At 26.6% G+C, this 72,089-nt stretch overlaps 3 protein-coding genes across 3 annotated transcripts; all 3 read left to right on the forward strand.

The window, feature by feature from the left end:
* Positions 1 to 22,658: 22,658 nt before the first annotated feature.
* LOC145840826 (kelch-like protein 25) lies at positions 22,659 to 29,705 on the forward strand. Its single transcript, XM_082948168.1, has 2 exons — positions 22,659 to 22,812; positions 28,303 to 29,705. The coding sequence occupies exons 1-2, from the start codon at positions 22,659 to 22,661 to the stop codon at positions 29,703 to 29,705; spliced, it is 1,557 nt and encodes a 518-aa protein (XP_082804294.1).
* A 23,761-nt stretch (positions 29,706 to 53,466) lies between these two features.
* On the forward strand, positions 53,467 to 54,660 carry LOC145840835 (kelch-like protein 25). The gene has a single exon (XM_082948179.1). It carries the CDS (start codon positions 53,467 to 53,469, stop codon positions 54,658 to 54,660), a length of 1,194 nt encoding a protein of 397 aa, XP_082804305.1.
* A 6,081-nt stretch (positions 54,661 to 60,741) lies between these two features.
* On the forward strand, positions 60,742 to 61,935 carry LOC145840846 (kelch-like protein 28). The gene has a single exon (XM_082948190.1). It carries the CDS (start codon positions 60,742 to 60,744, stop codon positions 61,933 to 61,935), a length of 1,194 nt encoding a protein of 397 aa, XP_082804316.1.
* The last annotated feature ends 10,154 nt before the right edge of the window (positions 61,936 to 72,089 follow it).

Here is a 72,089-nt window from a genome sequence, read left to right on the forward strand (position 1 = left end):
TAAGTTTAATATAATGTTATGTGGTGGCTTTGATGGAAAAAATGATTGCAATGTTAGAAATGCATATCAAATCAATGGGAGCAACTTTAATAACGTGAAAGTTCTGCCTAAAATGACATGTGAAAGAGTGTTTTCAAAAGTTATTTGTTTGAAAGGAGAGGTTTATATACTCGGTGGTTATGATGAAAACAATCAATATATAAGAAGTATTGATAAATATTCACATTCTACTAACAAATGGACCAAGGTAGATGATATGTTTGATGACCGTTGTAACTTTTGTGCTTGTGCATTTATGAATAAAATATTTATATTTGGAGGTTTTTTTAAAGTAAATGATGGCGGAATAAACACTAGCACTTGTTTACAATTAGATGTCAGTGACAAAAGCTGGAATAAAACTGAAATGAAAACACCAAGAGTAGAAGCAGCTTGTGTGGTTTTTGAAGGCAACATAATAGTCTCTGGTGACAACGTTGATGTAAATGATAAAACAAACACAGTAGAGTCATATGATGTTTTTGCTGACAAATGGTCATCATTTCCTAGTATGATGCATGGTAAAGACGGTCATAGTTTGGTTGTTGTTAGAAATTTCTTATTTGTTTTCGATACCTATCCTGGTATAGCTGAGGTTTTTGACAATGTTAGTAATAAATTTGTTGCTCTTAAAAAAGTACATTCTTTCGCTGATCTTGAAGCTGTATCGATAGGTAGTAAGATCATAATCATTCAAAATGAGAAAAAGCGGATTGTTTGTTATGATGTTGATAAAGAGGAATGGTCTGACAAACCGTTTGGAACTACAGAACATCTAACAGGTTTCGCTTGTGCAAAAGTACCTTGGTTCTAAATATTTTTTAGTTATAACAGTTTAAACTAGGGTTTCTCTAGCTTATTTTCATGGTCAATCCCTTTGCAAAAATTAAAAACAAAAAAGTTCGTTCAAGCGAAGTTTATTATAAATTATGTTGTCTTACTTTTCTTTTGGTTAATTTTCTTATCAAGTTAAACATTTTTGTTGTTTAAATAAACTTAAAGCTCAAAAAATATCTCTTTATATTACCTTTAATTTGGTTACTTAATATTATTTTAACATATACAGTATTAATTTACTATTAAACTGCTTTAGAGACGCTCTTTAGTTGAATTACTATATAGAAAATAATTATACTTTTTAAAATCAATATATCTTACATAAATAAATTATAAATTTATCTTTGTTTGTATAAGTTTTTAAAACAAATAAGTATATTGTACAACCTATAAATAATAAAACTGACTCAATGGTATATCAAAAAACCACAACTTGTTTATATTAATTATTTTGACTAGCATCGTAGGTCGTTGATTATTAGAATAAGTTTGTGCAACAGTCGGCAACCTGATATTTTCGGCCAAAAGACATGCGTTGCTTGCGTAAGTTTTCTTTTAATTTCTTATTAAAAATATTGTGCAAACCAAAAAATATTTATCTTTTTTAATTAAAAAAATTAATAAAATCTTACTCTATGTACATGTAAGTGATTTCTAGCTATTGACTTTTGAAGTTTTGCTGTTAACCAGTGTTTTATAATTTTATACTGTAAAATAAACAAACCATTATTAATATTAACAAAGTTTTTACTATACTTAGCTGCTATAATAAATATTTTAAAACCTTTTATGTTTACGCTTTAAAAGTTATAGTAAGATTTTATAAATATACAAGGTTTGATCATATATTTTCAAATATCGGGCTCAAGAAACACCTTTATAAATTTAGTTCGTTAACTAGTAAGTTACTTAAAAAAGTGTATTTGTTTCAGTAAATAAAACAATAGTATTATTTTTTTAAAGTGTTGTATAAACAGTAACCTTAAATTTAAGGAGAGTATGCTTAAAGATCAGTGTGATCTAAAGAAAGCTGAATCAGCATTTTTTTGATTTTTTTTTATTAAGTATAATTTTTTATTTATCCTTTTCTCTGACCCACCTTACTCAAAAATTTTAGATATTAATCAAAAAGTTTAAACAATCAAAATTAAAACCAACATGAAAAAAAGCTTTTTTTTGTTGCTGAACCACCTTTTTAAATCTTATAATGACCTTTAAGTATACTAGCCGCATTTAAATTTAAACATTTAAATAAAATTTATGTTTAACTAAAACATCTGAACTAAACAGTTTAACTTCAGCTAAAGAACTTATAATTTAAGATGGGTGGGTGTCAATTTTGCACGAGCGTCTGTTTTGCACGAGCGTCACTTTTGCACAAAGGGACACTTTTGCAAGAGCGTCACTTTTGCACGAGGGGTCACTTTTGCACGAGGGGACACTTTTGCACGGCAACTCTTTTGCACGGAGGGTCACTTTTGCACGAGGGGACACTTTTGCACGGTCGACACTTTTGCATGGCGTCACTTTTGCACGAAGAGACATTTTTGCACGGCGACATTTTTTCACGATGACAATTCTTTATGGCAGCTTTGTTGCACAACAACACTTTTGCACTTAGAGTCACTTTTGCACGAGATACGTTTTGCATGAAGGTACATTTTTGCACGAGGGGACTCTTTTGCACGGCGTCTTTTTAGCACGAAGAGACACTTATGCACAGAGTCATTTTTGAAAGAGGAGACACTTTTTCTAGGCGACATTTTTTCATGATGACAATTTTTTACGGCAGCTTTGTTGCACAACGACACTTTTGCACAACGTCACTTTTTTAAGATGAAGTTTTACACAGCGACATTTTGGCACTATGACCTTTCCGCACGGAACATCATTTTGCATAAAGTCCAATTAAACGCTTATTTAGATTTATAACATATAGAAAAACATAAATCTATTGCGTGCGTTTTTTTATTATATTTAAAAAATGTACTCAGATAAAAATATATATTTTAATGTATTGAACTACATTTTTGTAAAGATTGATAATATAAATTGAAACCTTTTTTTAACTTTTAAAATAAAACTTTTGTATTAATTATTTTCTAAAAAATCTCAATTTAAAAACAATGTGCATTAAAAAAACCAAAAAATTACTTACTTTTCTTGAATCAATTTACTTACATTTAAAGTATTTTTATATCCTATTTCCAAACTAAATTAATTTTTTTGTCCCTTGTATAAATCTTTTATAAATAACTTTAATTTATCTTATCGTTAGTTTGTTTCTAACATCAATTTTTACTGTTTGAAATTTTAAATATGTGGTTTTTTTCCTTAAATATAGGTATGTTATAAAATTTTAGTTTTCAGCTTCTTTTTATGTTACAGATTTGGTACTAGCTAAAAAATACTTTTAATTGGCCTGCATGTAAAATTGATGTTCCGAGCGGAAAAGTCATAGTGCCAAAATGTCGCTGTGTAAATATTCATCTTAAAAAAGTGACGCTGTGCACAAGTGTCGTTGTGCAACAAAGCTGCCGTAAAAAATTGTCATCATGAAAAAATGTCGCCTAGAAAAAGTGTCTTCTCTTGGAAGCGTGCATAAGTGTCTCATCGTGCAAAAATGATGCCATGCAAAAATGACGAAAGTGCAGAAGTGTCACCTCGTGCAAATGTGACTCTCCGTGCAAAAGTGTTGTTGAGCAAGAAAGCTGCCGTAAAAAATTGTCATCGTGTAAAAATGTTGCCGTGCAAAAGTGACCCTCCGTGCAAAAGAGTCGCCGTGCAAAAGAGTCCCCTCGTGCAAAAGTGACCATCCGTGTAAATAGTCGCCGTGCAAAAGTGTCCCCTCGTGCAAAAGTGACCCTCCGTGCAAAAGAGTCGCCGTGCAAAAGTGTCCCCTCGTGCAAAAGTGACGACCGTGCAAAAGTGACGCCGTGCAAAAGTGTCCCCTCCTGCAAAAGTGACCCTGCGTGCAAAAGTGACGCCGTGCAAAAGTGTCCCTATGTGCAAAAGTGACGCTCGTGCAAAGGTGTCGCCGTGCAAAAGTGTCCCTTCGTGCAAAAGTGACCCTTCGTGCAAAAGTGTCCCTTCGTGCAAAAGTGACGCTCGTGCAAAAGTGACCCGTTCCCAGTTTAAGATATATCTTTTTTTACAATTTTTGTTTAATATTTAAAGCAAAGTTTTCAAACCATTTTGAAAACTGCGCTAAGTTAAAAAAAACTTAGTCTGTCTTCTTTGTTAACCTACCCAAACCATGTAGTGTAACTTTCAAATCTTCCGTCAATTATACTTCAGACCTAAAATTGTACTTAGAGGTCAGTGTGAGCTGAAAAAAAGCTGAGTCATCAATTTTTCAAAGCTTGTTTTGTTTTATTTCGTTTTAATTCATAATATTATCTGTAACCCACGTTACCAAAACAAAAGAATTAGTAAAAAATTAAATTAAAAGAAATAAAATTTAAAATAACATGAAATAATTTTCCATATTGCTGACTTAGCTTTTTTTCAGCTTTATTTAGCTTAGATTGACTTTTAAGTATAATAAAACTTTACATCAGAAATTTCGATAAATTTCTAATTTTAATTTATCAGTTATTTTGTTACACTTGATTTATAGATATTTAATAGTTTTAAACTTTTTATGCGAGCTGTTAGCTTTGCTTTTTTACATAGTTTTACAAACTATCATTTTACAATTCTAATCTTCAGGCTTAGTTCTTAAGTGATAGTTTTTTAGTGTCCTATTAAACTAAGTTTGGGTAAAGTACCGAAATCTGTTTGGCTGCGATGTGTTTGTTTAGAATTCAAAAAAGTTGTAGAAGTGTCTTAAAATTCTCTTATTAATGAAAAACTTTCAAAAATATTCAAAATTCGAAACTTTCGTTCATGTTAGTGCAGGGTTTGACAAACTGCGGCCCGAGGGCCAAATGAGGTGCTTAAAGTAAAAATCTGCGGCCCAAAAGCTCCTTTTTAGCCAAAATATTACTTTTTTAACTTATTAAAATTTAAAGATTTTGTGATAAAAACTTAATTCAATAAATAATGTTTAGTAGTGCTTTAACATTGCTTAATTTATCATATTTTTGATGTTAAATAACATGTTTCAAGCGGAAACTAAATTTTTTTTGTAAATAAATGCGGCCCTCAAAATTGTTTTATAAATAGTGCGGTCTGCGGGCAATTTTTCCTAGGAAAATTAGCTCGCGAATTACATAAGGCTGTTTACCCCTTGGTTAGTGCTTATTAGTAGTTGTTGACAGTGTAATGCACGCATTACCATAAAAGCAGTCTATTGACAACGTGCGACCTGGTTTTGTATCATTCTTTTTGTTCGTTGGTTTATGTAGAATGGTATATAACAATTTATAAGTTAAAACGTGCTTAAATGATTTACACTTAAATGTTTTAATACTTTAAATTTCAAAATAAAACCCTTTCAATCTGTTCTTAACTGTTTAAATATTAATAATACAGCATTTCAACTGTTGAAAAATAGTACCATATTTAAGATCTTGGCGTACTTTTGGTCACAAGCTATTTAAAAATACTTTACTTGTAAAAACATGCTTCCGTTTAAATGTAATTGTATACGAGTGTTTTTATTTGAGAAAGAATTTATTAATTACAAAAATGTTAATGTGTTTTTAAATTTGAAACTTTGTATTAGTAGTAATTTAATTCAAAAAATTCTGCTTTTATATAGAAATATTGATAAGTAAACCTAATTTTTTATATGAGTTAATAAAAATCGTATTTATAAGTCATAATAAATTAATTTGGTTAGTAAAAATTATAAAAAAATATTGTGATATTTTATAACTGTACTAGAAATTTTTCTTACAAAAGTACTAGTTACAATTTATTTATCTAAACAATTTAAATAAAAAATATGAATAATTTCTTTTTAGTTTTACTTAGAACTAAATAAATAAAAAGTTATCAAAATTATAAAAAGGTATGTACTAGTTTGTTTTCTATACAGATTCCTTAAGTTCTGTGGTTTAGTTTTTTCAATACTTTAGATAAAAAATAGGTCCTAATAATATCTATGAGCCATTTTTTTCTTTTTGCAAAACATTAAAATTTTTTTAGATACAGCTTATATAAAGTAAAAAACATAGTTATGTTTAGAACCTTTAATATATTTTTAAAAATGTTTAAGTTTTTGCGAAAAAATAAAAGTGGTATGTAGATATTAATAAGATCTACATACATATTCTTTTTATTTTATGAAACTTGTATTAGTTTTTGAGATATAGTGTTTTAAATATTTTTTATAAGAACTTGAATTGTGGGAATTTGAATTGTCCGAATTTGAAATGTCATGTAACCTTTTAAAGATGCGTTTTAAATTATTTTTTATTTACAAAAAACTCAAAAAAAAAAGTAGAAAAAATGAGTTTTCATAAAAGTATAACGGTTAAATGATAAATAAAATCAAGTTCTTATGTAAAATATTAAATTACCACATTTTTAATTGTAAATTGAATTAAAAAAAAAGTTCTCCTTAAGGTCTATTATCATGGTTAAAATTAAAGTAAAACAACTTTTTAATAACCTGAAACCTCATAATTTGAATTTTCAGATTTTAAATAATCGTGCACCCAAATAAACCTATAAAACTACTAAAATATATATGGATATTTTTTTAGACAAAATAAGTTGTTTTATTACAATTAATTTTTTTTTATTTTTAAAATAAATTAATCATTTCAACGAAATTTAATAAAATAAAATTGAAATGATCAAATAAGGTATTTAAAAGAAAAATTGAAGTTTAATCTAAAGATGTTAACAATAGGTTTTAATATTGTTCTTAGTTTACCAATTGCTAATTTACAATTTAGATACTTTATGAATATTGATAATGCTTTTGCGCTACTAAATTATTTTTTGATAATTACAATAACTGTAAACTTTTTAAATTCAAAACTGTAATTAATTAACACTTCGTACAAAAAAATCTTCTAAAAATGCGAACATCTAGTTTGTAGCTTAATAAGTGATGCCGCAGGCTTAAGTTGTCAAAACAAAAGCTTACAGTACAGAAGTTAATAAGGTATTTAAAAACTTAGTTGGATCAACTACCTTTCAAAAAAATAGTTTTTAAATTTTGTTAAACGAACAACGTTAAAAATAAAAAAGATTCTAATTAGAATTTTTAAGTTTATGTAGTGTTCAAAAATTTTAAATGAACATCTTCAATTAAACCTTAAACATATAGACCTTTTTAAATAAACTCTTGCTGAATTTACTTAAATAGTATTTTTTCTACTTATAAAATCTATAAAAGTAGTAATTACTTTTATCAAAAAACAATAACTAATACAAGGACAAATATAACAAGAAATAATAATGTTCTTTTAACTACACAAGGTAAACAAATAAACAATTTTGATACTAAAAGAAATAAAAATAAAAGTAACATAAACAAATAAGCATACGTGTAAAAGTAACACTTAAAATATTTGATATAATACAGGGTTGCCACTCTCTGAGTCGAAAAAAAAACTGTACTGAGTGACCTAAAACTGCACTGAGTCACAATGAAAATTTTATAATTCTTTATAGATTTAAAAAAAAAAATCAGAATTAATAAAAATTATAGACTTGAACAATATTGTTTATAAAATAGTGTTACCGAGAGTTATTTTCTTATCCAGACCAATGATTTGACCTGGAGGCAAAAATCTGATATCAGAATAAAAAAAAATGTATGGTAGTTTACCAGTTTAACTGCTTCTGTGAAGATAGTTATGTCGGTATTACTTCAATGCAATTTGTTAAAAGGGTAAAAGAACATATTCAAAAAAGTATTGATGAAATTTTATATTAAGTTGTAAGTAAAATAAATCTAAAAGAGTAGTAAATGCTTCAAATTCTTTTCAATGCTTTTATTACAGAACATCTAGTTGATAACTCTGATTGTGCAAGTAGTTATAACTTGAAATAACTTAAAAACATTAGAAGTTGTTTTAACATTTTTAATTTTATTAAACTTGAGGTTATATAAATTTTAATAAGTAAACCTAATTTGCATAAAAACAAAGATTTTTATTATACTGTTTCTTTGTTTTCATAATTAGCTTTATAAGTTGTTACGTATGTTTTATTTATTTTTAGTTCTATTTTAATTAAAAGTTCTTATGTATTTTTAATTACCATTTGCACAATTATTATTACTTTTACATTGATAACTTTTTGACTATATAGACTTGATATAAAACTTTATTTTATTTCTTAGTAATCAACTACCGAGTTTAGCTTAAAATATATAATGTTATTATTTTACTTGTGTACTTTTGAAATAAAATAGTCTGTCTTCAATTACTATGACAAGTTTTTAATCTTATTGCATAATATAATGTTTGATACCAAACTTTGAAAATAAGTCTTAACAGAATAACAATATAAACTTAGTATAGTTTTTAAACATTTTGTATTACATAAAAGTAAAAATAAGTTTTTTTCTATTTATACTGTTTTTTATAATTGTAAAAACAAATACATTAATGCTTTATAAAGTTATATCATTGAATGAATGTTAGACTATTTAAATTATTTTTTAAGAATAAAAAATAAAAAATATTTAACTTTATTTTACCTTTTTAAGATTGTTAAACTTTACATTGTTAATTTACTTTAGTATGAAATTTTAAACAGCCATAAATACCAGTAGTTTTTCTTAAAAACCCTAATTCATTAAAAATGTTAGAGATAACTGTTATTTTTTATTAATAAATAGTAAAAATTGTTTAGTGTATACAAAGTTCTAGTATAGATAAAAGTAATACCTTCCAATTATGAACAAGTTTGTTAATGTGTCAAGGGGTCAAGCACAAAAGCGTTTCGAAGAAAATTTATTAAAGAATTTCAACAAACAAGGTTGAAATATAAACTTTTTATAGTAAAATGTTTGTAAACGCTAAATATGATTAGTTTTGGTGCATTTTAACTAATACTTTTTATATAAACTAAGTAGTTTGTAAGCGTATTTATGTGTATGTTTAGTAGAAGTCTACAAATATTTCTTATACAATTAGAAAATATAAAAATTATGTTCGTTTTAATAAATAAAAAATTACTAAAAGTTTTAGGAAACCTATTTTTTATAACCAGATACCTGACAGTAATTTTACTCTTTAACTATATAACTTTTTATTTTCTTTAAAGGGTTGTAATATTAAACAAATTTAAAGCAGGGTTTGTCAAAACTATTTTCATTACCGGATATTTTCAAAAATTTAAATAGAAATCTCTTTCTTTTTACTAGCCCCAGAATGTCTGATGTAAGTTCTAATTTTTACTTTAACTATACTTAGATGCCTTTATTTTTATTCTTCAAAACAAACCCTACAACGTTTAGCTAATACTTTTTAGTTGTGGTTGCCAAATTAGATATTGCTCGATTGGTTTAGATACTCTTATTTTCTACAAGTTTCATTACTTACCCGGAAAATGTAGTGTACTTATTTTTTGCCTTCTTACTAGTTATCACCTCCGACTTACTAAAATGCCTACGTGTCACTTATGCACAAGTATACGCTTTAGCACTTTATATGTTTTAGTTAAACTTGATATTTTTCAGATGAAAATGAGATAAAGAAAAACGAATCGATTTTAGCTTTGAAACTGGGTAAGTTTTTGCTAAATAAAGATAATAGTACGACGAAAAGCAAGTACTTATTAGAGACAATAACTTTGAAAAATGTTACCACGTATTACAGTTTAGCTAATTTATATCAACTGTACAATGATGCTAAACAAACTCTGGCTTATATTGAACGTTGTTTTCAAATGGTAGCTGATACTGAAAACTTTTTACACTTAAAATTTAGCCTTGTTGCAAAAATACTTGCAAGCTCTGAGTTGAACCTTCACTCTGAAGTTGAAGTCTTTAATGCAGCAAACAGTTGGTTGAAACACAACAGTGAAGAACGTAACAAACATGCAATAGAACTGCTGTCAAAAGTTCGACTTACCTTGCTGTCAGAAGATGATTGAGACATCTTTTGAATACAAATTCATCATTTCATGCAAACAGTAAATGTGTTGGAATATTGAATGCAGCTTTGGATTACAAGAAAAGCAATTCAAGTAACTGTTCTGAAAGTAGATATTGCAACCAAAATAAGTTTAATATAATGTTATGTGGTGGCTTTGGACTAAACTTTTGCGCTGTTAGAACTGCACTTCAAATCAATGGGAACAACTTTAGTGATGTTAAAGTTCTACCTGAAATGATAAATGAAAGAGAGTTTTCAAAAGTTATTTGTTTGAAAGGAGATGTTTATATACTCGGTGGTTATGATGAAAACGTGCAAAATATAAAAAGTATTGATAAATATTCACCTTCTACTAACAAATGGACCGTAGTAGATGATATGATTGATGACCGTTGTAACTTTTGTGCATGTGCATGTGCATTTATGAATAAAATATTTATATTTGGAGGTCGGTGTAAAGTAAATGATAATCATAGAATATTGGCGGCTAATACTTGTTTACAATTAGATGTCAGTGACAAAAGTTGGAATAAAATTACCGAAATGAAAACGCCAAGATCAGATGCAGCTTGTGTGGTTTTTGAAGGAAACATAATAGTCTCTGGTGGTATCGTTGATTTTACTGTAAACACAGACACAGTAGAGTCATATGATGTTATTGCTGACAAATGGTCATCATTTCCTAGTATGATGCACGGTAAGTGCGGTCATAGTTTGGCTGTTGTTAGAAATTTCTTATTTGCTTTCGATACCTATCCTGGTATAGCTGAGGTTTTTGACAATGTTAGTAATAACTTTGTTGCTTTTAAACAACCACATTCCTTTGGAAATCATAAAGCTGTATCGATAGGTAGTAAAATCATAATCATTCAAAATGAGAAAAAGCAGATAGTTTGTTATGATGTTGATAAAGAGGAATGGTCTGAAGAACCGTATGAAACTACAAAACATCCAATAGGTTTTGCTTGTGCAAAAGTACCTTGGTTCTAAATATTTTTAAGTTATAACAGTTTAAACTAGGGTTTCTCTAGCTTATTTTCATGGTCAATCCCTTTGCAAAAATTAAAAACAAAAAAGTTCGTTCAAGCGAAGTTTATTATAAATTATGTTGTCGTACTTTTCTTTTGGTTAATTTTCTTATCAAGTTAAACATTTTTGTTGTTTAAATAAACTTAAAGCTCAAAAAATATCTCTTTATATTACCTTTAATTTGGTTACTTAATATTATTTTAACATATACAGTATGTTAATAAAAATATTTACTATTAAACTGCTTTAGAGACGCTCTTTAGTTGAATTACTATATAGAAAATAATTATACTTTTTAAAATCAATATATCTTACATAAATAAATTATAAATTTATCTTTGTTTGTATAAGTTTTTAAAACAAATAAGTATATTGTACAACCTATAAATAATAAAACTGACTCAATGGTATATCAAAAAACCACAACTTGTTTATATTAAATATTTTGACTAGCATCGTAGGTCATTGATTATTAGAATAAGTTTGTGCAACAGTCGGCAACCTGATATTTTCGGCCAAAAGACATGCGTTGCTTGCGTAAGTTTTCTTTTAATTTCTTATTAAAAATATTGTGCAAACCAAAAAATATTTATCTTTTTTAATTAAAAAAATTAATAAAATCTTACTCTATGTACATGTAAGTGATTTCTAGCTATTGACTTTTGAAGTTTTGCTGTTAACCAGTGTTTTATAATTTTATACTGTAAAATAAACAAACCATTATTAATATTAACAAAGTTTTTACTATACTTAGCTGCTATAATAAATATTTTAAAACCTTTTATGTTTACGCTTTAAAATTTATAGTAAGATTTTATAAATATACAAGGTTTGATCAGATATTTTCAAATATCGGGCTCAAGAAACACCTTTATAAATTTAGTTCGTTAACTAGTAAGTTACTTAAAAAAGTGTATTTGTTTCAGTAATTAAAACAATAGTATTATTTTTTTAAAGTGTTTTATAAACAGTAACCTTAAATTTAAGGAGAGTATGCTTAAAGATCAGTGTGATCTAAAGAAAGCTGAATCAGCATTTTTAGAATATTTTATATTAAAATTAATTTTTTATTTATCCTTTTTCCTGACCCACCTTACTCAAAAATTTTAGATATTAATCAAAAAGTTTAAACAATCAAAATTAAAACCAACATGAAAAAAAGCTTTTTTTTGTTGCTGAACCACCATTTTAAATCTTATAATGACTTTTAAGTATACTAGCCGCATTTAAATTTAAACATTTAAATAAAATTTATGTTTAACTAAAACATCTGAACTAAACAGTTTAACTTCAGCTAAAGAACTTATAGTTTAAGATGGGTTGGTGTCAATTTTGCACGAGCGTCACTTTTGCACGAAGGGACACTTTTGCACGAGCGTCACTTTTGCACGAGGGGTCACTTTTGCACGGTCGTCACTTTTGCACGAGGGGACACTTTTGCACGGCGTCACTTTTGCACGGTCGACACTTTTGCATGGCGTCACTTTTGCACGAAGAGACATTTTTGCACGGCGACATTTTTTCACGATGACAATTCTTTATGGCAGCTTTGTTGCACAACCACACTTTTGCACTTAGAGTGACTTTTGCACGAGATACGTTTTGCATGAAGGTACATTTTTGCACGAGGGGACTCTTTTGCACGGCGTCTTTTTAGCACGAAGAGACACTTATGCACAGAGTCATTTTTGCAAGAGGAGACACTTTTTCTAGGCGACATTTTTTCATGATGACAATTTTTTACGGCAGCTTTGTTGCACAACGACACTTTTGCACAACGTCACTTTTTTAAGATGAAGTTTTACACAGCGACATTTTGGCACTATGACTTTTCCGCACGGAACATCTTTTTGCATGAAGTCCAATTAAACGCTTATTTAGATTTATAACATATAGAAAAACATAAATCTATTGCGTTCGTTTTTTTTTATATTTAAAAAATGTACTCAGATAAAAATATTTATTTTAATGTATTGAAGTACATTTTTTTAAAGATTGATAATATAAATTGAAACCTTTTTTTAACTTTTAAAATAAAACTTATGTATTAATTATTTTCTAAAAAATCTCAATTTAAAAACAATGTGCATTAAAAAAACCAAAAAATTACTTACTTTTCTTGAATCAATTTACTTACATTTAAAGTATTTTTATATCCTATTTCTAAACTAAATTAATTTTTTTGTCCCTTGTATAAATCTTTTATAAATAACTTTAATTTATCTTATCGTTAGTTTGTTTCTAACATCAATTTTTACTGTTTGAAATTTTAAATATTTGGTTTTTTTCCTTAAATATAGGTATGTTATAAAATTTTAGTTTTCAGTTTCTTTTTATGTTACAGATTTGGTACGAGCTAAAAAATACTTTTAATTGGCCTGCATGCAAAATTGATGTTCCGTGCGGAAAAGTCATAGTGCCAAAATGTCGCTGTGTAAATATTCATCTTAAAAAAGTGAAGCTGTGCACAAGTGTCGTTGTGCAACAAAGCTGACGTAAAAAATTGTCATCATGAAAAAATGTCGCCTAGAAAAAGTGTCTTCTCTTGGAAGCGTGCATAAGTGTCTCATCGAGCAAAAATGATGCCATGCAAAAATGACGAAAGTGCAGAAGTGTCACCTCGTGCAAATGTGACTCTCCGTGCAAAAGTGTTGTTGAGCAAGAAAGCTGCCGTAAAAAATTGTCATCGTGTAAAAATGTTGCCGTGCAAAAGTGACCCTCCGTGCAAAAGAGTCGCCGTGCAAAAGAGTCCCCTCGTGCAAAAGTGACCATCCGTGCAAAAGAGTCGTCGTGCAAAAGTGTCCCCTCGTGCAAAAGTGACCCTCCGTGCAAAAGAGTCGCCGTGCAAAAGTGTCCCCTCGTGCAAAAGTGACGACCGTGCAAAAGTGACGCCGTGCAAAAGTGTCCCCTCCTGCAAAAGTGACCCTGCGTGCAAAAGTGACGCCGTGCAAAAGTGTCCCTTCGTGCAAAAGTGACGCTTGTGCAAAGGTGTCGCCGTGCAAAAGTGTCCCTTCGTGCAAAAGTGACCCTTCGTGCAAAAGTGACCCTTCGTGCAAAAGTGTCCCTTCGTGCAAAAGTGACGTTCGTGCAAAAGTGACCCGTTCCCAGTTTAAGATATATCTTTTTTTACAATTTTTGTTTAATATTTAAAGCAAAGTTTCCAAACAATTTTGAAAACTGCGCTAATTAAAAAAAAACTTAGTCAGTCTTCTTTGTTAACCTACCCAAACCATGTAGTGTAACTTTCAAATCTTCCGTCAATTATACTTCAGACCTAAAATTGTACTTAGAGGTCAGTGTGAGCTGAAAAAAAGCTGAGTCATCAATTTTTCAAAGCTTGTTTTGTTTTATTTCGTTTTAATTCATAATATTATCTGTAACCCACGTTACCAAAACAAAAGAATTAGTAAAAAATTAAATTAAAAGAAATAAAATTTAAAATAACATGAAATAATTTTCCATATTGCTGACTTAGCTTTTTTCAGCTTTATTTAGCTTAGTTTGACTTTTAAGTATAATAAAACTTTACATCAGAAATTTCGATAAATTTCTAACTTTAATTTATCAGTTATTTTGTTACACTTGATTTATAGATATTTAATAGTTTTAAACTTTTTATGCGAGCTGTTAGCTTTGCTTTTTTACATAGTTTTACAAACTATCATTTTACAATTCTAATCTTCAGGCTTAGTTCTTAAGTGATAGTTTTTTAGTGTCCTATTAAACTAAGTTTGGGTAAAGTACCGAAATCTGTTTGGCTGCGATGTGTTTGTTTAGAATTCAAAAAAGTTGTAGAAGTGTCTTAAAATTCTCTTATTAATGAAAAACTTTCAAAAATATTCAAAATTCGAAACTTTCGTTCATGTTAGTGCAGGGTTTGACAAACTGCGGCCCGAGGGCCAAATGAGGTGCTTAAATTAAAAATCTGCGGCCCACAAGCTCCTTTTTAGCCAAAATATTACATTTTCAACTTATTAAAATTTAAAGATTTTGTGATAAAAACTTAATTCAATAAAAAATATTTATTACTGTCTAAAATTAGTTTACTTATCATATTTTTGATGATAAATAACATTTTTAAGTGAAAACTAGAACTTTTTTTTAAATAAATTCGGCCCTCAAAAATATTTTATAATTATTGCGGTCTGCGACCAATTTTTCCTAGGGAAATTAGCCCGCGAATTACATAGTGCTGCTTACCCCTGGGTTAGTGCTTATCAAATAGTAGTTGACAGTATAATGCACGCATTACAATAAAAGCAGTCTATTGACAATGTGCGACCTGGTTTTGTATCATTCTTTTTGTTTGTTGGTTTATGTAGAATGGTATACAACATTTTATTAATTTAAAACGTGCTTAAATGGTTTACACTTAAATGTTTTAATAGTTTATATTTTAAAAAGAACCCTTTAAATCTGTTTTTAACTGTTAAAATATTTATTATATAGTATATAAAATGTTGAAAAATAATAACATAATTGATATATTGGGGTACTTTTAGTCACATATATTTAAAATAATTGACTTGTAAAAACATGCTTTCGTTAAAATTAATTGTATACGAGTGTTTTACTTGAGAAAAAATTTATTAATTACGAAAATATTAATGTGTTTTTAACATTAAAACTTTGTATAAGTAGTAATCTAATTTAAAAATATTTTCAGCTTTAAACTGAAATATTGATAAGTAAACCTAATTTTTTATATAAGTTAATAAAAACTGTATATATACGTCATATAAGTTAATTTAATTAGAAAAATAAAAAAAAAATTATGATACTATTTTATAACTGTACAGTAATTACTGTAAAAAAATTTTCTTACAATAGTACTAATTACAATTTATTTATCAAAACAATTTATATAAAAAGTATGAATATTTTTTTTTAGTTTCGCTTTGAAATACAAAAACAAAAAATTATCAAAATTACAAAAAGTATTTACTAGTTTTGTTTTCTAAACAGATTTTTCAGGTTCTGTGGTTTAGTTTTTACAATACTTTAGATTATCAACATAGGTCCTAATAATATCTACAAGTCAATTTTTTTTTGCAAAACATTAAACATTTTTTGAGATATAGCTTTTATAAAGTTAAAAATATAGTTATTTTTAGTAACTTAAAAATATATTTAAAAAATGTTTAAGATTTTCGAAAAATAAAAAGTGGCATGTTGATATTAATAAAATCTACATACATATCCATTTTATTTTTTGAAATGTATATAATTTTTGAGATATAGTTTTTGAATATTTTTTCAAGAACTTGAATTGTCGGAATTTGAGTTGTCCAAATTTGAATTGTCATGTAACCCTTTTAAAGATGCGTTTTAAATTATTGTTTATTTAAAAAAAATCAAAAAAATAGAAAAAATTAGTTTTTCGAAAAGTATAACAGATAAATGATAAATAAATCTGATGTTTTTAGTTCTTATGTGAAATCTTAAGGTATCACATTTTAAATTGTAAATTGAAATAAAAAAAAAGTTCTCTGTAAGGTTTATTAACATGGTTAAAATTAAAACAGAATAACTTTTAAATAATTTAAAATCTTATAACTTTAATTTTCAGAGTTTCAATTACCGTGCACCCAAATAAAACTATTAAATTACTAGAATAAATGTAGATTTTTTTTAAAGACATTAAAAGTTGTTTTTATTATAAAATAATTTAGTTTATTTTTATTGTAAAATTAATCATTTCAACAAAATTTAATTAAATTAAGTTGAAATTATCAAATAAGGTATTTAAAAGTAAAATTTTGTTTTACCATTAAACTGCTTTAGAAACGCTAATTAGTTTAATTACTTTATTAAAAACAATAGAGCTTTTTAAAATAAACAAGTCTTATTTCAACTTAGTTTTTATAAGTTTTTAACACAAATAAGTATTCTACACAGACCATTTGAGAAAATCGTCAAAAAATAAAAGAACTTATTTAACATTGGTGTGCCTAGCTTTTGTTAATGGCTAAAAAAACGAGTAAAGTAGAATCAAACAACTGTTTCCGACTTCGCTAATAATAATTTTATCGACTGGACAACTGATATGACAGTTTATACATTAGTCATTTACCATTAAATATTTAGTAACTGACACGCAGACTGTATATTGTACAACCAATAAACTAACAAAACTGATTGGATGGTATAAAAAAAACCACAACTAGTTCAATCTAATTTAATTTGACCAACATCGTAGGTGATTGACTGAAAGAGTAGGATTGTGAAACATTCGGCGAAGGGTTATTTTCAACAGACATTCGATGATCGAGAAAATTTTCATTTACTTTTGCGTAAAAACTTGTGCAAATCGAAATTTAAATACCGATCTTTTTTTATCAATTTATGTCTATAGTTATTTATGGCTTATAGTCTAACGTTTTTCTTTTTGCAGGTTTAAAATAAAACACCTTTAAAGTTTAACATGTTTTTTATACTTAAAATGTTTTATAATATGTATTTGTTTTTTTTTGTATGTTAACTTTAGATTATGATTTATACTAGATATTTATATAATTATGCTGGCTCAATTTTAGTAATACAAGAGTATAAATTAAAAACAGGCAGGTGAAAGTTAATGAATTTTTTTTGTGTGAGCCTTCAATAAAGAAGACAATTATCTATTTTCAACTTATCAGTACTGTATAGATACAAATTAAGCTTAAGTTAAACCTACAGTGTTGTATATAAAGACCAAGTTTTTGTTTAAGTGTCTGTGTTTATAAAGAAGTGCAGTAGTTGTAAAATAACTCCATATTAAAAGTACACATCTGGTTATTTCAAACGTAAACAGTGGTAAACTGTATTTTTCACTTTAAAAAAGTACTAAAGTAAAACCTATAAAACCGAATGTTGATTAGATAAAGCATATACAAGTAAGTAGTCTTTATTTCAAATGAAACTTGTTTACATGGTCGGTTAAGAGTGCATTGCAAACTTTAGTTGTTTACGTATAAACTTACCGAAAAAATATTTACTTCGGGCAATTAAAGGCGATGGAGCAAAAGTGTATTCAATTACAGTTAAAAGATTTGAACTTAAAATTTTTGCAAGGGGTCCACGACTATTTTAATTCGGATAACTCAAAATCTTTAAAAAAATTTTAAGGACCAAAACTATAAAAGTAATGTATATTTGCCAAAAATAAAAAATATATATGTTGGTCCAAGTAATATCTACAAGCCATTTTTCTTTTTGCAAAACATTAAATATTTTTTGAGTTATAGCTTATATAAAGTAAAAAAAAATATTAGTAACTTTAAAATATCTTTAAAAATATTTAAGTTTTGCGAAAAATAAAAGGATATTAATAAGATCTACATACATATTCTATTGATTTTTTGAAATTTATATTAGTTTTTAGAACACAGCCTTTTAAATATATTTTTTAAGAACTTGAATTGTCGGAATTTCAGTTGTCCAAATTTGAATTGTCATGTAACCCTTTTAAATATGCGTTTTAAATTATTGTTTATCTACAAAAAACTCATAAAAAGTATAAAAAAATGTTTTCATAAAAGTACAACGGTTAAATGATTAATAAAATCTGACGGTTAATATTTTTATTTAAAATTTTAAAGGACCGTACCTTAAACTGTAAATAAAAAAAGTTCTTCTTAACGTCTAATTAAAAATAAAATAAATCAAACTTTTCACGAACGTGAGTTCTTATAATTTGAATTTTCACAATTTCCTTTATCGTGCACGCAAATAAAACTACTAAACTACTAAAACACATGTTGATCTGTTTTTTAAAATAGTAAGTTTTTTTTATTAAAAAATAGTTTAGTTTATTTTTATTTAATTATTTCAAGATAACTTGTTTACTTATGTTGAATTGATCAAATAAGGTATATAAAAGTAAAATTGCGGTTTAAATTAAAGATGATAATAGGTATTAATATTGTTCTTGGTTTACCATATGTTAGTTTAGTAGAACGTAGACACTTTTTGATAATTAATAATGCTTTGCATTACTAAACAGTAAACTTATTGGTTTCGAAGCTATAATTATTCTGCATAACAATTCGTATAAAAATCATGTGCTAAAAAGCAAATATCTAGTATTTAGCTTTTTTAAAGTCTAAATTAGTGATGCTCTAGGATCAATAAAAGGTTACAGTAGAAGCGTTGTTAACGTCTTTAAAAAAAATATGATTAACTACCTTTGAAAAAATAATAGTAATATATTTTATCAAAAGAATAAAGCTAACAAATGAAAATATGATCCTGTAGAAGTTATAAAAGTATACGGTATTTTAAATATTGAATGAACATCTCCAATTAAACTTAAAAAAATATGCAGTTATAAATAAACTTATTGTTAATTGAAAGATATGGGATTGGTCTACCATATTTCAGTTTTAGCTTTTCAACCTCTGTTAGTTTCGATAACCGGTAGGTTTTAAGCTTAAAAACTATTTAATTTACTTTTACTAGTTTTTTTTACATTTTTCTCCTTATAAAATCTATAAAAGTAGTAATTACCATGTTCAACAAATAATAACTAATACAAGAAGAAATTATAATTTTCTTTTAACTAAACAGGGTAAAAAAATAAACAACTTTGTTTGATAAAAAAAGTAACATAAACAAATAAGCATACGTCTAAAAGTAAAACTTAATATATTTGATAATATACAGGGTTGCCACTCTCTGAGTCAAAAAAACTGCTCTAAGTTATTTTAAACTGCTCTGAGTCACAACGAGATTTTTATAAATTTTTATAAATCTAAAATCTTTTAAAAATCAATAAAAATTAAATTTTTTAACATAATTGGTTAAAAACTAGTGTAACCGTGAGTTATTTTATTATCCAGACCAATCATTAGACCTAAAGGCAAGGATCGGATATCAGAATATATCAAAAAAAAGTGTGGTAGTCTAAGAGTTTAACTGCATCTGTGAAGGTAGTTATATCCGTATGACTTCAAAGCAATTTGGTAAAACGATTAAAGAACATATTCTAAAAATTATTGATGAAGTTTTTAAATTTAGTAATAATGAAAATAGATCTAAAATAGTAGTAAATACTACCAAAAGATTTGCTATTACAGAATACCTAGTTAATAGCTCTGATTGTGCGAGTAATTATAAGTTGAAAAGATTTAAAATAATAAGAAAAAAAAAATTATATTTATGATTTAATTAAACTTGAGGCTATATGCATTTTGTTAAGAAAACCTAAGTTGTGTAAAAATAAAGAACTTGATTATACTGTTTCTTTGTTTTCATAACTAGTTTTATAAGTTGTTACGTATGTTTTATTTATTTTTCAGTTGTATTGTGATAAAAAGTACTTATGTATTTTTAATTACCATTTGCTTAGTTATCATTACTTTTACATTGATTACTTTTTGACTATATAAACCGGATTTGAAACTTTATTTCTTAGTAAACAACTACCGAGTTAAGCACAAAACATATAATGTTATTAAATTTGAGTTTTGTGTATTTTTGAAATAAATTAATCTATCTTCTTTTAGTATGACAAGTTTTTAATGTGTATTGCATTAAGAAGATTTTGACACCGAACTTTGAAAATTCATCCTAACACAATAACAATAACAACTTAGTATAGTTTTAAATAACTTATAGTTACATTAAAGTAAAAATTAGTATTTTTTATTTATACTGTATTTTATATTTATAAAAACAAATACATCATTGCTTTATAAATTTATATCATTGAATATATGTAAGACTATTTAAATTATCTTTTAAGTAAGAAAATGAAAACTATTTTACTGAATTTTACTTTTTTAAGATTATTAAACTTTACTTTATGAATTAATTTAAAATGAAATTTTAAACATCCATAAATACTAGTAGTTTTTCTTAAAATCCTAAATCATTGAAAATGTTAAAGATAACCGTTATTAAAATATTGTTCAGTGTATACAAAGTTTTAGTATAGATAAAAGTAACACCGTCCAGTTATGAAGAAGTTTGTTATTGAGTCAAGGGATAAAGCACAAAACCATTTTGAAAAAAAATTATTAAAGAATTTCAACAAAAAAGGTTTGAATTATAAACTTCGTACATTAAAATGTTTGTAAATGCTAAATATGATTAGTAATAATAATGATTTTTGAGCTTTTTGTTTAGTAATTTTTAATATAAACTAAGTAATTTGTAAGCATATATGTATTTTTATATTTAGTAGTCTACAAAAACTTCTTATCTAACATGAAAATGTAAAATTATGTTCGTTTTAGTGAATATAACATCCCTAATTTATTTAAAAGGATTTTGTTTTAACGTAAACCTATTTTTTATAACCAGATATCTGAAAGTAATTTTTCCAATTTATCTGTACAATTTACAGTTTAACTAAGATTTATTTTTAACCTTCTATAAAGGGTTGTAACATAAAACAAGTCTTAAGCAGGGCTTCTCAAACTTATTTTCATTACCAGATATTTCCAAAACATTTGATAGAAATCTACTTATTTTTACTAGCCCTAGAATATCTGTTGTAAGTTCTAAATTTAACTTTTACTATACTTCAGATGCCTTTATTTTTACTCTTCAAAACAAACCCTCTATGTTTAGCCTAAACTTTTTAGTTGTAGATGCCATATTTAATATCGCCCCATGGGGTTATATACTCCTATTTTCTGCAAGTTTCATTACCTACGCCAGAAAAGGAGTGTAATTATTTATAGCCCTCATACTAGTTATCACCCTCGACCTGTTAAAATGGCAACGGGTAGTTTTTGCACTGCATCATTTTCGCACGAGTGTACGCTTTAGCACCTTATACGTTTTAGATAAACTTTCTATTTTTCAGATGAAAATGAGATAAAGAAAAACGAATTGATTTTAGCTTTGAAACTGGGTAAGTTTTTGCTAGATAAAGATATTAGTATGAAGACATGCGAGTACTTCAAGACAATAACTTTGAAAAACGTCACAACGTTTTACAGATTAGCTAATTTATATCAACTGTACAACGTACCTGAGCAAACTCTGGCTTATATTGAACGTTGTTTTCAAATGGTAGCTGATACTGAAAACTTTTTACACTTAAACTTTAGTCTTGTTGCAAAAATTTTTGCAAGCTCTGAGTTGAACCTTCACTCTGAAGTTGAAGTCTTTAATGCAGCAAACAGTTGGTTGAAACACAACAGTGAAGAACGTAGCAAACATGCAACAAAACTGCTTTTAAAAGTTCGACTTACCTTGCTGTCAAAAGATGCATTGAGACATCTTTTGGATACAAATTCATCATTTCAAGAAAACATTAAATGTGCTAGAATATTGAATGCAGCTTTAGTTAACGAGAAAACCATTTCAAGTAACTATTCTGAAAGTAGATATTGCAGCCAAAATAAGTTTAATATAATGTTATGTGGTGGCTTTGGACTTAATTATTGCGCTGTTAGAACTGCACTTCAAATTAATGGGAGCAACTTTAGTGATGTTAAAGTTTTACCTGATATAATAAATGAAAGACAGTTTTCAAAAGTTATTTGTTTGAAAGAAGATGTTTATATACTCGGTGGTTATGATATAAACGCACAAAATATAAGAAGTATTGATAAATATTCACATTCTACTAACAAATGGACCGTAGTAGGTTATATGATTGATGACCGTTATAACTTTTGTGCATGTGCATTTATGATGAAAATATTTATATTTGGAGGTCGGTGTAAAGTAAATCATAATGAAATAATAACGACGGCTAATACTTGTCTACAATTAGATGTCAGTGACAAAAGTTTGAATAAAATTACCGAAATGAGAACGCCAAGATCAGATGCAGCCTGTGTTGTTTTTGAAGGAAACATAATAGTCTCTGGTGGAAACGTTGATTTTAATGAAGACACAAACACAGTAGAGTCATATGATGTTATTGCTGACAAATGGTCATCATTTCCTAGTATGATGCATGGTAAGTTTAAACATAGTTTGGCTGTTGTTAGAAATTTCTTATTTGCTTTCGATACCTATCCTGGTTTAGCTGAGGTTTTTGACACTGTTAGTAATAAATTTGTTGCTCTTAAACAAGAACATTCTTTCGTTGATCTTGAAGCTGTACCAATAGGTAGTAATATCATAATCATCCAAAATGATAAAAAGCAGATAGTTTGTTATGATGTTGATAAAGAAGAATGGTCTGACAAACCGTTTGAAACTACAGAACATCTAATAGGTTTCGCTTGTGCAAAAGTACCTTGGTTTTAAATTTTCCAAGTAATGACAGTTTAAACCAGGTTTTCTTAAGCTTGTTTTCATGCAAAAAGTAATAACAAAATAGTTGTACACTTTCTTACATTAGTTATCGCCAATTACCCTTAAATTTAATTTCAGATTACTAATTACTTTTCCTAATGACCAAAATTAGCCCTAAGAAGGATATTGCTGATTTTTAAACCCTAGTCAAAGCAATTTTTATCTGCATTTTACTGCAGCAAATATAATTTTTAATAATGAAGCTAAATTTAGAAACATTTAAAGTTTAAATTATTTGACTGCACTGTTATTAAATACTCTATTTTGACCTTTATTTAGTTATTTCCGCCAAATTATTAAATTTGCTATCTATAGGAAACCCTGGTTAAACCATTTTTTGTTTCTCAAAGATTTTTAACCTGATAAAAATGAAATATATATATATATATCTAAAACAAACCTTTAAAGAAATTTAAATTTTGAACAGCTTTATAGTAAATTGAAACAAAAATATCCTCTTGATTAATTTTTATAATTTTCCTATACTCCTCAAATGCTATTTTCGTTCAAGCGATGTTTGTTTTGCGTTATGTTTTTGTATTTATTTTTTGATTAACATTGTTTCTATATAAGTTGTACATATTTTGCTGTTAATAAACTTAAAACTCAAAAGATGTCTTTATATTTTCCTTATAACTTATTATTTTAGCATATAAAGTATGTTGATAAAAGTATTTATCATTAAACTGGTTAAGAGTCACCATTTAGTTGAATTATTTAAAAAAAAAAATAGATGAGCTTTTTAAAATAGATATATTTTATATAAATTTTGTTTCTTTAAGTTTTTAACACAAATAATTATTGTGTTCAGACCATATGAGAAAACTGTCAAAAAATAAAAGAACTCCTTAACATTCATATGCTTAACTGTAACTTAGAAGCTAAAATAATAAATAAATAATAACCATACAACTGTTTCCAACTTTGCTAATTACAATTTTAACGACTGTACAATTGATATATAATATTTTTATATATCTGTTTAATCAAATACCATTACATATTTGGTAATGGACCCGCAGACTATATATTTCCAAACCAATTAAATAATAAAACTGATTGAATGGTATATCGAGATACAGCAAATTGTTTATTTTAATTAGTTTGACTAGCATCGTAGGCCATTGATTATTAGAGTATGTTTGTGCAACAGTAGACAATCTGATATTTTCGTCCAACAGACATGCGTTGCTTGCGTAAGTTTTCTTTTGTTTATGGTTGCGCTTATTAAGTAAGATTTGACAGTAGATTGCAACGAACTACCATAAAAGCAGTCTATGCGACTATCCGCGACCTGGTGTCGTATTACTTATATTATATGTTTAGTTTATGTAGAGTTGTTTATAACATTCAATTAAGTTAACACGTGCTCAAATGGGTTTCACTTAAGTATATTTAATGCTTAAATTACAAAAAGAACCCTTTCAATCTGTTCTCAATTGTTTAAATATTAATAATACAGCATGTTAACTGTTGAAAAATAACACCATAATTGATAACTGGCGTACTTTTGGTGACAAGCTATTTAAAAATACATCGTAAAGAAATATTTGTAAGTATACAAAAAAAAACTTTATAACTTTTTTGTAGTAATAATGTAATTAAAAAAGAGTTTCTGCATAAACTAAAAACAGCCAAAAGTGAGTCTAAATTTTTACGTAACTTAACTAAAACTGAGTTTATAATTCATAATAAAATAATAACAATAGACAATGCTATATAAGCAAAAATAAATTATTGTGCTAATTTATAACTCTAAATGTTTTTCCTGCATTTGACAATTTTATAAAATGTAAACAGACGTAGTTTAGTTAGTGTTTGAAGCTGGAACAACATTATAGTTTATTTATCAAAAACATTTTAATTAAAATATGTGCATATATATTTCTTGTTAGTTTTCAAATGAAATACAAAAATAAAATAAAAGGTTGTCGTCGTATCTACTAATTTTTGTTTTCTAAACAGATTTTTCGGGTTCTTTGGTTTGGTGTTCACAATTTTTTAGAAAAAAAACAAAGACGTAAACTATTTATGTTAGAAGTAGTAGATTTATATAAAAAACTTAACATACTTTCTATTTCATCATTTTTCAATACAAAATGTTAACTAAAAGTGAAAGTTTAGTATGTAAAGCTTTAAATAGATTAAATATAAAGTTAAATGTAAGTTGCTATAATTCTTCTATAGGTTTTAAAAACCACAAATAAAATTTTGAAGTTCAGCTTGTTAAGCCTTATTTAATCATAAAACATATCTTTATTTTTTATAAAAATGTGTCTAATTATGTCGAGTTAGAAGTAAACATAATATAGTGAGTAAAGTTTTAGTTTTTAATTCATAAATTGTGTTTTCACCTTTTATTCAGAAGAATAAAAGTAAACATACACTTTTAGTAAAATTGTTAAAGCACTTCTTGTTGCTTTAAAAGTACTGTTTTATTGAACATTTTGTAGTAATTAATTTTTTTTAAATCTTAATCAGCAATGCTCTAGACTTAATTTGTTAAAATAAAAGGTTACAGTAGTAGCACTGATAATAAAATTGTATCAAAATAAAATCATAAAAAAGTATTATTATACTTTATTAAAAGAACAAAGTTAACGACAGAAAACATGACCCTGTAGAAGTTATGAAAGTATATGGTGTTTGAAATATTGAATAAAAATCTTCAATTAAACTTAAAAAAATTAAACATTTTAAATGAATTCTTGCTCAATTGAAAGTCTGGGGTTGGTCTGAAAACTCTTTGAGTCGAAAAAACTGCCCTGAGTGACCGTGAGTTTTTCATAATTCTTTATAAACTTAAAAACTTCTCAAAATCAAAAAAAATTAACGTCTTTAATAAAATTGGTTATAAAATAGTGTTACCGAGAGTTATTTTTTATCCAGACAAACTATTAAACCTAAAGGCAAAGATCCAATATCAGAATACATAAAAAAAAAGTATGGTAGTTTACAAGTTTAACTGCTTCTTTGAAAATAATTATGTCGGTATGACTTCAAGGCAATTTGATAAAAGGATAAAAGAACATATTTCAAAAAGTATTGATGAGTTTTGAAATTTGAGTAATAACGAAAATCAATCTAAATGAGTAGTAATTGCTACAAAAATATTTTCTATTGCAGAACACGTAGTTAATAGCTCTAATTGTGCAAGTAATTATAACTAAGAAAGATTTAAAATAATTAGAAATAATTTTAACATTTTTGATATTATTAAATTTCGGATAATATGAATTTTAATAAGTAAACCTAAATGCGTAAAAAGAAAGATTTTGATTATACTGTTTCTTTGTTTTCATAATAAGTTTTATAAGTTGTTACTTATGTTTTATTTATTTTTTTTATGTATTGTAATTAAAATTGTTTATGTAATTTTAATTACCCTTTGCTCAATTATTATTACTTTTACATTGATTACCTTTTGACTATATAAACTGTATTTGAAACTTTATTTCTGTTTCTTAGTAATCAACTACCGAGTTTAGCACAAAACATATATAATCAAGAAATATGAGTTTTGTGTATTTTTTGATATTAATTAGTCTATTTTCTTTTAGTATGAAATTGTTTTAATCTGTATTGCACAAAGAAAAGTTAACACCGAACTTTGAAAATACATCTTAACAGAATAACAATATAAACTTAGTATAGTTATTTAGATAATTTATATTACTTAAAAGTAAAAATTAGTATTTTTTATTTACAATGTTTTTATATTGATAAAAACAAACATATTATTGCTTTATAAAGTTATATTATTAAATGAATGTAAGACTATTTAAATTAATTTAAAGTAAAAAAAAAAAAATATTAAACTTTTTTTTTACTTTTTAAGATTGTTAAACTTTACTTTGTGAATTTAGTTTAAAATGAAATTTTAAACAGCCATAAATACTAGTAGTTTTTCTCAAAACCCTAAGTCATTGAAAAAATTGAAGATAACTGTTATATTTTATTAATATAAAGTAAAAATTGTTTAATTTATACAAAGTTATAGTATAGTTAAAAGTAATACCTTCCAATTATGAACAAGTTTGTTATTTTGTCAAGGGATAAAGCACAAAAGTTTTTTGAAGAAAATTTAAAAAAGAATTTCAACAAACAAGGTTTGAAATATAAACTTTGTACAGTAAAATGTTTGTAAAAGCTAAATATGATTAGTTTTTGTGCATTTTGTTTAATAATTTAATAACTAAGTAGTTTGTATTGTTACATTTAGTAGAAGTCTACAAACATTTCTTATATAATAAGAAAATATTAAAATCATGTTCCTTTTACCAAAAAAAATATTACTATTTTTTTTTGAAAGGTTTTTTTAACAGGAACCAATTTATTTATAACCAGATACCTGACAGTAATTATATAAATTTTTATATTCTTTAAAGGGTTGTGATATTAAACAAGCCTAAAGCAGGGTTTCTCAAACTTATTTTCATAACCGGACATTTCCAAAAAATTAAAATAGGAATCTTTATCTTTTTTACTAGCCCCAGAATATCTGATCTAAGTCCTAAATTTTACTTTAACTATACTTTAGATGCCTTTAATTTTACTTTTCAAAACAAACCTTACACCGTTTAGCCTATACTTTATAGTTAAAAGGTTTTTTTTTCAACGGAAACCTATTTCTAAAACCAGATATCTGAAAGTAATTTTACACATTTAACTGTACAACTTATAGTTTAACTAAAATTTATTTTTAATTTTTTATAAAGGGTTGTAATGTTAAACAAGTTTAAAGCAGGGTTTTTCAAACTTATTTTCATTACCAGACATTTCCAAAAATTAAATAGCAATCTGGTTTTTTTTACTAGCCCTAGGATATCTGGTTTAAGTTTCAAATTTTACTTTAACTATACTTCAGATGCCTTTATATTTACTCTTCGAAACAAACCCTACAACGTTTAGCCTATACTTTTTAGTTGTGGTTGCCATATTAAGTATAACCCAATATGCCTAGAAACAACAATTTTTACTAATTTCATTACTTACCCAAGAAAATGCAGTGTTCTTATTTATTACCCTCTTACTAGTTATCACCCTCGACCTATTAAAATGGCAACGGGTAGTTTTTGCACTGCATCATTTTCGCACGAGTGTACGCTTTAGCACCTTATACGTTTTAGATAAACTTTATATTTTTCAGATGAAAATGAGATAAAGAAAAACGAATTGATTTTAGAATTGAAACTGGGTAAGTTTTTGCTAGATAAAGATAAAAGTATGAAGACATGCGAGTACTTCGAGACAATAACTTTGAAAAACGTCATCACGTTTTACAGATTAGCTAACTTATATCAACTGTACAAAGTTGCTGAGCAAACTCTGGCTTATATTGAACGTTGTTTTCAAATGGTAGCTGATACTGAAAACTTTTTACACTTAAACTTTAGTCTTGTTGCAAAAATACTTGCAAGCTCTGAATTGAACATTCACTCTGAAGTTGAAGTCTTTAATGCAGCAAACAGTTGGTTGAAACACAACAGTGAAGAACGTAGCAAACACGCAACAAAACTGCTATCAAAAGTTCGACTTAGTTTGCTGTCAAAAGATGCAGTGAGACATCTTTTGGATACAAATTTATCATTACAAAAAAATCGTGAGTTTGATGAAACGTTGAATGCAGCCTTAGATAACGAGAAAAAAATTTCAAGTAACTGTTCTGAAAGTAGATATTGCAACCAAAATAAGTTTAGTATAATGTTATGTGGTGGCTTTGATGGACTAAATCAATGCGCTGTAAGAACTACACTTCAAATCAATGGGAGCAACTTTAATGATGTTAAAGTTCTACCTGAAACGATAAATGAAAGACTGTTTTCAGAATTTATTTGTTTGAAAGGAGAGGTTTATATACTCGGTGGTTATGATGAAAACGTGCAAAATATAAGAAGTATTGATAAATATTCACATTCTACTAACAAATGGACCGTAGTAGGTGATATGATTGATGACCGTTGTAACTTTTGTGCATGTGCATTTATGAATAAAATATTTATATTTGGAGGTTTGTTTGAAGTAAATGATGACGGAATAAACACTAGGGCTAACACTTGTTTACAATTAGATGTCATTGACAATAGTTGGAATAAAATTACCGAAATGAAAATGCCAAGATCAGATGCAGCCTGTGTGGTTTTTGAAGGAAACATATTAGTGTCTGGTGGTAACGTTGATGTAAATGTAAACATAAACACAGTAGAGTCATATGATGTCATTGCTGACAAATGGTCATCATTTCCTAGTATGATACATGGTAAGCATGAACATTGTTTGGCTGTTGTTAGAAATTTCTTATATGTTTTCGATAACTATCCTGTTATAGCTGAGGTTTTTGACAATGTTAGTAATAACTTTGTTGCTCTTAAACTACCATATTCCTTTGGAAATTATGAAGCTGTATCGATAGGTAGTAAAATCATAATCATTGAAAATGAGAAAAAGCGGATAGTTTGTTATGATGTTGATAAAGAGGAATGGTCTGACAAACCGTATGAATCTACAAAACATCCAAAAGGTTTTGCTTGTGCAAAAGTACCTTGGTTTTAAATATTTTTTAAGTAAAGACAGTTTAAACGAGGGTTTCTGAAGCTTATTTTCATGGTCAGTCTCTTTGCAAAAATTAAAAACAGAAAAGTTGTCCACTCTCCTATATTAGTTATCACCAACTACCCTTAACTTTAACTTCACATTACTAATTACTTTCTCTCATGAAAAAATTAGCCCCAAGGATGATATTGTTGAATTTTAAATCCTAGTCAAAGCAATTTTTATCTACATTTTACTGCAGCAAATAAAACTTTTTATAATGAAGTAAAATTTTGAAACGTATAAATTTAAAAATTGAAAATCTTTGACTGCACTATTATTTAATATCTTATTTAGACCCTTTTTTCGTTACTTCCGCCAAGTTATTAAATTTGCTACCAATAGGAAACCCTAATTAAACCATTTTTTATTTTTTAAAGGTTTGTAACTTGATAAAAATGAAAAAAAAAAATTAACAAACTTTTAAAGAAATTTTTATTTTAAACAGCGTTATAGTAATTTGAAACAAATACTACCTCCTGATTAATTTTTTATAATCATCTTATACTCCACAAATGCTATTTTCGTTCAAGCGAAGTTAATTATAAATTATGTTGTCGTAGTTTGCTTTTGGTTAACTTTCTTATTAAGTTAAACATTTTTGTTGTTGTAAATAAACTTAAAGGTCAAAAAATTTCTCTTTTATTACCTTTAATTTGCTCACTTAATATTATTTTAACATATGCAGTATGTTAATTAAAATGTTTACTTTTAAACTGCTTTAGAGACGCTCTTTGGTTGAATTACTATATAGAAAATAATTAAACTTTTTAAAATCAATATATCTTACATAAATAAATTATAAATATATCTTTGTTTCTAAGTTTTTAACACAAATAAGTATATTGTACAACCTATTAAATAACAAAACTGATTTAATGGTATATCAAAAAACCACAACTTGTTTATATTAATTATTTTGACTAGCATCGTAGCTCATTGATTATTAGAGTAGGTTTGTGCAACAGTAGGCAACCTGATATTTTCGGCCAACAGACATGCGTTGCTTGCGTAAGTTTTCTTTTAATTTCTTATTAAAAATATTGTGCAAACCTAAAAATGTTTATCTTTTTTAATTAAAAAAATTAATAAAATCTTACTCTATGTACATGTAAGTGATTTCTAGCTATTGACTTTTGAAGTTTTGCTGTTAACCAGTGTTTTATAATTTTATACTGTAAAATAAACAAACCATTATTAATATTAACAAAGTTTTTACTATACTTAGCTGCTATAATAAATATTTTAAAACCTTTTATGTTTACGCTTTAAAAGTTATAGTAAGACTTTATAAATATACAAGGTTTGATCAGATATTTTCAAATATCGGGCTCAAGAAACACCTTTATAAATTTAGTTCGTTAACTAGTAAGTTACTTAAAAAAGTGTATTTGTTTCAGTAATTAAAACAATAGTATTATTTTTTTAAAGTGTTTTATAAACAGTAACCTTAAATTTAAGGAGAGTATGCTTAAAGATCAGTGTGATCTAAAGAAAGCTGAATCAGCATTTTTAGAATATTTTATATTAAAATTAATTTTTTATTTATCCTTTTTCCTGACCCACCTTACTCAAAAATTTTAGATATTAATCAAAAAGTTTAAACAATCAAAATTAAAACCAACATGAAAAAAAGCTTTTTGTTGTTGCTGAACCACCATTTTAAATCTTATAATGACTTTTAAGTATACTAGCCGCATTTAAATTTAATCATTTAAATAAAATTTATTTTAACTAAAACATCCGAACTAAACAGTTTAACTTCAGCTAAAGAACTTATAGTTTAAGATGGGTGGGTGTCAATTTTGCACGAGCGTCTGTTTTGCACGAGCGTCACTTTTGCACGAAGGGACACTTTTGCACGAGCGTCACTTTTGCACGAGGGGACACTTTTGCACGGTCGTCACTTTTGCACGAGGGGACACTTTTGCACGGCGTCACTTTTGCACGGTCGACACTTTTGCATGGCGTCACTTTTGCACGAAGAGACATTTTTGCACGGCGACATTTTTTCACGATGACAATTCTTTATGGCAGCTTTGTTGCACAACAACACTTTTGCACTTAGAGTCACTTTTGCACGAGATACGTTTTGCATGAAGGTACATTTTTGCACGAGGGGACTCTTTTGCACGGCGTCTTTTTAGCACGAAGAGACACTTATGCACAGAGTCATTTTTGCAAGAGGAGACACTTTTTCTAGGCGACATTTTTTCATGATGACAATTTTTTACGGCAGCTTTGTTGCACAACGACACTTTTGCACAACGTCACTTTTTTAAGATGAAGTTTTACACAGCGACATTTTGGCACTATGACCTTTCCGCACGGAACATCATTTTGCATGAAGTCCAATTAAACGCTTATTTAGATTTATAACATATAGAAAAACATAAATCTATTGCGTTCGTTTTTTTTTATATTTAAAAAATTTACTCAGATAAAAATATATATTTTAATGTATTGAAGTACATTTTTTTAAAGATTGATAATATAAATTGAAACCTTTTTTTAACTTTTAAAATAAAACTTTTGTATTAATTATTTTCTAAAAAATCTCAATTTAAAAACAATGTGCATTAAAAAAACCAAAAAATTACTTACTTTTCTTGAATCAATTTACTTACATTTAAAGTATTTTTATATCCTATTTCTAAACTAAATTAATTTTTTTGTACCTTGTATAAATCTTTTATAAATAACTTTAATTTATCTTATCGTTAGTTTGTTTCTAACATCAATTTTTACTGTTTGAAATTTGAAATATTTGGTTTTTTTCCTTAAATATAGGTATGTTATAAAATTTTAGTTTTCAGTTTCTTTTTATGTTACAGATTTGGTACTAGCTAAAAAATACTTTTAATTGGCCTGCATGTAAAACTGATGTTCCGTGCGGAAAAGTCATAGTGCCAAAATGTCGCTGTGTAAATATTCATCTTAAAAAAGTGACGCTGTGCACAAGTGTCGTTGTGCAACAAAGCTGCCGTAAAAAATTGTCATCATGAAAAAATGTCGCCTAGAAAAAGTGTCTTCTCTTGGAAGCGTGCATAAGTGTCTCATCGTGCAAAAATGATGCCATGCAAAAATGACGAAAGTGCAGAAGTGTCACCTCGTGCAAATGTGACTCTCCGTGCAAAAGTGTTGTTGAGCAAGAAAGCTGCCGTAAAAAATTGTCATCGTGTAAAAATGTTGCCGTGCAAAAGTGACCCTCCGTGCAAAAGAGTCGCCGTGCAAAAGAGTCCCCTCGTGCAAAAGTGACCATCCGTGCAAAAGAGTCGCCGTGCAAAAGTGTCCCCTCGTGCAAAAGTAACCCTCCGTGCAAAAGAGTCGCCGTGCAAAAGTGTCCCCTCGTGCAAAAGTGACGACCGTGCAAAAGTGACGCCGTGCAAAAGTGTCCCCTCCTGCAAAAGTGACCCTGCGTGCAAAAGTGACGCCGTGCAAAAGTGTCCCTTCGTGCAAAAGTGACGCTTGTGCAAAGGTGTCGCCGTGCAAAAGTGTCCCTTCGTGCAAAAGTGACCCTTCGTGCAAAAGTGACCCTTCGTGCAAAAGTATCCCTTCGTGCAAAAGTGACGTTCGTGCAAAAGTGACCCGTTCCCAGTTTAAGATATATCTTTTTTTACAATTTTTGTTTAATATTTAAAGCAAAGTTTCCAAACCATTTTGAAAACTGCGCTAACTTAAAAAAAAACTTAGTCAGTCTTCTTTGTTAACCTACCCAAACCATGTAGTGTTACTTTCAAATCTTCCGTCAATTATACTTCAGACCTAAAATTGTACTTAGAGGTCAGTGTGAGCTGAAAAAAAGCTGAGTCATCAATTTTTCAAAGCTTGTTTTGTTTTATTTCGTTTTAATTCATAATATTATCTGTAACCCACGTTACCAAAACAAAAGAATTAGTAAAAAATTAAATTAAAAGAAATAAAATTTAAAATAACATGAAATAATTTTCCATATTGCTGACTTAGCTTTTTTCAGCTTTATTTAGCTTAGATTGACTTTTAAGTATAATAAAACTTTACATCAGAAATTTCGATAAATTTCTAATTTTAATTTATCAGTTATTTTCTTACACTTGATTTATAGATATTTAATAGTTTTAAACTTTTTATGCGAGCTGTTAGCTTTGCTTTTTTACATAGTTTTACAAACTATCATTTTACAATTCTAATCTTCAGGCTTAGTTCTTAAGTGATAGTTTTTTAGTGTCCTATTAAACTAAGTTTGGGTAAAGTACCGAAATCTGTTTGGCTGCGATGTGTTTGTTTAGAATTCAAAAAAGTTGTAGAAGTGTCTTAAAATTCTCTTATTAATGAAAAACTTTCAAAAATATTCAAAATTCGAAACTTTCGTTCATGTTAGTGCAGGGTTTGACAAACTGCGGCCCGAGGGCCAAATGAGGTGCTTAAAGTAAAAATCTGCGGCCCACAAGCTCCTTTTTAGCCAAAATATTACATTTTCAACTTATTAAAATTTAAAGATTTTGTGATAAAAACTTAATTCAATAAAAAATATTTATTACTGTCTAAAATTAGTTTACTTATCATATTTTTGATGATAAATAACATTTTTAAGTGAAAACTAGAACTTTTTTTTAAATAAATTCGGCCCTCAAAAATATTTTATAATTATTGCGGTCTGCGACCAATTTTTCCTAGGGAAATTAGCCCGCGAATTACATAGTGCTACTTACCCCTGGGTTAGTGCTTATCAAATAGTTGTTGACAGTATAATGCACGCATTACAATAAAAGCAGTCTATTGACAATGTGCGACCTGGTTTTGTATCATTCTTTTTGTTTGTTGGTTTATGTAGAATGGTATACAACATTTTATTAATTTAAAACGTGCTTAAATGGTTTACACTTAAATGTTTTAATAGTTTATATTTTAAAAAGAACCCTTTAAATCTGTTTTTAACTGTTAAAATATTTATTATATAGTATATAAAATGTTGAAAAATAATAACATAATTGATATATTGGGGTACTTTTAGTCACATATATTTAAAATAATTGACTTGTAAAAACATGCTTTCGTTAAAATTAATTGTATACGAGTGTTTTACTTGAGAAAAAATTTATTAATTACGAAAATATTAATGTGTTTTTAACATTAAAACTTTGTATAAGTAGTAATCTAATTTAAAAATATTTTCAGCTTTAAACTGAAATATTGATAAGTAAACCTAATTTTTTATATAAGTTAATAAAAACTGTATATATACGTCATATAAGTTAATTTAATTAGAAAAAAATAAAAAAATTATGATGCTATTTTATAACTGTACAGTAATTACTGTAAAAAAATTTTCTTACAATAGTACTAATTACAATTTATTTATCAAAACAATTTATATAAAAAGTATGAATATTTTTTTTTAGTTTCGCTTTGAAATACAAAAACAAAAAATTATCAAAATTATAAAAAGTATTTACTAGTTTTGTTTTCTAAACAGATTTTTCAGGTTCTGTGGTTTAGTTTTTACAATACTTTAGATAAAAACATAGGTCCTAATAATATCTACAAGTCAATTTTTTTTTGCAAAACATTAAACATTTTTTGAGATATAGCTTTTATAAAGTTAAAAATATAGTTATTTTTAGTAACTTAAAAATATATTTAAAAAATGTTTAAGATTTTCGAAAAATAAAAAGTGGCATGTTGATATTAATAAAATCTACATACATATCCAATTTATTTTTTGAAATGTATATAATTTTTGAGATATAGTTTTTGAATATTTTTTCAAGAACTTGAATTGTCGGAATTTGAGTTGTCCAAATTTGAATTGTCATGTAACCCTTTTAAAGATGCGTTTTAAATTATTGTTTATTTAAAAAAAATCAATAAAATAGAAAAAAATAGTTTTTCGAAAAGTATAACAGATAAATGATAAATAAATCTGATGTTTTTAGTTCTTATGTGAAATCTTAAGGTATCACATTTTAAATTGTAAATTGAAATTAAAAAAAAGTTCTTTGTAAGGTTTATTAACATGGTTAAAATTAAAACAGAATAACTTTTAAATAATTTAAAATCTTATAACTTTAATTTTCAGAGTTTCAATTACCGTGCACCCAAATAAAACTATTAAATTACTAGAATAAATGTAGATTTTTTTTAAAGACATTAAAAGTTGTTTTTATTACAAAATAATTTAGTTTATTTTTATTGTAAAATTAATCATTTCAACAAAATTTAATTAAATTAAGTTGAAATTATCAAAAAAGGTATTTAAAAGTAAAATTTTGTTTTACCATTAAACTGCTTTAGAAACGCTAATTAGTTTAATTACTTTATTAAAAACAATAGAGCTTTTTAAAATAAACAAGTCTTATTTCAACTTAGTTTATATAAGTTTTTAACACAAATAAGTATTCTACACAGACCATTTGAGAAAATCGTCAAAAAATAAAAGAACTTATTTAACATTGGTGTGCCTAGCTTTTGTTAATAGCTAAAAAAACGAGTAAAGTAGAATCAAACAACTGTTTCCGACTTCGCTAATAATAATTTTATCGACTGGACAACTGATATGACAATTTATACATAAGTCATTTATACACAAGTCACCTTTAAATATTTAGTAACTGACACGCAGACTGTATATTGTACAACCTATAATATAACAAAACTGATTGGATGGTATAACAAAAACCACAACTTGTTCAATCTAATTTAATTTGACCAACATCGTAGGTGATTGACTGAAAGAGTAGGTTTGTGAAACATTCGGCGAAGTGTTATTTTCAACAGACATTCGATGATCGAGTAAATTTTCATTTACTTTCGCGTAAAAACTTGTCTAAATCAAAATTTAAATACTGATCATTTTTTATCAATTTTTGTCTATAGTTATTTATGGCTTATAGTCTAACGTTTTTCTTTTGGCAGCTTTAAAATAAAACACCTTTAAAAGTTTAACATGTTTTTTATACTTAAAAAGTTGTATAATATGTATTTGTTTTTTTTTTATATGTTAACTTTAGATTATGGTTTATACTAGATATTTATATAATTATGCTGGCTCAATTTTAGTAATACAAAAGTATAAATTAAAAACAGGCAGGTAAAAGTTAATGATTTTTTTTTGTGTGAGCCTTCAATAAAGAAGACAATTATCTATTTTCAACTTAATCAGTACTGTATAGATACAAACTAAGCTTAAGTTAAACCTACAGTGTTGTATATAAAGACCAAGTTTTTGTTTAAGTGTCTGTGTTTATAAAGAAGTGCAGTAGTTGTAAAATAATACCATATTAAAAGTACACATCTGGTTATTTCAAACGTAAACAGTTGTAAACTGTATTTTTCACTTTAAAAAAGTACTAAAGTAAAACCTATAAAACCGAATGTTGATTAGATAAAGCATATACAAGTAAGTAGTCTTTATTTCAAATGAAACTTGTTTACATGGTCGGTTAAGAGTGCATTGCAAACTTTAGTTGTTTACGTATAAACTTACCGAAAAAATATTTACTTCGGGCAATTAAAGGCGATGGAGCAAAAGTGTATTCAATTACAGTTAAAAGATTTGAACTTAAAATTTTTGCAAGGGGTCCACGACTATTTTAATTCGGATAACTCAAAATCTTTAAAAAAATTTTAAGGACCAAAACTATAAAAGTAATGTATATTTGCCAAAAATAAAAAATATATATGTTGGTCCAAGTAATATCTACAAGCCATTTTTCTTTTTGCAAAACATTAAATATTTTTTGAGTTATAGCTTATATAAAGTAAAAAAAAATATTAGTAACTTTAAAATATCTTTAAAAATATTTAAGTTTTGCGAAAAATAAAAGGATATTAATAAGATCTACATACATATTCTATTGATTTTTTGAAATTTATATTAGTTTTTAGAACACAGCCTTTTAAATATATTTTTTAAGAACTTGAATTGTCGGAATTTCAGTTGTCCAAATTTGAATTGTCATGTAACCCTTTTAAATATGCGTTTTAAATTATTGTTTATCTACAAAAAACTCATAAAAAGTATAAAAAAATGTTTTCATAAAAGTACAACGGTTAAATGATTAATAAAATCTGACGGTTAATATTTTTATTTAAAATTTTAAAGGACCGTACCTTAAACTGTAAATAAAAAAAGTTCTTCTTAACGTCTAATTAAAAATAAAATAAATCAAACTTTTCACGAACGTGAGTTCTTATAATTTGAATTTTCACAATTTCCTTTATCGTGCACGCAAATAAAACTACTAAACTACTAAAACACATGTTGATCTGTTTTTTAAAATAGTAAGTTTTTTTTATTAAAAAATAGTTTAGTTTATTTTTATTTAATTATTTCAAGATAACTTGTTTACTTATGTTGAATTGATCAAATAAGGTATATAAAAGTAAAATTGCGGTTTAAATTAAAGATGATAATAGGTATTAATATTGTTCTTGGTTTACCATATGTTAGTTTAGTAGAACGTAGACACTTTTTGATAATTAATAATGCTTTGCATTACTAAACAGTAAACTTATTGGTTTCGAAGCTATAATTATTCTGCATAACAATTCGTATAAAAATCATGTGCTAAAAAGCAAATATCTAGTATTTAGCTTTTTTAAAGTCTAAATTAGTGATGCTCTAGGATCAATAAAAGGTTACAGTAGAAGCGTTGTTAACGTCTTTAAAAAAAATATGATTAACTACCTTTGAAAAAATAATAGTAATATATTTTATCAAAAGAATAAAGCTAACAAATGAAAATATGATCCTGTAGAAGTTATAAAAGTATACGGTATTTTAAATATTGAATGAACATCTCCAATTAAACTTAAAAAAATAAGCAGTTATAAATAAACTTATTGTTAATTGAAAGATATGGGATTGGTCTACCATATTTCAGTTTTAGCTTTTCAACCTCTGTTAGTTTCGATAACCGGTAGGTTTTAAGCTTAAAAACTATTTAATTTACTTTTACTAGTTTTTTTTTTACATTTTTCTCCTTATAAAATCTATAAAAGTAGTAATTACCATGTTCAACAAATAATAACTAATACAAGAAGAAATTATAATTTTCTTTTAACTAAACAGGGTAAAAAAATAAACAACTTTGTTTGATAAAAAAAGTAACATAAACAAATAAGCATACGTCTAAAAGTAAAACTTAATATATTTGATAATATACAGGGTTGCCACTCTCTGAGTCAAAAAAACTGCTCTAAGTTATTTTAAACTGCTCTGAGTCACAACGAGATTTTTATAAATTTTCATAAATCTAAAATCTTTTAAAAATCAATAAAAATTAAATTTTTTAACATAATTGGTTAAAAACTAGTGTAACCGTGAGTTATTTTATTATCCAGACCAATCATTAGACCTAAAGGCAAGGATCGGATATCAGAATATATCAAAAAAAAGTGTGGTAGTCTAAGAGTTTAACTGCATCTGTGAAGGTAGTTATATCCGTATGACTTCAAAGCAATTTGGTAAAACGATTAAAGAACATATTCTAAAAATTATTGATGAAGTTTTTAAATTTAGTAATAATGAAAATAGATCTAAAATAGTAGTAAATACTACCAAAAGATTTGCTATTACAGAATACCTAGTTAATAGCTCTGATTGTGCGAGTAATTATAAGTTGAAAAGATTTAAAATAATAAGAAAAAAAAAATTATATTTATGATTTAATTAAACTTGAGGCTATATGCATTTTGTTAAGAAAACCTAAGTTGTGTAAAAATAAAGAACTTGATTATACTGTTTCTTTGTTTTCATAACTAGTTTTATAAGTTGTTACGTATGTTTTATTTATTTTTCAGTTGTATTGTGATAAAAAGTACTTATGTATTTTTAATTACCATTTGCTTAGTTATCATTACTTTTACATTGATTACTTTTTGACTATATAAACCGGATTTGAAACTTCATTTCTTAGTAAACAACTACCGAGTTAAGCACAAAACATATAATGTTATTAAATTTGAGTTTTGTGTATTTTTGAAATAAATTAATCTATCTTCTTTTAGTATGACAAGTTTTTAATGTGTATTGCATTAAGAAGATTTTGACACCGAACTTTGAAAATTCATCCTAACACAATAACAATAACAACTTAGTATAGTTTTAAATAACTTATAGTTACATTAAAGTAAAAATTAGTATTTTTTATTTATACTGTATTTTATATTTATAAAAACTAATACATCATTGCTTTATAAATTTATATCATTGAATATATGTAAGACTATTTAAATTATCTTTTAAGTAAGAAAATGAAAACTATTTTACTGAATTTTACTTTTTTAAGATTATTAAACTTTACTTTATGAATTAATTTAAAATGAAATTTTAAACATCCATAAATACTAGTAGTTTTTCTTAAAATCCTAAATCATTGAAAATGTTAAAGATAACCGTTATTAAAATATTGTTCAGTGTATACAAAGTTTTAGTATAGATAAAAGTAACACCGTCCAGTTATGAAGAAGTTTGTTATTGAGTCAAGGGATAAAGCACAAAACCATTTTGAAAAAAAATTATTAAAGAATTTCAACAAAAAAGGTTTGAATTATAAACTTCGTACATTAAAATGTTTGTAAATGCTAAATATGATTAGTAATAATAATGATTTTTGAGCTTTTTGTTTAGTAATTTTTAATATAAACTAAGTAATTTGTAAGCATATATGTATTTTTATATTTAGTAGTCTACAAAAACTTCTTATCTAACATGAAAATGTAAAATTATGTTCGTTTTAGTGAATATAACATCCCTAATTTATTTAAAAGGATTTTGTTTTAACGTAAACCTATTTTTTATAACCAGATATCTGAAAGTAATTTTTCCAATTTATCTGTACAATTTACAGTTTAACTAAGATTTATTTTTAACCTTCTATAAAGGGTTGTAACATAAAACAAGTCTTAAGCAGGGCTTCTCAAACTTATTTTCATTACCAGATATTTCCAAAACATTTGATAGAAATCTACTTATTTTTACTAGCCCTAGAATATCTGTTGTAAGTTCTAAATTTAACTTTTACTATACTTCAGATGCCTTTATTTTTACTCTTCAAAACAAACCCTCTATGTTTAGCCTAAACTTTTTAGTTGTAGATGCCATATTTAATATCGCCCCATGGGGTTATATACTCCTATTTTCTGCAAGTTTCATTACCTACGCCAGAAAAGGAGTGTAATTATTTATAGCCCTCATACTAGTTATCACCCTCGACCTGTTAAAATGGCAACGGGTAGTTTTTGCACTGCATCATTTTCGCACGAGTGTACGCTTTAGCACCTTATACGTTTTAGATAAACTTTATATTTTTCAGATGAAAATGAGATAAAGAAAAACGAATTGATTTTAGCTTTGAAACTGGGTAAGTTTTTGCTAGATAAAGATATTAGTATGAAGACATGCGAGTACTTCAAGACAATAACTTTGAAAAACGTCACAACGTTTTACAGATTAGCTAATTTATATCAACTGTACAACGTACCTGAGCAAACTCTGGCTTATATTGAACGTTGTTTTCAAATGGTAGCTGATACTCAAAACTTTTTACACTTAAACTTTAGTCTTGTTGCAAAAATTTTTGCAAGCTCTGAGTTGAACCTTCACTCTGAAGTTGAAGTCTTTAATGCAGCAAACAGTTGGTTAAAACACAGCAGTGAAGAACGTAGCAAACATGCAATAGAACTGCTATTAAAAGTTCGGCTTAATCTGCTGTCAAAAGATGCAGTGAGACATCTTTTGAATATAAATTCATCATTTCAAGAAAACATTAAATGTGCTAGAATATTGAATGCAGCTTTAGTTAACGAGAAAACCATTTCAAGTAACTATTCTGAAAGTAGATATTGCAGCCAAAATAAGTTTAATATAATGTTATTAGGTGGCTTTGGACTTAATTATTGCGCTGTTAGAACTGCACTTCAAATTAATGGGAGCAACTTTAGTGATGTTAAAGTTTTACCTGATATAATAAATGAAAGACAGTTTTCCAAAGTTATTTGTTTGAAAGAAGATGTTTATATACTCGGTGGTTATGATGTAAACGCACAAAATATAAGAAGTATTGATAAATATTCACATTCTACTAACAAATGGACCGTAGTAGGTTATATGATTGATGACCGTTATAACTTTTGTGCATGTGCATTTATGATGAAAATATTTATATTTGGAGGTCGGTGTAAAGTAAATCATAATGAAATAATAACGACGGCTAATACTTGTCTAAAATTAGATGTCAGTGACAAAAGTTTGAATAAAATTACCGAAATGAGAACGCCAAGATCAGATGCAGCCTGTGTTGTTTTTGAAGGAAACATAATAGTCTCTGGTGGAAACGTTGATTTTAATGAAGACACAAACACAGTAGAGTCATATGATGTTATTGCTGACAAATGGTCATCATTTCCTAGTATGATGCATGGTAAGTTTAAACATAGTTTGGCTGTTGTTAGAAATTTCTTATTTGCTTTCGATACCTATCCTGGTTTAGCTGAGGTTTTTGACACTGTTAGTAATAAATTTGTTGCTCTTAAACAAGAACATTCTTTCGTTGATCTTGAAGCTGTATCGATAGGTAGTAAGATCATAATCATTCAAAATGAGAAAAAGCAGATACTTTGTTATGATGTTGATAAAGAGGAATGGTCTGAAGAACCGTTTGGAACTACAGAACATCTAATAGGTTTCGCTTGTGCAAAAGTACCTTGGTTCTAAATATTTTTAAGTTATAACAGTTTAAACTAGGGTTTCTCTAGCTTATTTTCATGGTCAATCCCTTTGCAAAAATTAAAAACAAAAAAGTTCGTTCAAGCGAAGTTTATTATAAATTATGTTGTCGTACTTTTCTTTTGGTTAATTATCTTATCAAGTTAAACATTTTTGTTGTTTAAATAAACTTAAAGCTCAAAAAATATCTCTTTATATTACCTTTAATTTGGTTACTTAATATTATTTTAACATATACAGTATGTTAATAAAAATATTTACTATTAAACTGCTTTAGAGACGCTCTTTAGTTGAAATACTATATAGAAAATAATTATACTTTTTAAAATCAATATATCTTACATAAATAAATTATAAATTTATCTTTGTTTGTATAAGTTTTTAAAACAAATAAGTATATTGTACAACCTATAAATAATAAAACTGACTCAATGGTATATCAAAAAACCACAACTTGTTTATATTAATTATTTTGACTAGCATCGTAGGTCATTGATTATTAGAATAAGTTTGTGCAACAGTCGGCAACCTGATATTTTCGGCCAATAGACATGCGTTGCTTGCGTAAGTTTTCTTTTAATTTCTTATTAAAAATATTGTGCAAACCAAAAAATATTTATCTTTTTTAATTAAAAAAATTAATAAAATCTTACTCTATGTACATGTAAGTGATTTCTAGCTATTGACTTTTGAAGTTTTGCTGTTAACCAGTGTTTTATAATTTTATACTGTAAAATAAACAAACCATTATTAATGTTAACAAAGTTTTTACTATACTAAGCTGCTATAATAAATATTTTAAAACCTTTTATGTTTACGTTTTAAAAGTTATAGTAAGATTTTATAAATATACAAGGTTTGATCAGATATTTTCAAATATCGGGCTCAAGAAACACCTTTATAAATTTAGTTCGTTAACTAGTAAGTTACTTAAAAAAGTGTATTTGTTTCAGTAATTAAAACAATAGTATTATTTTTTAAAGTGTTTTATAAACAGTAACCTTAAATTTAAGGAGAGTATGCTTAAAGCTCAGTGTGATCTAAAGAAAGCTGAATCAGCATTTTTTGAATTTTTTATATTAAGTTTAATTTTTTATTTATCCTTTTCCCTGACCCACCTTACTCAAAAATTTTAGATATTAATCAAAAAGTTTAAACAATCAAAATTAAAACCAACATGAAAAAAAGCTTTTTTTTGTTGCTGAACCACCTTTTTAAATCTTATAATGACTTTTAAGTATACTAGCCGCATTTAAATTTAAACATTTAAATAAAATTTATGTTTAACTCAAACATCTGAACTAAACAGTTTAACTTCAGCTAAAGAACTTATAGTTTAAGATGGGTGGGTGTCAATTTTGCACGAGCGTCTGTTTTGCACGAGCGTCACTTTTGCACGAAGGGACACTTTTGCACGAGCGTCACTTTTGCACGAGGGGACACTTTTGCACGGCGTCACTTTTGCACGGTCGACACTTTTGCATGGCGTCACTTTTGCACGAAGAGACATTTTTGCACGGCGACATTTTTTCACGATGACAATTCTTTATGGCAGCTTTGTTGCACAACCACACTTTTGCACTTAGAGTCACTTTTGCACGAGATACGTTTTGCATGAAGGTACATTTTTGCACGAGGGGACTCTTTTGCACGGCGTCTTTTTAGCACGAAAAGACACTTATGCACAGAGTCATTTTTGCAAGAGGAGACACTTTTTCTAGGCGACATTTTTTCATGATGACAATTTTTTACGGCAGCTTTGTTGCACAACGACACTTTTGCACAACGTCACTTTTTTAAGATGAAGTTTTACACAGCGACATTTTGGCACTATGACCTTTCCGCACGGAACATCATTTTGCATGAAGTCCAATTAAACGCTTATTTAGATTTATAACATATAGAAAAACATAAATCTATTGCGTTCGTTTTTTTATTATATTTAAAAAATGTACTCAGATAAAAATATATATTTTAATGTATTGAAGTACATTTTTTTAAAGATTGATAATATAAATTGAAACCTTTTTTTAACTTTAAAAATAAAACTTTTGTATTAATTATTTTCTAAAAAATCTCAATTTAAAAACAATGTGCATTAAAAAAGCCAAAAAATTACTTACTTTTCTTGAATCAATTTACTTACATTTAAAGTATTTTTATATCCTATTTCAAAACTAAATTAATTTTTTTGTCCCTTGTATAAATCTTTTATAAATAACTTTAATTTATCTTATCGTTAGTTTGTTTCTAACATCAATTTTTACTGTTTGAAATTTTAAATATTTGGTTTTTTTCCTTAAATATAGGTATGTTATAAAATTTTAGTTTTCAGTTTCTTTTTATGTTACAGATTTGGTACTAGCTAAAAAATACTTTTAATTGGCCTGCATGTAAAATTGATGTTCCGTGCGGAAAAGTCATAGTGCCAAAATGTCGCTGTGTAAATATTGATCTTAAAAAAGTGACGCTGTGCACAAGTGTCGTTGTGCAACAAAGCTGCCGTAAAAAATTGTCATCATGAAAAAATGTCGCCTAGAAAAAGTGTCTTCTCTTGGAAGCGTGCATAAGTGTCTCATCGTGCAAAAATGATGCCAGGCAAAAATGACGAAAGTGCAGAAGTGTCACCTCGTGCAAATGAGACTCTCCGTGCAAAAGTGTTGTTGAGCAAGAAAGCTGCCGTAAAAAATTGTCATCGTGTAAAAATGTTGCCGTGCAAAAGTGACCCTCCGTGCAAAAGAGTCGCCGTGCAAAAGAGTCCCCTCGTGCAAAAGTGACCATCCGTGCAAAAAAGACGCCGTGCAAAAGTGTCCCCTCGTGCAAAAGTGACCCTCCGTGCAAAAGAGTCGCCGTGCAAAAGTGTCCCCTCGTGCAAAAGTGACGACTGGCAAAAGTGACGCCGTGCAAAAGTGTCCCTTCCTGCAAAAGTGACCCTGCGTGCAAAAGTGACGCCGTGCAAAAGTGTCCCTTCGTGCAAAAGTGACGCTTGTGCAAAGGTGTCGCCGTGCAAAAGTGTCCCTTCGTGCAAAAGTGACCCTTCGTGCAAAAGTGACCCTTCGTGCAAAAGTGTCCCTTCGTGCAAAAGTGACGTTCGGGCAAAAGTGACCCGTTCCCAGTTTAAGATATATCTTTTTTTACAATTTTTGTTTAATATTTAAAGCAAAGTTTCCAAACCATTTTGAAAACTGCGCTAACTTAAAAAAAACTTAGTCAGTCTTCTTTGTTAACCTACCCAAACCATGTAGTGTAACTTTCAAATCTTCCGTCAATTATACTTCAGACCTAAAATTGTACTTAGAGGTCAGTGTAAGCTGAAAAAAAGCTGAGTCATCAATTTTTCAAAGCTTGTTTTGTTTTATTTCGTTTTAATTCATAATATTATCTGTAACCCACGTTACCAAAACAAAAGAATTAGTAAAAAATTAAATTAAAAGAAATAAAATTTAAAATAACATGAAATAATTTTCCATATTGCTGACTTAGCTTTTTTCAGCTTTATTTAGCTTAGATTGACTGTTAAGTATAATAAAACTTTACATCAGAAATTTCGATAAATTTCTAATTTTAATTTATCAGTTATTTTGTTACACTTGATTTATAGATATTTAATAGTTTTAAACTTTTTATGCGAGCTGTTAGCTTTGCTTTTTTACATAGTTTTACAACTTATCATTTTACAATTCTAATTTTCAGGCTTAGTTCTTAAGTGATAGTTTTTTAGTGTCCTATTAAACTAAGTTTGGGTAAAGTACCGAAATCTGTTTGGCTGCGATGTGTTTGTTTAGAATTCAAAAAAGTTGTAGAAGTGTCTTAAAATTCTCTTAAAAATATTCAAAATTCGAAACTTTCGTTCATGTTAGTGCAGGGTTTGACAAACTGCGGCCCGAGGGCCAAATGAGGTGCTTAAAGTAAAAAACTGCGGCCCACAAGCTCCTTTTTAGCCAAAATATTACATTTTCAACTTATTAAAATTTAAAGATTTTGTGATAAAAACTTAATTCAATAAAAAATATTTATTACTGTCTAAAATTAGTTTACTTATCATATTTTTGATGATAAATAACATTTTTAAGTGAAAACTAGAACTTTTTTTTAAATAAATTCGGCCCTCAAAAATATTTAATAATTATTGCGGTCTGCGACCAATTTTTCCTAGGGAAATTAGCCCGCGAATTACATAGTGCTGCTTACCCCTGGGTTAGTGCTTATCAAATAGTTGTTGACAGTATAATGCACGCATTACAATAAAAGCAGTCTATTGACAATGTGCGACCTGGTTTTGTATCATTCTTTTTGTTTGTTGGTTTATGTAGAATGGTATACAACATTTTATTAATTTAAAACGTGCTTAAATGGTTTACACTTAAATGTTTTAATAGTTTATATTTTAAAAAGAACCCTTTAAATCTGTTTTTAACTGTTAAAATATTTATTATATAGTATATAAAATGTTGAAAAATAATAACATAATTGATATATTGGGGTACTTTTAGTCACATATATTTAAAATAATTGACTTGTAAAAACATGCTTTCGTTAAAATTAATTGTATACGAGTGTTTTACTTGAGAAAAAATTTATTAATTACGAAAATATTAATGTGTTTTTAACATTAAAACTTTGTATAAGTAGTAATCTAATTTAAAAATATTTTCAGCTTTAAACTGAAATATTGATAAGTAAACCTAATTTTTTATATAAGTTAATAAAAACTGTATATATACGTCATATAAGTTAATTTAATTAGAAAAAAATAAAAAAATTATGATAATATTTTATAACTGTACAGTAATTACTGTAAAAAAAATTTCTTACAATAGTACTAATTACAATTTATTTATCAAAACAATTTATATAAAAAGTATGAATATTTTTTTTTAGTTTCGCTTTGAAATACAAAAACAAAAAATTATCAAAATTATATAAAGTATTTACTAGTTTTGTTTTCTAAACAGATTTTTCAGGTTCTGTGGTTTAGTTTTTACAATACTTTAGATGAAAACATTGGTCCTAATAATATCTACAAGTCAATTTTTTTTTGCAAAACATTAAACATTTTTTGAGATATACCTTTTATAAAGTTAAAAATATAGTTATTTTTAGTAACTTAAAAATATATTTAAAAATGTTTAAGATTTTCGAAAAATAAAAAGTGGCATGTTGATATTAATAAAATCTACATACATATCCATTTTATTTTTTGAAATGTATATAATTTTTGAGATATAGTTTTTGAATATTTTTTCAAGAACTTGAATTGTCGGAATTTGAGTTGTCCGAATTTGAATTGTCGTGTAACCCTTTTAAAGATGCGTTTTAAATTATTGTTTATTTAAAAAAAATCAAAAAAATAGAAAAAATTAGTTTTTCGAAAAGTATAACAGATAAATGATAAATAAATCTGATGTTTTTAGTTCTTATGTGAAATCTTAAGGTATCACATTTTAAATTGTAAATTGAAATTAAAAAAAGTTCTCTGTAAGGTTTATTAACATGGTTAAAATTAAAACAGAATAACTTTTAAATAATTTAAAATCTTATAACTTTAATTTTCAGAGTTTCAATTACCGTGCACCCAAAAAAACTATTAAATTACTAGAATAAATGTAGATTTTTTTTAAAGACATTAAGAGTTGTTTTTATTACAAAATTATTTAGTTTATTTTTATTGTAAAATTAATCATTTCAACAAAATTTAATTAAATTAAGTTGAAATTATCAAATAAGATAATTAAAAGTAAAATTTTGTTTTACCATTAAACTGCTTTAGAAACGCTAATTAGTTTAATTACTTTATTAAAAACAATAGAGCTTTTTAAAATAAACAAGTCTTATTTCAACTTAGTTTTTATAAGTTTTTAACACAAATAAGTATTCTACACAGACCATTTGAGAAAATCGTCAAAAAATAAAAGAACTTATTTAACATTGGTGTGCCTAGCTTTTGTTAATAGCTAAAAAAACGAGTAAAGTAGAATCAAACAACTGTTTCCGACTTCGCTAATAATAATTTTATCGACTGGACAACTGATATGACAATTTATACATAAGTCATTTATACACAAGTCACCTTTAAATATTTAGTAACTGACACGCAGACTGTATATTGTACAACCTATAATATAACAAAACTATTTGGATGGTATAACAAAAACCACAACTTGTTTAACCTAATTTAATGTAACCAGCATCGTAGGTGAATGACTGAAAGAGTAAGTTTATGAAACATTCGGCGAAGGGTTATTTTCAACAGACATTCGATGATCGAGTAAATTTTCATTTACTTTCGCGTAAAAACTTGTGGAAATCAAAATTTAAATACTGATTTTTTTTTATCAATTTAAGTCTAAAGTTATTTATGGCTTATAGTCTTACGTTTTTCTTTTTGCAGGTTTAAAATAAAAGACCTTTAAAAAATTAACATGTTTTTTATACTTAAAAAGTTGTATAATATGTATTTGTTTTTTTTTATATGTTAACTTTAGATTATGATTAATACTAGATATTTATATAATTATGTTCGCTCAATTTTAGTAATACAAAAGTATAAATTAAAAACAGGCAGGTAAAAGTTAATGAATTTTTTTTGTGTGAGCCTTCAATAAAGAAGACAATTATCTATTTTCAACTTAATCAGTACTGTATAGGTACAAACTAAGCTTAAGTTAAACCTACAGTGTTGTATATAAAGACCAAGTTTTTGTTTAAGTGTCTGTGTTAATAAAGAAGTGCAGTAGTTATAAAATAACAACATATTAAAAGTACACATCTGGTTATTTCAAACGTAAACAGTTGTAAACTGTATTTTTCACTTGAAAAAGTACTAAAGTAAAACCTATAAAAACAACCGAATGTTGATTAGATAAAGCATATACAAGTAAGTAGTCTTTATTTCAAATGAAACTTGTTTACATAATCTGTTAACAGTGCATTGCAAACTTTAGTTGTTTACGTATAAACTTACAATAAATATATTTACTAAAGGCAATTAAAGGCGATGGAGCAAAAGTGTATTTAATTACAGTTAAAAAATTTAAAATTTTTTAAAGTGCTGCACGACTATTCAAATTCGGATAACTCAAATTCTTTAAAAAAAATTTAAGGGCAACATTTATAAAAGTAATGTATATTTGTCAAATATAAAAAATATATATGTTGGTCCGAGTAATATCTACAAGCCATTTTTCTTTTTGCAAAACATTAAATACTTTTTGAGTTATAGCTTATATAAAGTAAAAAAAAATATTAGTAACTTTAAAATATCTTTAAAAGGATTTAAGAATTTTCGAAAAAAAAAAGGTTGCATATAGATATTAATAAAATCTACATACATATTCTTTTTACTTTTTGAAATTTATATTAGTTTTTAAGATACAGCCTTTTAAATATTTTTTTAAGAACTTGAATTGTCGGAATTTCAGTTGTCCAAATTTGAATTGTCATGTAACCCTTTTAAATATGCGTTTTAAATTATTGTTTATCTACAAAAAACTCAAAAGTGGTAAAAAATTGTTTTCATAAAAGTACAACGGTTAAATGATTAATAAATCTGACGTTTAATATTCTTATGTAAAATTTTAAAGGACCGTACCTTAAACTGTAAATTGAAAAAAAGTTCTTCTTAACGTCTAATTAAAATAAAATAAAATAACTTTTCACGAACCTGAGTTCTTATAATTTGAATTTTCAGAATTTCATTTATCGTGCACGCAAATAAAACTACTAAACTACTAAAACACATGTTGATCTGTTTTTTGACATAGTAAGTTGTTTTTATTAAAAAATAGTTTAGTTTATTTTTATTTAATCATTTCAAGATAACTTGTTTACTTATGTTGAACTGATCAAATAAGGTACATGAAAGTAAAATTGAGGTTTAAATTAAAGATGATAATAGGTATTAATATTGTTCTTGGTTTACCATATCTTAGTTTAGTAAAACGTGGACACTTTTTGATAATTAATAATGCTTTGCATTACTAAACAGTAAGCTTATCGGTTTCAAAGCTATAATTATTCTGCATAACAGTTCGTATAAAAAACATCTGCTAAAAAAGCAAACATCTAGTATTTAGCTTTTTTAAAGTCTTAATTAGTGATGCTCTAGGATTAATTTGTCATAATAAAAGGTTACAGTAGAGGCGTTGATAATGTCTTTAAAAGACAAATATGATTAACTACCTTTGAAAAAAATAGTATTACATTTTATTAAAATAATAAAGTTAACAAATGAAAATATGATCTTATTGAAGTTATAAAAGTATATGGTGTTTAAAATATTAAATGAAGATCTTCAATAAAACTTGAAAAAATAAGCAGTTATAAATAAACTTACTGTTAATTGAAAGATATGGGATTGGTCTTCTATATTTCAATTTCAGCTTTTCAACCTCTGTTTGTTTTGATAACCGGCAGGTTTTAAGCTTAGAAACTGTCCTATTTACAAAACTAGTTTTTTTTAAACATTTTTCTCCTTATAAAATCTATAAAAGTAGTAATTACCATGTTCAACAAATAATAACTAATACAAGAAGAAATTATAATTTTCTTTTAACTAAACAGGGTAAAAAAATAAACAACTTTGTTTGATAAAAAAAGTAACATAAACAAATAAGCATACGTCTAAAAGTAAAACTTAATATATTTGATAATATACAGGGTTGCCACTCTCTGAGTCAAAAAAACTGCTCTAAGTCACCTTAAACTGCTCTGAGTCACAACGAGATTTTTATAAATTTTTATAAATCTAAAATCTTTTAAAAATCAATAAAAATTAACTTTTTTAACAAAATTGGTTTTAAACTAGTGTAACCGTGAGTTATTTTATTATCCAGACCAATCATTAGACCTAAAGGCAAGGATCGGATATCAGAATATATCAAAAAAAGCGTGGTAGTCTAAGAGTTTAACTGCATCTGTGAAGGTAGTTATATCCGTATGACTTCAAAGCAATTTGGTAAAAGAATAAAACAACATATTCTAAAGATTATTGATGAAGGTTTTAAATTGAGTAATAATGAACATAGATCTAAAATAGAAGTAAATGCTACCAAAAGTTTGCTATTTCAGAATACCTAGTTAATAGCTCTGATTGTGCGAGTAATTATAAGTTGAAAAGATTTAAAATAGCTAGAAAAAAATTATATTTATGATTTTATTAAACTTGAGGCTATATGCATTTTGTTAAGAAAACCTAAGTTGTGTAAAAATAAAGAAATTGATTATACTGTTTCTTTGTTTTTATAATTAGTTTTATAAGTTGTTACGTTTGTTTTATTTATTTTTTAGTTGTATTGTAATAAAAAGTACTTATGTATTTTTAATTACTATTTGCTCAACTATTATTACTTTTACATTGATTACCTTTTGACTATATAAACTGGATTTGAACTTTACTTCTTTTCTTAGTAAACAACTACCGAGTTAAGCACAAATCATATAATGTTATTAAATTTGAGTCTTGTGTATTTTTGAAATAAATTAGTCTATCTTCTTTTAGTACGACAAGTTTTTAATCTGTATTGCAAAAAGAAGAGTTTGACACCGAACTTTGAGAATACATCTTAACACAATAACAATATAAACTTATTATAGTTTTTAAATAATTTATATTACATTAAAGTAAATATTAGTATTTTTTATTTATACTGTTTTTTATATTTATAAAAACAAATACATTATTGCTTTATAAATTTATATCATTGGATATATGTAAGACTATTTAAATTATCTTTTAAGTAAGAAAAATTAAGACTGTTTTACTGTATTTAAATTTTTTAAGATTGTTAAACTTTACTTTGTGAATTTAGTTTAAAATGAAATTTTAAACAACCATAAATACTAGTAGTTTTTCTTAAAACCCTAAATAATTGAAAATATTAAAGATAACCGTTATTAAAATATTGTTCAGTGTATACAAAGTTTTAGTATAGATAAAAGTAACACCGTCCAGTTATGAAGAAGTTTGTTATTGAGTCAAGGGATAAAGCACAAAACCACTTCGAAGAAAATTTATTAAAGAATTTCAACAAAAAAGGTTTGAAATATAAATTTTGTACGTTAAATATTTGTAAATGCTAAATATGATTAATAATAATAATGATTTTTGTGCTTTTTGTTAAGTAAATTTTAATATAAACTAAGTAATTTGTAAACATATATATATTTTTATATTTAGTAGTCTACAAAAACTTCTTTTATAACATGAAAATATAAAATTATGTTCGTTTTAGTGAATAAAACATCACTAATTTATTTAAAAGGATTTTGTTTTAACATAAACCTATTTTTTATAACCAGATATCTGAAAGTAATTTTTCCAATTTAACTGTACAACTTACAGTTTAACTAAGATTTATTCTTAACCTTCTATAAAGGGTTGTTAATTAAACAAGTCTTAAGTAGGGCTTCTCAAACTTATTTTCATTACTGGACATTACCAAAACATTTGATAGAAATCTACTTATGTTTACTAGCCCTAGAATATCTGTTGTAAGTTATAAATTTTACTTTAACTATACTTCTGATGTCTTTGTTTTTACTCTTCAAAACAAACCCTCTATGTTTAGCCTAAACTTTTTAGTTGTATATGCCATATTAGTTATTGCCCGGTGGGTTTATATACTCCTATTTTCTGCAAGTTTCATTACCTACGCCAGAAAAAGTAGTGTAATTATTTATAGCCCTCATACTAGTTATCACCCTCGACCTGTTAAAATGGCAACGGGTAGTTTTTGCACTGCATCATTTTCGCACAAGTGTACGCTTTAGAACCTTATACGTTTTAGATAAACTTTATATTTTTCAGATGAAAATGAGATAAAGAAAAACGAATTGATTTTAGCTTTGAGACTGGGTAAGTTTTTGCTAGATAAAGATAAAAGTATGGAGACATGCAAGTACTTCGAGACAATAACTTTTAAAAACGTCACGACGTTTTACAGATTAGCCAATTTATATCAACTGTACAACGTTGCTGAGCAAACTCTGGCTTATATTGAACGTTGTTTTCAAATGGTAGCTGATACTGAAAACTTTTTACACTTAAACTTTAGTCTTGTTGCAAAAATACTTGCAAGCTCTGAGTTGAACCTTCACTCTGAAGTTGAAGTCTTTAATGCAGCAAACAGTTGGTTGAAACACAACAGTGAAGAACGTAGCAAACATGCAATAGAACTGCTATCAAAAGTTCGACTTACCTTGCTGTCAAAAGATGCATTGAGACATCTTTTGGATACAAATTCATCATTTCATGCAAACAGTAAATGTGTTGGAATATTGAATGCAGCTTTGGATTACAAGAAAAAAATTTCAAGTAACTATTCTGAAAGTAGATATTGCAACCAAAATAAGTTTAATATAATGTTATTAGGTGGCTTTGGACTTAATTATTGCGCTGTTAGAACTGCACTTCAAATTAATGGAAGCAATTTTAATGATGTTAAAGTTCTACCTGATATAATAAATGAAAGAGAGTTTTCTAAAGTTATTTGTTTGAAAGGAGAGGTTTATATACTCGGTGGTTATGATGAAAACGAACAAAATATAAGAAGTATTGATAAATATTCACCTTCTACTAACAAATGGACCGAAATAGGTTATATGAATGATGATCGTTATAACTTTTGTGCATGTGCATTTATGAATAAAATATTTATATTTGGAGGTCGGTGTAAAGTAAATGATAATCAAAGAATACTGGCGGCTAATACTTGTTTACAATTAGATGTCAGTGACAAAAGTTGGAATAAAATTACCGAAATGAAAACGCCAAGATCAGATGCAGCTTGTGTGGTTTTTGAAGGAAACATAATAGTCTCTGGTGGTATCGTTGATTTTACTGCAAACACAGACACAGTAGAGTCATATGATCTTATTGCTGACAAATGGTCATCATTTCCTAGTATGATGCATGGTAAGTTTGGTCATAGTTTGGCTGTTGTTAGAAGTTTATTATTTGTTTTCGATACCTATCCTGGTATAGCTGAGGTTTTTGACAATGTTAGTAATAACTTTGTTGCTCTTAAACAAGTACATTCTTTCGTTGATCTTGAAGCTGTATCGATAGGTAGTAAGATCATATTCATTCAAAATGAGGAAAAGCAGATACTTTGTTATGATGTTGATAAAGAGGAATGGTCTGAAGAACCGTATGAAACTACAAAACATCCAATAGGTTTTGCTTGTGTAAAAGTACCTTGGTTCTGAATATTTTTAAGTGATAACAGTTTAAACCAGGGTTTCTCAAGCTTATTTTTATGGTCAACCCCTTTGCAATTATGAAAAACAAAAAAGTTGTCCACTCTCCTATATTAGTCATCGCCAATTACCCTTAACTTTCACGTCACATTACTAATTACTTTCCCTCATGACCAAAATTAGCCCCAAGGAGAATATTGCTGAAGTTTAAATTTAACTTTTTATAATGAAGCTAAATTTTTAAACGTAGAAAGTTGAAAATTGAAATTCTTTGACTGTACTGTTATTAAATACCCTCTTTAGACCCTTTTTTAGTTAGTTCCACCAAATTATTAATATTGCTATAAATAGGAAACCATGGTTGAACCATTTTTTGTTTTTTAAAGGTTTGTAACTTGATAAAAATGAAAATAAAAAATTTATCTAAAACAAACCTTTAAAACAATTTATATTTTAAACAGCTTTATAGTAAATTGATACAAAAATTACCTCTTGATTAGTTTTTTATAACTTGCTTATACTCCACAAATGATACTTTCGTTCAAGCGCAGTTTATTATAAGTTATGTTTTTAGTATGCATCGTATTTTTCTTTTCGTTAACTTTCCTAATAAGTTTACTTTAAAAAGTTTAACTTTCTTAGTATGATAAACATATTTTTGTTGTAAATAAACTTGAAGCTTTAAAGATGTCTCCATATAACTTGCTTACTTAATTTTATTTTAACATATACAGTATGTTGATAAAAAAGTTTACCATTTAAGTGCTTAACAAACGCCAATTAATTGAATAATTTTATAAAAAATAATTGAGCTTTTTAAAATCATTAAGTCTTATATAAATTTTGTTACTATTTTGTTTTAAACCAAAAAATATTGTACACATACCACTTGTGAAAATCGTCATAGAATAAAAGAATTTTTTTAATGTTTATATGCCTAGCCAAACTTAATAGCTAAAACAATAAGTAAAACAGAATCATACAACTGTTTCCAACTTTGCCAATAACAACTTTATCGACTCTACAATTGATATGATAATTTAATTTAACTGTTTAGTAAATTACTATTAAATATTTGGTAACGGAACCGCAGACTATATATTGCCCAACCTATTAAATAATATAACTGGTATATTAAGAAACCACAATTTGTTCATATTAATTAGTTTGACTAACATCGTAGGTCATTGATTATTAGAGTAGATTTTGCAAATGTCAGCACCGAACTATTTTTGGCCAAGAGACATGCGTTGCTTGCGTAAGCAATCGTTTGTTTATTTTAGTGCTTGTTAAATAAGAATTTAAAGAAGGTCGTACGCATTACCATAAAAGCAGTCTATGCGACAATCTGCGACCTGGGTTCGTATTACTTTTATTGTATGTTTAGTTTATGTAGAGTTGTTTATACTCTATATAACTAATTAAGTTAACACTAGCTCAAATGGGTTTCACTTAAATATATTTAATGTTTAAATTTCAAAAAGAACCCTTTCAATCTGTTCTCAATCTTCACTGTTGAAAAATAACATCATAATTAATATCTTGGCGTACTTTTGGTGACAAGCTATTTAAAAATACATCTTAAAGAAATTTTTGTAAGTATTCAAAATAGCTTTATAACTTTTTTTGTAGTAATAATGTAGTTTAAAAAGAGTTTCTGCTTTAAACTAAAAACATTCAAAAGTGAGTCTAAATTTTTACATAACTTAACTAAAACTTTATATTTCATAATAAAATAATAACTATAGATAAACCTATATAAGCAAAAATTAATTATTGTGCTAATTTATAACTCTAACTATTTTTCCTGCTTTTGATAATTTTATAAATCGTAAACAGACGTAGTTTTGTTAGTGTTTAAAGCTGGAACAGCATTACAGTTTGTTCATCAAAACAATTTTAATTAAATGATGTGCATATATATTTCTTGTTAGTTTTCAATTGAAATTAAAAAAATAAAATAAAAGGTTGTTGTCGTATGTACTAGTTTCTGTTGATAAACAGATTTTTTGGGTTCTTTGGTTTGGTTTTCACAATATTTTAGAAAAAAAATCGAAGACGTAAACTATTTATGTTTAAAGTAGTATATTTAAATAAGAAACTTTACACACTTTCTATTCCATCACTTTTCAATACAAAATATCAACTAAAAGTGAAAGTTTAGTGTATAAAGGTTCTAATAGATTAAATATTTAGTTAAAGGTGAGTTGCTATAATTCTTCTACAAATTTTATAAATAACATAAAAAAATTTAAAGTCCTGCTTGTTAAGCTTTATTTAATCATAAAACATATCTTTACTTTTTATAAAAATATGTCTAACTTTGTCGGGTTAGAATAGGGGTGGGCAACGTACGGGCCACGGGCCAGATCTGGCCCGCAGAGTGAAAATGACCGGCCCCCGACCGTTTTTTAATATTTAATGGGATCCGGCCGTCAAATGAAAATGACTGGCCCGCGAACAAATTTATAGTCCCTCAAATGGTCAATATTACACATTTTTTACAACACTTTGTATCATATTTTTACAAAACAAAACTGTTAGTTTATGACTTCAACAACACGCTAAAAAAATTTTTGTATATTAATGTGTACTAATAAATACACCATTCTGTCCTAATATTTTGTGTTGTTCTAACTTAGTTGGAATATCTTTATGTAAACTTACTCCAAGCAAAGTGTTTTTTTAAGTATGATATTTTATATACGTACTTTTGTCAACTATAATGTCAATTCTATTTATAGACATTCTTTAAAAATCTGACATGTCTAAATCTACATCTTAAGTTGTCAGACTTTAGAAAGTTTTTTGAATTTGAAGGACTTAAAAATGTGATCATCTGTATCAAAAAATTATATTCAGGCCGGATCCGAAACTTTTATTTACATTAAAATCCGACCAGATCTTTATCTCGACTTAAATTAGTTTCCAGTCGAATTCGGATCTTTAAATTCAGTATTCGGCTTGATCCGGATACTGGATCCGGTAAATCACTAATTTGAAATGTTCCGGCCCGCAAAAGACTAAATTTTTCCGGATCCGGCCCGTCGATTGAAAAACGTTGCCCATCCCTAGGTTACAAGTAAACATAAGATAGTGAGTAAAGTTATAGTTTTTAATTCATAAATTGTGTTTTGAACTTTTATTCTGAAGAAAAAAAAGTAAACATACACTTTTAAAACACTTCTATTTGCTTTATAAGTACTGTTTTTTTGAATGTTTTGTAGTATTTAACTTTTTTTAAGTCTTAATTAGTGATGCTCTAGACTTAATTTGTTGAAATACAAGGTTACAGTAGTGGCATTGATAATAAAATCGTATCGATGCGAAATATTGAAAAAAAGTATTTTATTAAAAGAACAAACTTAACGAGAGAAAATATGACCCTGTAGAAGATATAAAAGTATATAGTGTTTAAAATAATGAACGAACATCTCCATTTAAACTTAAAAAGATAAAACATTTTAATTGAACTCTTGCTAAATTGAAAGATGTTGGATTGGTTTACTCTGTTTCAATTTCAGCTTTTCTGCCCCGGTTAGTTTTTAAAACCGGCAGGTTTTAAGCGTAGAAACTATCCAATTTACTTAAATAATATTTTTCTGCATTTTCTTAGATTTAAAATCTATAAAAGTAGTAATTACCTTGTTTGAAAATAATAACTAACACAAGTACAAGTATAAAAAGAAATAATAATGTTCTGTTAATTATACAGCGAAAAAAAAAAAACAACTTTGATATTAAACATAAAAGTAAAAGAAACAGTTAAATAAGCATAGGTGTAAATGTAACACTTAAAATATTTGATAATATTTAAAAAATACTCTGTACTGGGTGACCTTAAACTGCACTGAGTCACGATGAGATTTTATAAATCTTATATATAAATTATTTTTATTCTTTATAAAATTAAAAAAATTCAAAAGTAAAAAAAAAATTAACGTCTTTAACAAAATTGGCTATAAAAAAATTTACCGAGACTTGTTTTTTTATCCATTCCAATGCTTAGACCTAGAGGTAAAAACCTGATATCAGAATACATAAAACATGTATGGTAGTTTACCATTTTAACTGTTTCTTTGAAGATAATTATGTCGGTATGACTTCAATGCAATTTGGTAAAAGGGTAAAAGAACATGTTCGAAAAGTATTGATGAATTTTTAAATTAAGTTGTAACTAAAATAAGTCTAAATGAGTAGTAAATGCTTCAAAAAAATCTTTTATTACAGAACATCTAGTTAATAACTCTGATTGTGCAAGTAATTATAAGTTGAAATAACTTAAAAACATTAGAATTTTTTTTAACATTTTTGATTTTATTAAGTTTGATGCTATCTGCATTTTAATAACAAAACCTAAGTTGTGTAAAAATAAAGATTTAGATTATACTGTTCTTTTGTATTCATAATTGATTTTATAAGTTGTTATGTATGTATATGTTTTTTAGTTGCATTGTAATAAAAAGTACTTATGTATTTTTAATTACCATTTGCTTAATTATTATTACTTTTACATTGATTAATTTTTGAATATATTAACTGGATTTGAAACTTTATTTTTGTTGCTTAGTAAACAACTACCGAGTTAAACAAAAAACATATAATGTTAATAAATTTGAGTCTTGTGTACTTTTGTATTTACTTAGTCTATCTTCTATTAGTATAACGAGTTTTTAATCTGTATTGCATAAAGAAAAGTTAACACCGAATTTTGATAATACATCTGAACAGAATAACAATATAAACTTAGTATAGTTTTTAAATAATTTATATTACTATAAAGTAAAAATTAGTATTTTTTTAATTTATACTGATTTTTTTTGTTTATAAAAACAAACACATTATTGCTTTATAAAGTTATATAATTGAATGAATGTTAGACTATTTATATGAACTTTGAGTGAAGAAAAGTGAAACATATTATACTTTATTTTACCTTTTTAAGATTGTTAAACTTTACTTTGTGAATTTAGTTATAAATGAAATTTTAAACAGCCATAAATACTAGTAGTTTTTCTTAAAACTAAAAGTCATTGAAAATATTAAAGATAACTGTTATATTTTATTAATAAATATTAATAATTGTTTAGTGTATACAAAGTTTTGGTATAGATAAAAGTAATACCTTCCAGTTATGAACAATTTTTTCAATATGTCCAAGAACAATGCACGAAAGCATTTCGAAAAAAGTTTATCGAAGCATATTGGCATACAAGGTTTGAAAAATAAAATTTATGTATCAAAGCGTTTGAATAACAGTCAGTAAATGCTATATATGCTGAGTTTTTATAATCTCAGTTCAATATTTTTAAATATAAACTTAAAAGTTTGTAGGTATTTATATTATTATATATAAATATAAATCTACAGAAGTTTTTTATTAAATATGAACGTAAATAAATAAAAAAACCTACGTTTAGACATTTATATTTTTATTTAAAAGGATTTTTTAAACGGAACTATAACTTTTATAATAAGATACTTTTAATTTAGTTTACACAAAACAGGGTTCCCTAAACTCATATACATAGCCGGACCTTTTCAAAAACTAATCTTGATAGCCATAAATAATTAATTCCAAATAGTAAGAATCTCCTTTTTTTTTTTACTAACCTCATAATTAATAGTGTGAGTTCTAAATTTTTTTTAAATACACCTCAAAACAAACATTGAAATTTAGCCTATTTTATTTAGTTTTAGGTTTAGATACTCCCATTTTCTATAAGTTTCATTACTTACCCCAAAAAATGTAGTGTACTTATTTTTTTCCCTTTTACTAGTTTTAACCTCAGACTTACTAAAATGGCAACGGGTAGTTTTTGAATGGCGTCATTTTTGCACGAGTGTACGCTTTTGACCCTTATATGTTTTGATTAAATTTTATATTTTTCAGGTGAAAAGAAGGTAATAGGTAACGAATTGATTTTAGCTTTGAAACTGGATAAGTTTTTGCTAGATAAAGGTGAAAGAATGAAGACATGTGAGACAATAACTTTGAATAATGTTACCACGTTTTACAGTTTAGCTAAATTATATCGATTGAACAATGTTGCTGAACAAACTCTGGCTTATATTGAACGTTGTTTCCAAATGGTAGCTGATACTGAAAACTTTTTACACTTAAACTTTAGTCTTGTTGCAAAAATACTTGCAAGCTCTGAGTTGAACCTTCACTCTGAAGTTGAAGTCTTTAATGCAGCAAACAGTTGGTTGAAACACAACAGTGAAGAACGTAGCAAACATGCAATAGAACTGCTATCAAAAGTTCGACTTACCTTGCTGTCAGAAGATGCATTGAGACATCTTTTGGATACAAATTCATCATTTCATGCAAACAGTAAATGTGTTGGAATATTGAATGCAGCTTTGGATTACAAGAAAAGCATTTCAAGTAACTGTTCTGAAAGTAGATATTGCAACCAAAATAAGTTTAATATAACGTTATGTGGTGGCTTTGGACTAAACTTTTGCGCTGTTAGAACTGCACTTCAAATCAATGGGAGCAACTTCAGTGATGTTAAAGTTCTACCTGATATGATAAATAAAAGAGAGTTTTCTAAAGTTATTTGTTTGAAAGGAGAGGTTTATATACTCGGTGGTTATGATGAAAACGTGCAAAATATAAAAAGTATTGATAAATATTCACCTTCTACTAACAAATGGACTGTAGTAGATGATATGATTGATGACCGTTGTAACTTTTGTGCATGTGCATTTATGAATAAAATATTTATATTTGGAGGTCGGTGTAAAGTAAATGATAATCAAAGAATACTGGCGGCTAATACTTGTTTACAATTAGATGTCAGTGACAAAAGTTGGAATAAAATTACCGAAATGAAAACGCCAAGATCAGATGCAGCTTGTGTGGTTTTTGAAGGCAACATAATAGTCTCTGGTGGTATCGTTGATTTTACTGTAAACACAGACACAGTAGAGTCATATGATGTTATTGCTGACAAATGGTCATCATTTCCTAGTATGATGCATGGTAAGTGCGGTCATAGTTCGGCTGTTGTTAGAAATTTCTTATTTGTTTTCGATACCTATCCTGGTATAGCTGAGGTTTTTGACAATGTTAGTAATAAATTTGTTGCTCTTAAACAAGCACATTCTTTCGTTAATCTTGAAGCTGTATCGATAGGTAGTAAGATCATAATCATTCAAAATGAGGAAAAGCAGATACTTTGTTATGATGTTGATAAAGAGGAATGGTCTGAAGAACCGTATGAAACTACAAAACATCTAATAGGTTTCGCTTGTGCAAAAGTACCTTGGTTCTAAATATTTTTAAGTTATAACAGTTTAAACTAGGGTTTCTCTAGCTTATTTTCATGGTCAATCCCTTTGCAAAAATTAAAAACAAAAAAGTTCGTTCAAGCGAAGTTTATTATAAATTATGTTGTCGTACTTTTCTTTTGGTTAATTTTCTTATCAAGTTAAACATTTTTGTTGTTTAAATAAACTTAAAGTTCAAAAAATATCTCTTTATATTACCTTTAATTTGGTTACTTAATATTATTTTAACATATACAGTATGTTAATAAAAATATTTACTATTAAACTGCTTTAGAGACGCTCTTTAGTTGAATTACTATATAGAAAATAATTATACTTTTTAAAATCAATATATCTTACATAAATAAATTATAAATTTATCTTTGTTTGTATAAGTTTTTAAAACAAATAAGTATATTGTACAACCTATAAATAATAAAACTGACTCAATGGTATATCAAAAAACCACAACTTGTTTATATTAATTAGTTTGACTAACATCGTAGGTCATTGATTATTAGAGTAGGTTTGTGCAACAGTCGGCAACCTGATATTTTCGGCCAACAGACATGCGTTGCTTGCGTAAGTTTTCTTTTAATTTCTTATTAAAAATATTGTGCAAACCAAAAAATATTTATCTTTTTTAATTAAAAAAACTAATAAAATCTTACTCTATGTACATGTAAGTGATTTCTAGCTATTGACTTTTTAAGTTTTGCTGTTAACCAGTGTTTTATAATTTTATACTGTAAAATAAACAAACCATTATTAATATTAACAAAGTTTTTACTATACTTAGCTGCTATAATAAATATTTTAAAACCTTTTATGTTTACGCTTTAAAAGTTATAGTAAGATTTTATAAATATACAAGGTTTGATAAGATATTTTCAAATATCGGGCTCAAGAAACACCTTTATAAATTTAGTTCGTTAACTAGTAAGTTACTTAATAAAGTGTATTTGTTTCAGTAATTAAAACAATAGTATAATTTTTTTAAAGTGTTTTATAAACAGTAACCTTAAATTTAAGGAGAGTATGCTTAAAGATCAGTGTGATCTAAAGAAAGCTGAATCAGCATTTTTAGAATATTTTATATTAAAATTAATTTTTTATTTATCCTTTTTCCTGACCCACCTTACTCAAAAATTTTAGATATTAATCAAAAAGTTTAAACAATCAAAATTAAAACCAACATGAAAAAAAGCTTTTTTTTGTTGCTGAACCACCTTTTTAAATCTTATAATGACTTTTAAGTATACTAGCCGCATTTAAATTTAAACATTTAAATAAAATTTATGTTTAACTAAAACATCTGAACTAAACAGTTTAACTTCAGCTAAAGAACTTATAGTTTAAGATGGGTGGGTGTCAATTTTGCACGAGCGTCTGTTTTGCACGAGCGTTACTTTTGCACGAAGGGACACTTTTGCACGAGCGTCACTTTTGCACGAGGGGTCACTTTTGCACGGTCGTCACTTTTGCACGAGGGGACACTTTTGCACGGCGTCACTTTTGCACGAGATACGTTTTGCATGAAGGTACATTTTTGCACGAGGGGACTCTTTTGCACGGCGTCTTTTTAGCACGAAGAGATACTTATGCACAGAGTCATTTTTGCAAGAGGAGACACTTTTTCTAGGCGACATTTTTTCATGATGACAATTTTTTACGGCAGCTTTGTTGCACAACGACACTTTTGCACAACGTCACTTTTTTAAGATGAAGTTTTACACAGCGACATTTTGGCACTATGACCTTTCCGCACGGAACATCATTTTGCATGAAGTCCAATTAAACGCTTATTTAGATTTATAACATATAGAAAAACATAAATCTATTGCGTTCGTTTTTTTTTTTATATTTAAAAAATGTACTCAGATAAAAATATATATTTTAATGTATTGAAGTACATTTTTTTAAAGATTGATAATATAAATTGAAAGCTTTTTTTAACTTTTAAAATAAAACTTTTGTATTAATTATTTTCTAAAAAATCTCAATTTAAAAACAATGTGCATTAAAAAAACCAAAAAATTACTTACTTTTCTTGAATCAATTTACTTACATTTAAAGTATTTTTATATCCTATTTCTAAACTAAATTAATTTTTTTGTCCCTTGTATAAATCTTTTATAAATAACTTTAATTTATCTTATCGTTAGTTTGTTTTTAACATCAATTTTTACTGTTTGAAATTTTAAATATTTGGTTTTTTTCCTTAAATATAGGTATGTTATAAAATTTTAGTTTTCAGTTTCTTTTTATGTTACAGATTTGGTACTAGCTAAAAAATACTTTTAATTGGCCTGCATGTAAAATTGATGTTCCGTGCGGAAAAGTCATAGTGCCAAAATGTCGCTGTGTAAATATTCATCTTATAAAAGTGACGCTGTGCACAAGTGTCGTTGTGCAACAAAGCTGCCGTAAAAAATTGTCATCATGAAAAAATGTCGCCTAGAAAAAGTGTCTTCTCTTGGAAGCGTGCATAAGTGTCTCATCGTGCAAAAATGATGCCATGCAAAAATGACGAAAGTGCAGAAGTGTCACCTCGTTCAAATTTGACTCTCCGTGCAAAAGTGTTGTTGAGCAAGAAAGCTGCCGTAAAAAATTGTCATCGTGTAAAAATGTTGCCGTGCAAAAGTGACCCTCCGTGCAAAAGAGTCGCCGTGCAAAAGAGTCCCCTCGTGCAAAAGTGACCATCCGTGCAAAAGAGTCGCCGTGCAAAAGTGTCCCCTCGTGCAAAAGTGACCCTCCGTGCAAAAGAGTCGCCGTGCAAAAGTGTCCCCTCGTGCAAAAGTGACGCCGTGCAAAAGTGTCCCCTCCTGCAAAAGTGACCCTGCGTGCAAAAGTGACGCCGTGCAAAAGTGTCCCTTCGTGCAAAAGTGACCCTTCGTGCAAAAGTGTCCCTTCGTGCAAAAGTGACGTTCGTGCAAAAGTGACCCGTTCCCAGTTTAAGATATATCTTTTTTTACAATTTTTGTTTAATATTTAAAGCAAAGTTTCCAAACCATTTTGAAAACTGCGCTAACTTAAAAAAAACTTAGTCAGTCTTCTTTGTTAACCTACCCAAACCATGTAGTGTAACTTTCAAATCTTCCGTCAATTATACTTCAGACCTAAAATTGTACTTAGAGGTCAGTGTGAGCTGAAAAAAAGCTGAGTCATCAATTTTTCAAAGCTTGTTTTGTTTTATTTCGTTTTAATTCATAATATTATCTGTAACCCACGTTACAAAAACAAAAGAATTAGTAAAAAATTAAATTAAAAGAAATAAAATTTAAAATAACATGAAATAATTTTCCATATTGCTGACTTAGCTTTTTTCAGCTTTATTTAGCTTAGATTGACTTTTAAGTATAATAAAACTTTACATCAGAAATTTCGATAAATTTCTAATTTTAATTTATCAGTTATTTTGTTACACTTGATTTATAGATATTTAATAGTTTTAAACTTTTTATGCGAGCTGTTAGCTTTGCTTTTTTACATAGTTTTACAAACTATCATTTTACAGTTCTAATCTTCAGGCTTAGTTCTTAAGTGATAGTTTTTTAGTGTCCTATTAAACTAAGTTTGGGTAAAGTACCGAAATCTGTTTGGCTGCGATGTGTTTGTTTAGAATTCAAAAAAGTTGTAGAAGTGTCTTAAAATTCTCTTATTAATGAAAAACTTTCAAAAATATTCAAAATTCGAAACTTTCGTTCATGTTAGTGCAGGGTTTGACAAACTGCGGCCCGAGGGCCAAATGAGGTGCTTAAAGTAAAAATCTGCGGCTCACAAGCTCCTTTTTAGCCAAAATATTACATTTTCAACTTATTAAAATTTAAAGATTTTGTGATAAAAACTTAATTCAATAAAAAATATTTATTACTGTCTAAAATTAATTTACTTATCATATTTTTGATGATAAACAACATTTTTAAGTGAAAACTAGAACTTTTTTTTAAATAAATTCGGCCCTCAAAAATATTTTATAATTATTGCGGTCTGCGACCAATTTTTCCTAGGGAAATTAGCCCGCGAATTACATAGTGCTGCTTACCCCTAGGTTAGTGCTTATCAAATAGTTGTTGACAGTATAATGCACGCATTACAATAAAAGCAGTCTATTGACAATGTGCGACCTGGTTTTGTATCATTCTTTTTGTTTATTGGTTTATGTAGAATGGTATACAACATTTTATTAATTTAAAACGTGCTTAAATGGTTTACAATTAAATGTTTTAATAGTTTACATTTTAAAAAGAACCCTTTAAATCTGTTTTTAATTGTTAAAATATTTATTATATAGTATATAAACTGTTAAAAAATAACAACATAATTGATATATTGGGGTACTTTTAGTCACATATATTTAAAATAATTGACTTGTAAAAACATGCTTTCGTTAAAATTAATTGTATACGAGTGTTTTACTTGAGAAAAAATTTATTAATTACGAAAATATTAATGTGTTTTTAACATTAAAACTTTGTATAAGTAGTAATCTAATTTAAAAATATTTTCTGCTTTAAACTAAAATATTGATAAGTAAACCTAATTTTTTATATAAGTTAATAAAAACTGTATATATACGTCATATAAGTTAATTTAATTAGAAAAAAATAAAAAAATTATGATGCTATTTTATAACTGTACAGTAATTACTGTAAAAAATTTTCTTACAATAGTACTAATTACAATTTATTTATCAAAACAATTTATATAAAATATATGAATATTTTTTTTTAGTTTCGCTTTGAAATACAAAAACAAAAAATTATCAAAATTATAAAAAGTATTTACTAGTTTTGTTTTCTAAACAGATTTTTCAGGTTCTGTGGTTTAGTTTTTACAATACTTTAGATAAAAACATAGGTCCTAATAATATCTACAAGTCAATTTTTTTTTTGCAAAACATTAAATATTTTTTGAGATATAGCTTTTATAAAGTAAAAAATATAGTTATTTTTAGTAACTTAAAAATATATTTAAAAAATGTTTAAGATTTTCGAAAAATAAAAAGTGGCATGTTGATATTAATAAAATCTAGATACATATCCATTTTATTTTTTGAAATGTATATGATTTTTGAGATATAGTTTTTGAATATTTTTTCAAGAACTTGAATTGTAGGAATTTGAGTTGTCCAAATTTGAATTGTCATGTAACCCTTTTAAAGATGCGTTTTAAAATATTGTTTATTTAAAAAAAATCAAAAAAATAGAAAAAAATAGTTTTTCGAAAAGTATAACAGATAAATGATTAATAAATCTGATGTTTTTAGTTCTTATGTGAAATCTTAAGGTATCACATTTTAAATTGTAAATTGAAATTAAAAAAAAAGTTCTCCTTAAGGTTTATTAACATGGTTAAAATTAAAACAGAATAACTTTTAAATAATTTAAAATCTTGTAACTTTAATTTTCAGAGTTTCAATTACCGTGCACCCAAATAAAACTATAAAATTACTAGAATACATGTAGATTTTTTTTAAAGACATTAAAAGTTGTTTTTATCACAAAATAATTTAGTTTATTTTTATTGTAAAATTAATCATTTCAACGAAATTTAATTAAATTAAATTGAAATTATCAAATAAGGTATTTAAAAGTAAAATGTTGTTTTACCATTAAACTGCTTTAGAAACGCTAATTAGTTTAATTACTTTATTAAAAACAATAGAGCTTTTTAAAATAAACAAGTCTTATTTCAACTTAGTTTTTATAAGTTTTTAACACAAATAAGTATTCTACACAGACCATTTGAGAAAATCGTCAAAAAATAAAAGAACTTATTTAACATTGGTGTGCCTAGCTTTTGTTAATAGCTAAAAAAACGAGTAAAGTAGAATCAAACAACTGTTTCCGACTTCGCTAATAATAATTTTATCGACTGGACAACTGATATGACAATTTATACATAAGTCATTTATACACAAGTCACCTTTAAATATTTAGTAACTGACACGCAGACTGTATATTGTACAACCTATAATATAACAAAACTATTTGGATGGTATAACAAAAACCACAACTTGCTTAACCTAATTTAATGTAACCAGCATCGTAGGTGAATGACTGAAAGAGTAGGTTTATGAAACATTCGGCGAAGGGTTATTTTCAACAGACATTCGATGATCGAGTAAATTTTTATTTAGTTTCGCGTAAAAACTTGTGGAAATCAAAATTTAAATACTGATCTTTTTTTATCAATTTATGTCTATACTTATTTATGGCTTATAGTCTAACGTTTTTCTTTTTGCAGGTTTAAAATAAAACACCTTTAAAAGTTTAACATGTTTTTCATACTTAAAAAGTTGTATAATATGTATTTGTTTTTTTTTATAGGTTAACTTTAGATTATGATTTATACTAGAAATTTATGTAAATATGCTGGCTCAATTTTAGTAATACAAAAGTATAAATCAAAAACAGGCAGGTAAAGGTTAATGATTTTTTTTGTGTGAGCCTTCAATAAAGAAGACAATTATCTATTTTCAACTTAGTACTGTATAGATACAAACTAAACTTAAGCTAAACCTACATTGTTGTATATAAAGACCAAGTTTTTGTTTAAGTGTCTGTGTTTATAAAGAAGTAAAATAGTTGTAAAATAACACGATATTAAACGTACACATCTGGTTATTTTAAACGTAAGCAGTTGTAAACTGTATTTTTCACTTAAAAAAAGTACTAAAGTAAAAACTTTAAAAACGACCGAATGTTGATTAGATGAAGCATATACAAGTAAGAAGTCTTTATTTCAAATGAAACTTGTTTACATAATCTGTTAACAGTGCATTGCAAACTTTAGTTGTTTACGTATAAACTTACCGAAAAATATATTTACTAAGGGCAATTAAAGGCGATGGAGCAAAAGTGTATTTAATTACAGTTTAAAAATTTAAACTTAAAATTTTTTAAAGGGGTGCACGACTATTCAGATTCGGATGACTCAAATTCTTTAAAAAAAGTTTAAGGCCACAACTATAAAAGTATAATATATTTTTCAAGTATAAAAAATATATATGTTGGTCCAAGTAATATCTACAAGCCATTTTTTCTTTTTGCAAAACATTAAATATTTTTTGAGATATAGCTTCTATAAAATGAAAAAAAAATAGTACCTTTAAAATATCTTCAAAAACATTTAAGATTTTGGGAAAAATAAAAGGTTGCATATAGATATTAATAAGATCTACATACATATTCCTTTTATTTTTTGAAATTTTGATTAGTTTTTGAAATACAGCCTTTTAAATATTTTTTTAAGAACTTGAATTGTCGGAGTTTCAGTTGTCCAAATTTGAATTGTCATGTAACCTTTTAAAATATGCGTTTTAAATTATTATTTATCTACAAAAAACTCAAAAAAAGTAAAAAAAAATGTTTTCATAAAAGTACAACGGTTAAAGGATTAATAAAATCTGACGGTTAATATTCTTATGCAAAATTTTAAAGGACCGTTCTTTAAACTTAAAATTGAAAAAAAAAGTTCTTCTTAACGTCTAATTAAAAATAAAACAAAATAAATTTTCTTAGTTCTTATAATTTGAATTTTAAGAACTTCATTTATCGTGCACGCAAATAAAACTACTAAACTACTAAAACACATGTTGATCTGTTTTTGGACATAGTAAGTTGCTTTTATTAAAAAATAGTTTAGTTTATTTTTATTTAATCATTTCAAGATAACTTGTTTACTCATGTTGAACTGATCAAATAAGGTATATAAAAGTAAAATTGAGGTTTAAACTAATGATGATAATAGGTATTAATATTGTTCTTGGTTTACCACATGTTAGTTTAGTAGAACGTAGACACTTTTTGATAATTAATAGTGCTTTGCATTACTAAACAGTAAACGTATTGGTTTCAAAGCTATAATTATTCTGCATAACCATTCGTATAAAAAACATCTGCTAAAAAAGCAAATATCTAGTATTTAGCTTTATTAAAGTCTAAATTAGTGATGCTCTAGGATTAGTTTGTCAGAATAAAAGGTTACAGTAGAGGCGTTGACAACGTCTTTAAAAAAAATATGATTGACTACCTTTAAAAAAATTAGTATTATACTTTATTAAAAGAATAAAGCTAACAAATAAAAATATGATCCTGTAGAAGTTATAAAAGTTATAGTGTTTGAAATATTGAATGAACATCTCCAATTTAACTTAAAAAAATAAGCAGTTATAAATAAACTTATTGTTAATTGAAAGATATGGGATTGGTCTACCATATTTCAATTTTAGCTTTTCAACTTCTGTTAGTTTTAATAACTGGTAGGTTTTAAGCTTAGAAACTATCCAATTTACTTTTACTAGTTTGTTTTTATACATTTTTCTCGTTATAAAATCTATAAAAGTAGTAATTACCATGTTCAACAAATAATAACTAATGCGAGAAAAAATTATAATTTTCTTTTAACTAAACAGGGTAAAAAAATAAACAACTTTGTTTGATAAATAAAAGTAACATAAACAAATAAGCATACGTCTAAGAGTAAAACTTAATATATTTGATAATATACAGGGTTGTCACTCTCTGAGTCAAAAAAACTTCTTTAAGTCACCTTAAACTGCCCTGAGTCACAACGAGATTTTTATAGTTTTTTATAAATCTAAAAGCTTTTAAAAATCAATAAAAATTAACTTTTTTAACAAAATTAGTTTTAAACTAGTGTAACCGAGAGTTATTTTATTATCTAGACCAATCATTAGACCTAAAGGCAAAGATCCGATATCAGAATATATCAAAAAAAGCATGGTAGTCTAACAGTTTAACTGCATCTGTGAAGATACTTATATCCGTATGACTTCAAAGCAGTTTGGTAAAACGATAAAAGAACATATTCTAAGAATTATTGATGAAGCTTTTAAATTGAGTAATAATGAAAAAAGATCTAAAATAATTGTAAATGCTACCAAAAGATTTGCTATCACAAAATACCTAGTTAATAGCTCTGATTGTGCGAGTAATTATAAATTGAAAAGATTTAAAATAATTAGAAAAAAAATTATACTTATGATTTTATTAAACTTGAGGCTATATGCATTTTGTTAAGAAAACCTAAGTTGTGTGAATATAAAGAAATTGATTATACTGTTTCTTTGTTTTCATAATTAGTTTTATAAGTTGTTACGTTTGTTATATTTATTTTCAGTTGAATTGTAATAAAAAGTACTTATGTATTTTTAATTACTATTTGCTCAATTTTTATTACTTTTAAATTGATTACCTTTTGACTATATAAACTGGATTTGAAACTTTATTTCTATTGCTCAGTAAAAAACTACCGAGTTTAGGACAAAACATATAATATTATTAAATTTGAGTCTGGTGTATTTTTGAAATGAATTAGTCTATCTTCTTTTTGTATGACAAGTTAATCTGTATTGCATAAAGAAGAGTTTAACAACGAACTTTGTAAATACACTTAACAGAATAACATTATTAACTTAGTATAGTTTTAAATAATTTATATTACATTAAAGTAAAAATTAGTATTTTTTATATTTATAAAATGAATACATTATAGCTTTATAAATTTATATCATTGAATATACGTTAGACTATTCAAATTATCTTTTAAGTAAGTAAAATGAAAACTATTTTACTATATTTTACTTTTTTAAGATTGTTAAACTTTACTTTGTGAATTTATAAATTAGTTGTTATTTTAAATTTAAATTTTAAACAGCCATAAATACTAGTAGTTTTTCTTAAAACCCTAAATCATTGAAAATGTTAAAGATAATCGTTATTAAAATATTGTTTAGTGTATTCAAAGTTTTAGTAAAGATAAAAGTAATACCGTCCAGTTATGAAAAAGTTTGTTATTGAGTCTAGGGATAAAGTACAAAACCATTTTGAAGAAAATTTATTTAAGAATTTAAACAAAAAAGGTTTGAATTATAAACTTTGTACATTAAAATGTCTGTAAATGCTAAATATGATTAGTTTTTGTGCTTTTTGTTTAGTAATTTTTAATATAAACTAAGCAATTTGTAAGCATATATATGTTGTTATATTTAGTAGTCTACAAAAACTTCTTATACAACATGAAAATATAAAATTATATTAGTTTTAGTGAATAAAACATCACTAATTTGTTTAAAAGGATTTTGTTTTAACGGAAAACTATTTTTTATAACCAGATATCTGAAAGTAATTTTG

The sequence above is a fragment of the Thalia democratica genome, chromosome 1 (genome assembly GCF_965202585.1).
Source record: "Thalia democratica chromosome 1, ktThaDemo2.hap1.1, whole genome shotgun sequence".
Classification (NCBI taxonomy): Eukaryota; Metazoa; Chordata; class Thaliacea; order Salpida; family Salpidae; genus Thalia; species Thalia democratica.

What these genes read in the sequence shown, in the direction of transcription:
- LOC145840826 (XM_082948168.1), top strand. Translation starts at nt 22,659, where the DNA reads ATGAGAACGCCAAGATCAGATGCAGCCTGTGTTGTTTTTGAAGGAAAC. An exon ending in ATTTCCTAGTATGATGCATG is followed by an intron (nt 22,813 to 28,302) that starts GTAAGTTTAAAC and finishes TATATTTTTCAG; the next exon opens with ATGAAAATGAGATAAAGAAA.
- LOC145840835 (XM_082948179.1), top strand. Translation starts at nt 53,467, where the DNA reads ATGGTAGCTGATACTGAAAACTTTTTACACTTAAACTTTAGTCTTGTT.
- LOC145840846 (XM_082948190.1), top strand. Translation starts at nt 60,742, where the DNA reads ATGGTAGCTGATACTGAAAACTTTTTACACTTAAACTTTAGTCTTGTT.